The sequence below is a fragment of the Dasypus novemcinctus genome, chromosome 20 (genome assembly GCF_030445035.2).
Source record: "Dasypus novemcinctus isolate mDasNov1 chromosome 20, mDasNov1.1.hap2, whole genome shotgun sequence".
NCBI lineage: Eukaryota > Metazoa > Chordata > Mammalia > Cingulata > Dasypodidae > Dasypus > Dasypus novemcinctus.
Window position 1 is genome coordinate 24,461,254 of NC_080692.1, and position 70,716 is coordinate 24,531,969.

The 70,716-nt window shown below is 46.5% G+C and overlaps 3 protein-coding genes across 8 annotated transcripts; 2 read left to right on the top strand and 1 right to left on the bottom strand.

Annotated features, from left to right (window-relative positions):
• The first annotated feature begins 31,870 nt into the window (after positions 1–31,870).
• CD27 (CD27 molecule) lies at positions 31,871–36,573 on the top strand. 4 transcript variants are annotated; one of them, XM_058282637.2, is made up of 6 exons: positions 31,880–32,251; positions 32,398–32,529; positions 35,180–35,359; positions 35,495–35,641; positions 35,838–35,942; positions 36,149–36,411. In XM_058282637.2, the coding sequence occupies exons 1-6, from the start codon at positions 32,116–32,118 to the stop codon at positions 36,271–36,273; spliced, it is 825 nt and encodes a 274-aa protein (XP_058138620.1). In that variant the 5' UTR covers positions 31,880–32,115; the 3' UTR covers positions 36,274–36,411. The 4 variants fall into 4 exon arrangements, with proteins under 4 accessions (XP_058138619.1, XP_058138621.1, XP_058138620.1 ...); XM_058282636.2 differs by having other exon boundaries at positions 31,871–32,251; positions 35,838–36,573; XM_058282638.2 differs by lacking the exon at positions 35,838–35,942 and having other exon boundaries at positions 31,873–32,251.
• Positions 36,574–36,692: 119 nt separating this feature from the next.
• On the top strand, positions 36,693–44,636 carry TAPBPL (TAP binding protein like). Its single transcript, XM_058282635.2, has 7 exons — positions 36,693–37,165; positions 37,884–38,102; positions 38,234–38,506; positions 41,569–41,907; positions 42,522–42,824; positions 43,964–44,047; positions 44,236–44,636. Exons 1-7 carry the CDS (start codon positions 37,096–37,098, stop codon positions 44,325–44,327), a joined length of 1,380 nt encoding a protein of 459 aa, XP_058138618.1. The 5' UTR covers positions 36,693–37,095; the 3' UTR covers positions 44,328–44,636.
• Positions 44,637–45,288: 652 nt separating this feature from the next.
• Positions 45,289–52,507, bottom strand: VAMP1 (vesicle associated membrane protein 1). Of its 3 annotated transcripts, none has more exons than XM_004448561.5 (5): positions 52,301–52,507; positions 49,464–49,602; positions 49,065–49,223; positions 48,089–48,140; positions 45,289–47,678 (listed from the first exon to the last, which is right to left on the bottom strand). In XM_004448561.5, coding segments are annotated over exons 1-5 (369 nt in total). In that variant the 5' UTR covers positions 52,303–52,507; the 3' UTR covers positions 45,289–47,661. The 3 variants fall into 3 exon arrangements, with proteins under 3 accessions (XP_004448618.1, XP_004448619.1, XP_058138623.1); XM_004448562.2 differs by having other exon boundaries at positions 45,289–45,890; positions 52,301–52,450; XM_058282640.2 differs by having other exon boundaries at positions 45,289–48,140; positions 52,301–52,450.
• Positions 52,508–70,716: the final 18,209 nt, after the last annotated feature.

Genomic DNA, 70,716 nt, shown 5'->3' on the forward strand with positions numbered 1-70,716 from the left:
ATTCAAGAATATTACAGTACTGCTGTTAACCACAGTCCATAGGTCACACCAATTGTAGTTTTCCTCTGCTTCTCCACATTCCCACCACCCAGCAAGAGGGACCTTTATCCACTCTAGCTCACAGAAGGACGCTCCACATCGACTCTTAACCTAACATTACGTGATGAATGCTTTCCCATGTCATTAAGTATTGCTCAAAACGTGAAAAAAGCATATTTGTGCATGAAATTAGTGTCATGATGTCTGTTCCTCTGAAATGATTCAGAAAAACATACACACACACACAAAGAAAGAGAGAAAAAGAAATATAGTGAAAGGGTGAAAGAGACAGCGAGGCAAAGAGAAAGATAAATGCAGCAAAAAGTTAATAGTTGGTAAATCTATGTGACAGGTACAGGTATTCATGTAGAACTCCTGCAACTTTTCGGTAATTTGGAAATTTTTCGAAAGAAAAAGTTGGGAAAACTAAATTTTAATCCAAGAAAAATTAAAGATGATTGCCACAGAGACTGAAAAAGCCCATGTCCACATGTAGGTGAAGAAAAGTCCCCTAGAGGCGGGCAGGCTCGAGGCCTGGCATCTCTGACAACAGCCGGTGACAGCCGAGCTGGGGTGGCAATCACAGATCACTGTCCACCTCGTAAGCTCCCTGCGCTCCCCTGAGTGAACAGCTGTCCTAGCAACTCCAGGTGATTGAGAATTAGCGTGCTTGCTTTGTACTAAACAAGCTCAGCTAAGATGGAACCACTTTTCTCGGATCGCCTTCCCTGCGTGGGTCTAGGTTAAGACTGGCCGCTGGAGAAAGGCCCACGCTACTTGCAGGGCAGAAAGAAAGAGGAGCAGCAGCCCTGACGCTCTGCGGCCCCGTGCAGGCTGTGCGACGCGCTGCCCGTCACACACGCCACCTGGTCCACGCGGGTCAGCAGCCAGCCCAGCTCCTGCCAGTCTCCTTCAGCGCCCCCGCTCCTGGGCCAGGCGTGTTTGCCATGGCAAAGGCGGCCAGGTGTCCTGCGGACCACGCGCGTGGGAAGGTTGGAGGCGCTGAGGGGCACACACGGGTCCAGGGGGGCCTTGCTCTCCCCCACGTCACCCCAGCTCTCCTTCCTGGCTGGCCTGCAGCCCTCGCGGCCCACAGGTGCAGAGACAGCCTCCACAGAGGGCTGCCCCGCTCCCACGATGGCAGAAGGTCTAATCCCATCAGCAGTTCCTTCCTCCAGCTGACTCACGGTGGTTTTGCTCCTGATCAAACCGAAAGCAAGGAAGCCAAATCAAACTCGTGCTAAATTTCAAATAAGTTTTGACCTTCGGGAGAATTTGTGCGTGTCTGACATTTAAAGTTTTTGTAATGCTTAAAAGAATTTATCATAGTAGAGCAACTGTTAGGTTAGCCTCATTATCCTATTAAAAATGTAATTGATTTCCAATTACTGAATTCTAAATTGAAGGGTGTAAAACACGTTGACAGAACCTACTGTCCAGTTCATCAGATCCACCCAGGACCACTAACAAAAGGATAATGTTAGACAACACCCATCCCAAAAACCAGCACAACTGCAAGCAAGATAGTCCATCCATCTGCCCCGTGGGTTCAAAGGCCCCTCTCAGAATTGTCCTGCATGCCACTGCAATGACAGATACAGACATTTTGTCAAAACCTATAAAATTGTGCAGTGCAAAGTGTAAACCATAAAGTAAACTATAGACCATGCTTGATAGCAGTGCTTCAATATGTGCTCATCAATTGTAACAGATGTACCACTCTAATGAAAGATGTTAAGGGGGGAAAGTGTGGGAGGGGGAGAGGAAGAGTATATGGGAATCCCCTATATTTTTTATATAACATTTATGTAATCTAAAGCTTTTTTTTTAAGATTTATTTTATTTTTTCATTTATTTCTCCCCCTCCCCCCACCCTGTTGTTTGCACTCACTGTCTGCTCTCTTGTGTCTGTTCGTTTTATGTTCATCTTTTCTTTAGGAAGCACTGGGAACCGAACCCAGGACCTCCCATGTGGGAGAGAGATGCCCAATGGTTGAGCCACCTCTGCTCCTGCTTGTTGTGTCTCTCATTGTGTTCTTTGTTGTGCCTCTTCATTGTATCATCTTGTTCCATCAGCTCACCGCACCAAGTCATCACATCAGCTTGCTGTCTTGCTCATCTTCTTTAGGAGACACCAGGAACCAAACCCAGGACCTCCCATGTGTAGGCAGGTACCCAACTGCTTGAGCCACATCTGCTTCCCTCTAAACCTTCTTTAAATATAAAAAATTTAAAAATTTTAAATGGCTGTAAACAGAATTATAATATTTGAGGAATTTAAGATTTGTTATACCTAAACACTTATTATACTTTAAAAATGGTTTAAGTAAGAAAATCAATCAATAAAAAAAAATAATAAAATAAAACACAAACAAAAATGGTTTAAGTATTTAAGAAGGTTTTTCTTGTGAGTGTCATAAACCTGTCCAATCATGTATCTAAGTCCTTAAAAAGAAAATCAAGGGAAAGGATGTAGCTCAGTGGTTGAGCATCTCCTTCCCATGTACAAGGTTCTAGTACTTTGTAAAAAAAAAAAGAAAAAGAAATCAAATATACTTACTATGCAATTTAAAATATTTAAGGGAATTGAATGAATTATAGTCATAAATGGAATTGATTAACAGAATTTAGATTGTTCAACTTGAGTTAGTCAATTTTTATTTTTATTTTTTAAATTTAATTCTCTCCCCTTTCCCCCATCCCAGTTGTCTGCTCTCTGTGCCCATTCTCTGTGTGTTCTTCTGTGACCGCTTCTATCCTTATCAGCAGCACCAGGAATCTGTGTTTCTTTTTGTTGCGTCATCCTGTGTCAGCTCTGCCTGTGTACAGTGCCATTTTTGGGCAGGCTGTACTTTCTTTCATGCTGGGCGGTTCTCCTTACGGGGCGCACTCCTTGCACGTGGGGCTCCCCTACGCTGGGGACACCCCTGTGTGGCAGGGCACTCCTTGCACGCATCAGCACTGCGCATGGGCCAGCTCCACACAGGTCAAGGAGGCCCGGGGTTTGAACCGCAGACCTCCCATGTGGTAGGCAGATGCCCTAACCACTGGGCCAAGTCCTCTTCCCAGTCAATTTTTAATTTAAAAAAATGAAGATGCTATCTTTATTTCACTATGTTATAAACAGTAAAATAAAATCTGTAGGCTGAAATTAAAGGAAAACAAAAGGATGTTTTAAAATTGTTAGATTTGTAATAGAATAATAAAATTTATAATTTGAGCTTAAAAGACATAAGGAACCCTGGGTTTTTTAACTGATTGCTTTAATAGGCTAATAATTGTTTAAAATTCTAGTAACTGTCCACAAACCTTTTTTCTGTGCCCTCAAATTTCAAAATACACAGACTTGCAGCGCTCTGCTTCCTGCAGCTGTCCCTGGCCAGCCTGTCCACTGCCAGCCTCAGTCTTTCCAGCCCTGAGGCTCCCCACTCCCTCTCCAACCTTGTGCAGCTCCCAGTCTGAGTCAATGGTGCCAATGGCATGAAAATGTGCTGGGGCCTCCTCAGTGCCAGAAGCCTCCATGCTACCCAGCCCAAGGGTTCCATTGCTGACTTGGCGTTAGCGAGGTTTGTCCCCTGTGCCCCCTAAGCCCGCCGCCTGCTGGAGGTCTTCAGTCTCCCTCCATTCTGAGCTCTGCTGCACTCCGGGAATCCTGAGCTCTCACACTGTCCCAGCCCCTGGTCAAGAAGGAAAAGAGCTGATGGTCCCCTCAAACCCAGGGGCCCTTCCCTGGCACCTCTTCCGCATCAAGTCCTGTGCAAGGCACCCACCCGGGTTACTGGCACTTAAATACTCACGTGCACCCTACGAGGTCAGCATCAGCACCCCTGTGTTATAGAAGAAATGTGTGCACAGAGCTTGAGCAATGACCCAGGTAGCAAGTGATGCAGCAGAGAGATCGCCTTGACCCCAGCTGGACAGCAGTCGGCCAGTGGAAGTTACTTCGGATGGTCCTCTTCTCACTTACATGTTCGCCATCTGGTTGATCCTTGAACGCCGCCCCCAGACTCCTCTGACCCACCAGCCTCCAGGGCCCTGACTGCTGGTCACCTTCAACATCCCCCTATGGGCAAGAGTCCCATCAGAGAAGGGCGCGCTGGCTCTGGCCGGATGCCCAAGAGAGAGAGTCCTCACCCTTCAGGAAAGCCTGCCCCTCAGGAGGCACCCAAAAAAACCTACAGGAGAGAAAGGTCAGGAGAAGTAGCTGTGGGAGATGGGGAGGCCCCTACCACCAGCCCACTCTCTTCCTCTCCCACTCTCTCAGCCTAGGGTTCCGTCAGAAGCGAAGGGAGTGTGGGAAAGGTGAGTCAGACACGTATGCTTCCCTTTGCATCACCGAATCAAACTCTCCATCTGTAACTTCAGATAAGTCACTGGAGAGCCCCAGCAACGGCCCAAAGGTTGTCATGGCAACACACCCACACCCCAAAGCGTCACCTTCTGGCTCCGTGGAGTAAACAACTGCTCACTTCAAACGGCAGCATGGTCCACTAGCAATGAGCAATCCAAAAATGAAATTAAGAAAGCAAGCTCACTTCACTACAAAAAATATAGCTGAGAAAAATTAAAGAAGACAAATAAATGGAAAGACATCCTGTGTTCATGGATTGAAAGATTTAATGTTGTTAAAATGGCAATATTCTTAGAAGGGATAGATTCAAGGCCATCTGCATCCAAATTCCAACTTTCTTTTGTGCAGAAATGGACAAGCTGATCCTAAAATTCACATGGAGCTACAAGGAAGCCCCAGTAGCCAACACAATCTTGAAAAAGAACAACAAACTTGGAGGACTGATACTCCCTGATTTCAAAACTTCCTACAAAGCTACAGTAATCAAAATAGTATGGTAAGGGAAGCAGACTTGGCCCAGTGGTTAGGGCGTCCGTCTACCACATGTGAGGTCCGTGGTTCAAACCCCAGGCCTCCTTGACCCGTGTGGAGCTGGCCCATGCGCAGTGCTGATGCGTGCAAGGAGTGCCCTGCCACACAGGGGTGTCCCCCGTGTAGGGGAGCCCCACGCGCAAGGAGTGCACCCGTAAGGAGAGCCGCCCAACACGAAAGAAAGTGCAGCCTGCCCAAGAATGGCGCCGCACACACGGAGAGCTGACACAGCAAGATGACGCAACAAAAAGAAACACAGATTCCCCTGCCACTGACAACAACAGAAGCAGACAAAGAAGAACACACAGCAAATAGACACAGAGACAGACAACTGGCGGGGGTGGGCAGAGAGAAATAAATAAATCTTTTTTAAAAAATAGTATGGTAATAGCATAAGGATAGACATATAGGCAAATAGAATAGAATTGAGAGTTAAAAAATAAACTCTAGACTATTGCTAAAAGTATGAAAGATCCAGTAGTTAATTTTCTTAAAATCCCGTAGGTATTGGCTTTTCCCACTGGTTTCCACTCATCTTGGGTGTGGCAACAGGAGTGAATAAGATGAAGTCATGATGAGATTGTCCGAAATTTTAAGCCATGCATATCCACCAATTTATTCTAAAGGACCTAAAGTGAATAACTTGAAGAAATTAGGATCTAAGAATTCTAGTAAATAGGTGGGGAGTTTCTGAAGCTTACGTCAGTTTGTCCACACACAAGTGGAGATGAAAAGAAGCCCATCTGAAAGAGTTATGACAGGGCTGACTGGAAAGAGTTGTGGATTCTTTTCAAGAGGGCTATCTTGAAGATAAATCTTGTCTCAAGCTTCAGAGGACCTAAGTTGACTTAGATAATTAACCAGTGGAATGACCACATGTTGAATTCCATAAATAAAAATTTATTAACTTAATTTGTCACACATAATAAAAATACTTTTTACCCTGTAAAAAAATAAAAAATAAACCCATATTTTTATGGACAATTGATACTGACGAAGGTGTCGAGACAAATAAGGAAAGAATAGTCTTTTCAACAAACGGCACTGGGACCACTGGATATCCCCTGGCAAAAAAATGAAGTTGGACCCCTACTTCACACCATCTACAAAAATTAACTCAAAATGTATCAAAGACCTAAATGTAAGTGCTAAAACTACAAAACTCTGAAAAAGAAATATAGGTGCAAATGTGCATGATCTTGAATTAGGCAACAGCTTCTTAACATGCTATCCAAAAGACAGACAGCAAGAGAAAAACGAAAACTTTTGTGGATCAAAGGACAATATCTTTTGTGAAAATATCCTTTATGAGTGAAAAGACAACTAATAGAATGGGAGGAAATATTTGCAAATCAATAAGGGTCTATATCCAGAATATATAAAGAACTCTTCCCTACTCAGCTTTGTAAAAAAGACAAATATTCCAAATTAAAATTCGGCCAAAGATTTGAATAGACATTTTTTCCAAAGAACATACACAAAAGGCAAATAAGCACAGGAAAAGATGCTCCGCATCATTAGCCATTAGGAAAATGAAAATCAAAACCACAATGAGATACCACTTCATATCCACTAAGATGGATATAATAATTTTTAAAAAGAAATAAAATTACAAGCTTTGGCAAGGATGTAGAGAAATTGGAACCCTCATGCAATAAAGGTAGGATATAAGACAGTGTAATCATCGTGGAACAGTGTCAGGCAGTTCCTCAAAATGGTCAACATAGAGTTACCATATGGCCCAGCAATCCTACTCCTAGTTGTATACCCAAGAGAAATGGAAATATATGTTCATACAAAAACTTGTACATGAATGCTCATAACTGCAATATTCATAATAGCCAAACAGTGGACAATGCCCAAGGGCCCACCAACTGATGAGCGAATGGAATTGAGCACTATTCTGCCATTAAAAGCAATGATCAAGACGTGCTACCACATGGGAAACGGACTTTGGCCCAGTGGTTAGGGCGTCCGTCTACCATATGGGAGGTCCACGGTTCAAACCCCGGGCCTCCTTGACCCGTGTGGAGCTGGCCATGTGCAGCGCTGATGCGCGCAAGGAGTGCCGTGCCAAGCAAGGGTGTCCCCCACGTGGGGAAGCCCCACGCGCAAGGAGTGCGCCCGTGAGGAAAGCCGCCCAGCGTGAAAAGAAAGAGCAGCCTGCCCAGGAATGGCGCCGCCCACACTTCCCACATCGCTGACGACAACAGAAGCGGACAAAGAAACAAGACACAGCAAATAGACACCAAGAACAGACAACCAGGGGAGGGGGGGAAATTAAATAAATAAATAAATCTTTAAAAAAAAAAAGACGTGCTACCACATGGATGATGCTTGAAAGCATTACGCTAAGTGAAGGAAACCACACGTATGGTACCATTCATATGAAGAGCCCACAACAGGCAAATCAGTAGACACAAAAAGTTTAGTGGTTGCTGGGGGACAGGGGGAGAGGAGAATTGGGAAACACTGTAATAGGTATGGGTTTCTTTTGAGGAGTGATAGAAATGTTCTGGAATCAGTAGTGATGCTTGCGCATCATTGTGAAGGTACTAAATGCCACTGAATTATACACTTTAAAATGGTTAAAGTGGTGAATTGTACATTCAGTGAATTTTACCTTAATTTAAAAAAAAATAGTCTGCATGTACCCAGGAGCACCTCAGGCCAGGCCAGAGATTGTGCAGCGTTAGGGAGACCTCAGTGCCGGCGTAGAAGGGGCCCAGGGGTCCTAAGTCCTGATTGCCTTCTTAGAGGAGGTTCGGACGCACCGTCTGTGTGGGTCTGAAGTGCCTGAGGTCTGTAAGGGAGGGACAGAGAGAACCCTAGGCCAGGAGGAGGCTCTTCTCAGCCCCCACCGCAGCTGGTGAGCATCTGAAGGGATCCGCGCCACTCGCAAAGACCTGCAGGTTGGATCTGGAAAACAGAGGCTGGAAAGGTTCAGAGGGGACTTCAGAACGTACTGGTGTCACAAGGACAAACAGACTTTAGGCATGAAAGAGGAAAGACAAAGAGGCCAGCGGACATGGAAATGCTCAACCTCATTTCAGAGGAATTCAGGCTAAAACAACAAGGAGACAGCACTTTCCTCCCATTCAGTTATTAAAAGTGGTTTTGCTAATACGAAGGGTTGACAGGATGGGAAGAACTATGTGCTCTCCCTCCACTGCCCGCGGGAATGTGAACGGGTAGAGTCACTTCGAAGGGCAACATGCCAGTGCCTATCAGAATAAAAAATGTGCAAATCCCGTGACTCAGCAATTCCAGCGCTTAGTATTTATTCTAAAGAGATACTCCCACATGCACAGGGAAAGAGGTACAAGGTGTTTATACAACACTCTGTGTAACAGTGAGATGTTGGAAACCACCTAAGTATTCATGAAGAGAAGAATGAGTAAAAGGACTATGTCTATCCATTCTCTAACAAAATAAGCAATTTTATGTGACATAAATGTAGAATATAAACATGATATTCAAGACATATTATTGGGTTAGAAAAAGGAAAGAGCAAAATTTGAAAGGATACATACGGTATATCATTTATGAAAAAAAAAAAAAAGAAGTAATTCAATGTCCGTCAACAAATTAATGGACAAACGAAATGTGGTATGTCCATACAATGGGATATCATTTGACTGTAAAAATGACTGATGTGAGGACTTCCAAGAAAATGGAGGCTTAGAGAGACACCGGACTCACTTCTCTCCCAGAAAAATAGCTAAAGGACAGGCAGAAACAGCCTGGAAAAAAAAGTTTTAGGGTTAGGGCACCAGGGGAAGGCTGGGTACCACCAAAGGAGAGAGGGCAAAGGAAAAGACTCTCGATGGGAAAACTCTGTGAGGAGAAACTGCAGCTGCACCTGTGGGTGTGTGAGCCTCAGCCCGTCCAGCCTGCAGGCGGGCCAGGGACCACTCAGACCCCTTCCTCCTGTGTCCTCCATGCACGGACACCATGGCCACCCGGTCCATGATGTCGTCCCATGTGCCCCTTGTGCCTTTTACCTGTGTCCTCTCACGTGTCCATGGTTCTCTCCTGTGTAAATATCAGGTCCCCATCCCCTGGCACTTGGGCACTGACATGCGTGTGTTCCCGGTAAGCTCACACAGGACCGTGTCCTCACAGTTCCCGCCCCCTGCTCTGCACCCTGCCTCTCAGAAGGGCAGGTGGGTATGGGTTGGCTGCTCTGCCACCAAAACGTACTGTGCTCATGGATCATTAGCAGGCACTGTCACTCAAAGGCTGCACATTAGGGAACATTAAACACTGTTGTAGCTAAGAAAGAAAGAAAGAAGGAAGGAAGGAAGGGAGGGAGGGAGGGAGGGATGCTGCAGCTGCTGGTGCCCATCCCCCCACCCTCAGAGCAGAAAGCTTTGGAATCTCCACCTCTGGCTGCCAACTACAGACAGAGGGGGCCACAGGGATCCACCTCCCCAGGAAAGGGGACAGAGGGGGATGCAGCCTAAGGCTGATTCAGCTCTTGGCCAACTAATTTGGTCTGCTGCGTCCTGTGAGCCATTCCAGGCTGTGTGGGGCTGAGCTATTGTTTTCCCTGGCGCCAGCAGGGGACAAAGGAGATCCAACTCTCACAACCCTCCCTGCTGACTGGGACTGGTTGTTGAGGATGCAGAGGGAACTGGAATTATTTCCTACCAGGGAAAAGGGAGGGGGTTGCCAGCAAAGGTTGGAGAACAGCCTCTGAGAAAGTTTGATTCACAAGGTTCTGAATAGCCTCCAGGAAGGATCCTCTGCCACACTGTTGCTTTCGGTGTGGCAGCGAACAGGCACCCTGACTGGAGTTTGAACTGAGAGGGCTTCCGAAGAGCACCATCTGCTGGCAGAACAAGGAAGTGCACATGAGGAAATTAAAAATAAATAAATAAGAGGCTTTTTCGGCCTTTACAGCCTCCTCCCCAAGGACCTTGGAAGCAGAGCTGCAACCCATTACTGGGTCTATGGTCCAAATTTGAACAACTAAACAGATATTCCTAAAGAGCTAGAACGGGTTGGACCAAGAATCAAAGAACAGCAGTAGCACACAGCTTCCCAACACTAAATCCCTACCCAAGAGAGATAAGTTAAACATCACAGTAAACTCACCATCATTATCAGTTGCCTAGGATTAGCAAAAAATTACAAGCCATACAAAAAAATGGAAGATATGGTCCAAGCAAAGGAATATATCAAAGCCCCAGATGAAACACTGGATCTGAAACAACTAATCGGTGAGGTTCACACAAATCTCCTAAAGCAAATCAATGAATTGAAAGACAACATGGCTGAAGAGATAAAGGACAGGGGAGCAGATGGGGCTCAAGCAGTGAGTGACTGCTTCCCACAAGGAAGGTCCCAGGTTAGTTCCTGGTACCTCCTAAAAACAAACAAACAAAAAATAAACAACAAGCAAACAAATGAAAAAACCAACTCAGGGAAGCCGATGTGGCTCAGTGGTTGAGCAAAGGCTTCCCACTTACAAGGTCGCCAGGTTCAGTCCCAGGCCCCCGCACCTAAAAAAAAAAAGGAAAGAAAAGGAAGAGAGAGAGATAAAGGACATTTAAAGAACACTGGGTGAGCACAAAGAATTTGAAAACCTGAATAGAAAAGTAACAGAGGGAAGTGGCTGTGGCTCAATTGATTGGGCTCCGTCTACCATATGGGAGGCCCTGGGTTCGCATCCTGGGGCCTCCTTGTGAAGGCAAGGTGGCCCGCACCCATGGAGAGCTGATGGCCCACACCCACAGGGAGCTGACAGCCCGCACCCTCAAAGAGCTGGCACAGCAAGATGAAGCAACAAAAGGGAGACAAGCAGACACAGAAGAATGTGCAGTGAATGGACACAGAGAGCAGACAGAAAGCAAGCAGCAAGGGAGGGAAATAAATTTAAAAAAAAAAAGTAACAGAGCCCATGGGAATAAAAACCATGATAGGTGAGATCAAAAACACATTAGAGGGAATAGATGTTGCTCAAGGAGTTGGGTGCCCACCTCCCACATGGAAGGTCCCTGGTTCAGTTCCCAGTGCCTCCTAAAGAAGACAAGCAGACACAGCAAGCTGACGCAACCAACTGATGCAATGAGCAGAAGCAAAGAGCAGTGAGCAGATGTGGCTCAAGTGGTTGGGCACCCACCTCCCACATGGAAGATCCTGGGTTCAGTTCCTGGTGCCTCCTAAAGAAGATGAGTAGACAACAAGTGGGCACAAGCAGATGGACACAAGCAGACAATGAATGGACACAATGAGCAGACAAAGTGAACAGACATATGAGGAAGCCATTTCAGTGGAGGGGGAACACATTAGAGGCATACAATAGCAGACTCAAAATGAAATAAGAAAGAAGTGATGCAGAAGACAGAACAACCTGAAGAGAGAAAAGAATGGAAAAAATTGAAAAGGGGCTCAGGGAGTTGAATGATAACATGAAATGCAACAACACACATGTCATGGAAGTTCCAGAAGGAGAAGAAAAGAGAAAGGGGGTAGAAAGAGTGAAGAAATAATAGATCAAAATTTCCCACCTTTCATGAAAGAAATGAAATTACATATCCAAGCACAGAATACCCCAGTCAAAACACAAATAGACCTACTCCAAGACACATACTACTCAGAATGACAACCACCAAAGATAAAGAGAAAAGTCTAAAAAGATCAAGGGAGAAGCAAACAATCACATACAAGGGATGCCCAGTAAGACTTAGTGTGGATTTCTCATCAGAAACTGTGGAGGTAAGAAGACAGTGGTATAATATAATTAGGATACTGAAAGAGAAAAACTGTGAAATGACTATCAGAAAGGATAATCAAAAGAATAAAAAGACAGAAGAAAATAGGACATGGCACATGAAAGCCAAAAAATAAAATAGTGGAAGTAAATAATGCATTTACAGTAATATCATTGAATGTGAATGGATTAAAGACTCCAATCAAAAGATACAGACTGACAGAATGGATAAAACATATATATATGAGCCATCCATATGCTGTCTACAAGAGACTTGTCTTAATTCCAGGGATACAAATCAGCTGAAAGTAAAAGGTTGGAAAAAGATACTCCACGCTAACAATAACCAAGAAAGAGCAGGGGTAGCTATACTAATATCAGAAAAGAACAGACCTTAAATATGAAAAAAAAAAAAGTTATAAGAGATACAGAAGGCCATTATATATTAACAAAAGGAACAATCCACCAGGAAGAAATAACAGTCATATATCTATGCACCTAACCAGGGTTCCTCAAAATACATGAGGCAAACCCTAGCAAAACTGAAGGGAGGAACAGACATCTCTACAATAATAGCTGGAGACTTTAACACACCACTCACATTAGATAGAACTAGAAGATCAACAAGGAAACAGAGAACCTGAACAATATGATAAACAATTTAGACCTAACAGACATACACAGAATGTTGCATCCCAAATCAGTGGGTTATACATTCTTCTCAAGTCCCCATGGATCTTTCTTCAGGATAGACCACATATTAGGGCACAATGCAGTTCACAATAAACATAAAAAGAATGAAATTATACAAAGCACCTTCTCAGATCATAATGGAACAAAACTGGAAATCAATAATAGACAGGAAAAAAAGTAAATTCATCCCAGGGTCCACAGAATGGAGGAATAAAATATGGATTAGAGTGGAGCTACTGATATTCTACAATAAAACTATTGTGAACTAGTAATAGAAGAAATGGTAGCATTGAGGTGGAGAAAGTGACCACAGTAGTTGCTGAGGGCGGGGAGAGGGAAGAAGAGATGTGATGTGGGGCCATTTTTGGGACTTTGAGTTGTCCTAAATGATATTGTAGGGTCAGAAGCTGGACTTTATATACCTGCCATAACCTACTGAATGTACTGGGGGATAGTGTGAACTACAGGGTAAACTATCATTTGTGTGGTGCAGCCGTGCTCCAAAATGTGTTCATAGAGGGCGATAAGTGTACCACAATGATGGAAGAGGTTGTTGGTGTGGGAGGAGTGGGGTGGGGGGTGGGAGGTATACAGGAACCTCTTATATTTTTTAATGTAATTTTTTTTGTATGATGTATATATCTTCAAAACAAATACAGTTTACAAAAATGAGGGGGTGTGAGGGTAAGGAGTGGGATATATGGGAACTTCTTATGTTTTTTATGTTTTTTAATGTAATGTTCTTTGTGATCTATTAACTTTAATTTTTAAAAATGTATGGGAAACAGATATGGCTCAACTGATAGAGCATCCACCTAACATATAGGAGGTCCAAGGTTCAAACCGAGGGCCTCCTGGCCCATATGGTGAGCTGGCACACAGGAAGTGCTACAGTGCTCAAGGAGTGCCATGCCACTCAGGGGTGTCCCCCATGCACAAGGATTGCGCCCCAGAAGGAGAGCCACCCCACCCAAAAAAAGCACAGTCTGCCCAGGAGTGGCGCTGTACACATGGAGAGCTGACACAACATGATGACGCCACAAACAGAGACACAGATTCCCTTGCTGCCTGACAAGAATGCAAGCAGATACAGAAGAACACGCAGCAAATGGACACAGAGAACAGACAATGGGGGGGAGGGGGGGAAGGGAGGAGAAATAAAATTTAAAAATCTTTTTTTAAAAAGTGTAAAAAAAAAAGTAAATTCACAAATGTATGGAAGCTGAACAACACACTTGAAAACAATCAGTGGGTCAAAGAAGAAATTGCAAGTGAAATCAGTAAATAAGAACACAACATATCAAAACTTATGGGAGGGAAGCAGATGTGGCCCAAGTGATTGAGCTCCTGCCTACTACATGTGAGGTCCCGGGTTAGGTTCTCCATGCCTCCTGGAGAAGACAAGCAAGACGGCAAGCTGGTGTTATGGGCAGGTGCAGTGAGTTGATGCAGCAAGATGACGCAACAGGGAGACACAAAGAGGAAAGACAATGAGAGACACAGCAAATCAGGAAGCTGAGGGGGCTCAAGCAATTGAGTGCCTCTCTCTCACATGGGAGTTTCAGTTCCCAGTGCCTCCTAAAGAAAAGAAGAGCAGACACAGGGCACACCAGCAAATGGACATGGACACCGAGAGCAAACAGTGAGTGCAAACAACAAGGGAGGGAGGGGTAAATAAATAAAATAAATCTTAAAAAAAATAAAACTTGTGGGATACAGCAAAGTCAGTCTTGAGAGGGAAATTTAATTTTTAATTTATGTATTAAAAAATAAGAAAGAACTAAACTCAAATATTTAACTAAACAGCTAGAAAAACTAGAAAAAAAAAAGCAAACCAATCCCAAAGCAAGCAGAAGGAAAGAAATAATAAAAGATTATAACAGAAATGCATGAAATTGAGAACAAAAAAAACAATAGAGAAAATCAACAAAACCAAAAGCTGGTTCTTTGAGAAGATCAATAAAATTGACAAACCCCTAGCTAGACTAACAAAGAAAAAAGAGAGAAGATGCAAATAGATACAATCAGAAGTGAAAAGGAGGCTATAACAACTGACCCCACAGAAATAAAAAGACTCATAAGAGAAAATTATGAGAAACTATATGCCAACAAACTAGACAATGTAGATGAAATGGACAAACTCCTAGAAATGCACAACCAACCTACACTGATGCTACAAGAAATACAAGAAATTAACAAACCAATCACATTTAAGGAGGTTGAATCCTTCATCAAAAATCTCCCAGCAAAGAAAAGTCCAGGACCAGATGGCTTCACAGGTGAATTCTACCAAGCTTTTCAAAAGGAATTAACATCAATCCTGTTTAAACTCTTCCAAAAAATTGAAGAGGAGGGAAAATTACCCAAGACACTTTATGAAGCCAATATCACTCTAATACCAAAACCAGGTAAAGATATTATAAGAAAAGAAAGCTACAGACCGATCTCTCTAAAGAACATAGATGCAAGAATTCTCAACAAAATACTTGCAAATCGAATCCAACAGCATATCAAAAGACTTATACATCACAACAAAGTGGGATTTATTCCTGGTATGCAAGGCTGGTTCAGCATAAGAAAACCAATCAACATAATACACCACATTAACAAATTGAAGGAAAAAAAACACATGATAATCTCAGTTGACGCAGAAAAAGGCATTTGACAAAATCCAGCATACTTTTTTGGTAAAAACACTTGAAAATATAGGAATAGAAGGAAAATTCCTCAATTTGGTAAAAGGCATATATGAAAAACCCACAGCCAACATCATACTCAAAGATCGGGAATAACACAAGGATGCCCACTGTCAACACTGTTATTTGATATTGTACTAGAAGATCTAGCTAGGGCAATTAGACAAGAAAAAAAAATTAAAGGTATCCAAATAGGAAAAGAAGAAGTGAAACGCTCACTGTTTGCCTCACTATTTGCAGATGACATGATCCTGTACTTAGAAAATTCTGATGTATCCACAACAAAGCTACTTGAGTTAATAAATGAGTTCAGCAAAGTGGTAGGATACAAGATCAACACAAAAAAATCAGTAATGTTTTTGTACACCAGTACTGAACAATCTGAGAAGGAAATCAGGGGGAAATTCCATTTACAATAGCAACAAAAAGACTCAAAAACCTAGAAACTAATTTAACCAAAGAAGTACAGGACCTATATGCAGGAAACTACAAAACAATGCTAAAAGAAATTTTAAAAGACCTAAACAAATGGAAAGACATTCCGTGTTCATGGATTAAAAGAATAAATATCGTGAAGATATCAATCTTACCCAAACTGATTTATAGATTCAGTGCAATTCCAATCAAAATCCCAACAGCTAACTTTACAGAATTAGAAAAGGCAATTACCTAATTCATTTGGAAGACAAAATATACCCAAAATGTAGCCAAAAGGATTCTAAAAAGAAGAACGACATGAGAGGAATTTCACTGACTGACCTTGAAACATTATACAAAGCTACAGTGGTCAAAACAGGATCATCTTCGATGATTGCTCTCCATTGTCAGTTTTCAGTGGCCAGCCAATATGCTCCTCATTTTCAAGGCTCTCATCTCCTTTGCAAAATTCCTTGAACCACCACCACACTGTACGTATCTTAGCAGGTCCTGGGCCAAATGCAAAATTGATATTGCAAGTTGTCTCTACTACTTTACAACACATTTTGAATTCAAATAAGAAAATTGATTGAATTTGCTTTTTGTCTAACATCATTTCCATAGTCTAAAAAAAATACAGGGAAGCGGACTTGGCCCAGTGGTTAGGGCGTCCATCTACCACATGGGAGGTCCGCAGTTCAAACCCCGGGCCCTCTTGACCCATGTGGAGCTGGCCCATGTGCAGTGCTGATGCATGCAAAGAGTGCCGTGCCACGCGGGGGTGTCCCCAGCATAGGGGAGCCCCACGTGCAAGGAGTGCTCCCCATAAGGAGAGCCGCCCAGCGTGACAGAAAGTGCAGCCTGCCTAAGAGTGGTGCCACCCACACGGAGAGCTGACACAGCAAGATGACGCAACAAAAAAAGAAACACAGATTCCCATGCTGCTGACAACAACAGAAGCAGACAAAGAAGACAAAGCAGCAAATAGACACAGAGAACAGACAACCAGGGCAGGGGGGTGGGGGAGAAGGGGAGAGAATAAATAAATAAATAAATCTTTTTGCACCAACCTAATAGAAACTAAAGGAAAAGAATGATAGGGCCAACCCTATAGCTGATACTGCTTGGTGGGGGCAGGAACACCCAGGGCCTTCTAAGCTCTGGCAATGTTGTGATCTTATGGGTTTTCATATTGTTATTTTTATATATGCTATTTTGTATGACAGCATTCGTGATAAAATTTTTAAAAAATTTTTTAACTTTATTTTGTATATTTAGTAACTGTGAGTGTAAACAATTAAAAACTAAGAAGAAAACATTTGAATAAAAACATACATTTTTCAATTAAATGTACTGGATACCTATACTTTTTTAAAATCATACAATATGTTACACAATATATTTGGTTCATAGTAATGTAATCGTACAGTATATGTTCTTTTGTATCTGGCTTGCTTCGCTCACCATAATGTCCTCCAGGTTCATCCATGTTGTCATATGCTTTACAACTTCATTTCTTCTTACAGCTGCATAATATTCCACTGTGAGAATAAACCAGAGTTTGTTATCCATTCGTCTCTTGATAGACACCTGGACTGTTTCCAGCTTTTGGCAATCGTGAATAATGCTGCTATGAACATCGGTATGCAGATGTCTTTTCGTGTCACTGCTCTCAGTTCTTCCAGGTATATACCCAGTAACGGTATTGCAGGGTCATTTGGCAACTCTATATTCAACTTCTTTAGGAACTGCCAAACAGTCCTCCACAGTGACTGTACCATTCTGCATTCAACCAACAATGAATTAGTGTCCCTATCTCTCCACATCCTCTCCAACACTTGTAGTTCTCTGTCCTTTTAACAGTGACCTTTCTGATAGGTGTGAAATGATCTCATTGTAGTTTTGATTTGCATTTTTCTAATCATTAGTGATGCTGAGCATTTCTTCATGTGTTGTTGTTGTTGTTGTTTGCCATTTATATTACTTCTTTGGACAAATGTCTAAGTCTTTTGCCCATTTTTTAACTGGATAGTTTGTCTTTTTATTGTTGAGTTGCAACATTTCTTTATATATCCTGGATATTAAACCCTTATCAGATATGTGATTTCTAACTATTTCCTCCCATTGAGTCAGCTGCCTTTTCACCCTTTTGACAAAATCCTGTGAGGTGCAAAAGTGTTTAATTTTGAGGCGGTCCCATTTATCTATTTTTTCTTTTCTTGCACGTGCTTTGGGTGTAAGGTCCAAGAAACCACCACCTGTTACAAAGTTTTTAAGATGTTTCCCTACATTTTCTTCTAGCAGTTTTATGGTCCTGGTTTTTATATTATATCTTTGATCCATTTTGGTTTATTTTTGTATAGGGAGTGAGATAAGGATCCTCTTTCATTCTTTTGGTTATAGATATCCAGTTGTCCCAGCACCATTTGTCAAAGAGACTGTTTTGTCCCATTAACATTAACTTGGTAGGTTTGTCAAAAACCAGTTGACTGTACAGGTGAGGGTTTATTTCTGGGTTCGCAATTCTATTTCACCGATCGATGTGCCTATCTTTGTGCCAGTACCATGCTGTTCTTTTTTTTTTTAAGATTTTATTTATTTCTCCTTCCCCCACCCTCATTCCACCCATTGTCTGCTCTCTGTGTCCATTCACTGTGTGTTCTTCTGTGTCAGCTTGTCTTCTCATTAGGCGGCTCCAGGAACCAATCCTGGGAACTTCCAGAGCGGGAGAGAGGCAATTACTCTCTCGTGCCACCTCAACTCCCTGTTCTGCTACATCTTATTTTCTCTCCTCTGTGTCTCTTGTTGCACCATCTTGCTGCACCAGCTGTCCGCGTCTGCCAGCACTCCTGCACAAGGCGACTTTCCTGCACTGGGCTGGATTCCCACATGGGGCAGCACTCCTGCACGGGGCCTCATTCCCCCATGGGCCAGACTCTGTGTGGGCCAGCTCACCACGTGGGCCAGCACGCCCTCACCAGGAGGATCCTGGGCATTGAACCCTGAACTTCCTATATGGTAGACAGGAGCCCAGTTGGTTGAGCCACATCCATTTCCCAAAAATGATCCTCTTAAACTACACAAGAAGTTGCCGAAGAACTCAACATTGACCATTCTACAGTCATGCAGCATTTGAAGCAAATTGGAAAAGTGAAAAAGCTCAACAAGTGGGTGCCTCATGAGCTGAACAAAAATTTTTTAAAATCGTCATTTTGAAGTGTCGTCTTCTCTTATTCTATGCAACAACAATGAACCATTTCTTGATCGGATTGTGACATGTGACAAAAAGTGTATTTTATTCAACAACCAGCTATGACCAGCTCAGTGGCTGGACTGAGAAGAAGTTCCAAAGCATTCCCAAAGCCAAACTTGCATCAAGAAAAAGCCATGCTCACTGTTTGGTGGTCTGCTGCTGGTCTGATCCACTACAGCTTTCTGAATCCCAGCGAGACCATTCCATCTGAGAAGTATGCTCAGTAAATCTATGGGATGCACCAAAAACTTCAATTCCTGCAGCCAGCATTGGTCAACAGAATGGGCCCAGTTCTTCTCCACAACAACGCCTGACCACATGTCGCACATCTAATGCTTCGAAAGTTGAACGAATTGGGCTACAAAGTTTTGCCTCATCCACCATAATCACCTGACCTCTAGCCAACTGACTACCACTTCTTCAGGCATCTTGACAGCTTGTTGCAGGGAAAATGCCTCCACAACCAGCAGGATGCAGAAAATGCTTTCCAAGAGTTTGAAGAAGCCCAAAGCATGGGATTTTATATTACAGGAATAAATAAACTTATTTCTCATTGGCAAAAACGTGTTGATTGTAATGGTTTCTATTTTGATTAATAAAGATGGATTTGAGCCTAGTTATAATGATTTAAAATTCACAGTCCAAAACCACAATTCCTCGTGCACCAACCTAATAATTCTATGATCTCTCTGTGTATCCCTGAACAACAAATCATTTCCTTTGTCTATTTTTGAACTATATATATATATATAAGCACATATATATATATATGCACATTCTTAACTCATGTACTTCCTTGTGGCTTGCTTCTTTTGCCCACTGTTATGTTTTGAGATTCAGCCATTTTGGTCTATGTGGCTATAGGTCATTCATTTTCACTCCTCTATTCCAGGGGGTGAATCTACTACAGTTCATTGCCCAATCTACTATTGATGGAAATATGGGTCGTTTCTTTTCTTCCTTTCCTTTTCCTTCGGCCGGCACAAGCAGCTGTGCCATGACCTCCTCGTGCACGTCTGCTGGGGCACGCATGCAGTTCTTCCAGCTTAGACCTAGCGGTGGGCCTGGGGGATTCCAGTGGTTTGGTTTCCTTTAAGGAGAGTATCTGGATGTATTGCCTCTATAATTAGATTTCAGGTTACAAAGAGAAAGAAAAGAGAGAAGTTGGGAGGGCTTCTTAGAGCCAAAGGGCAGGGAGACAGTCTCGAGGCATGGCTGCAGGCCGAGCTCAGAAGGTCCCGTCAGGTGTAAAGTCAGTTCCATACGTGTTGAGTCTCACTGTAAGTGCTAGCCAGCAGTGGGTTGAGATCCAGGACACCTGGCTTCTCTCCCAACTCTGCCACAAAGAGCAAGTCATTTCGCCTCCCCAGCCCCCTCGCACATCTGTAAAAACCCACAGGCTCAGAAACATTCCTTCCAGCTCTGCTAGTCTGGGATCCTAACCTGACCAAGGCAATAAGCCAGATGCCTCGCCAGGGGTTCCATTTGGAAGACAGAGAGAGAGGGTCTGAGACCTACAGAGAATCCAAAAGGGGACTAAAGGCAATCGCTGGGCCTGCCCTGGGGAATCAACGAGCAACGGGGGGTCATAAATGTTTAGCCACCCACTCTCTGGTCAAGAAGCCTTGATTTGTAGCATTTGCTGAGTTCCTGCCACAGCCAATTTCAAGTTCTAACCTGTCATCGGCTCACAAAATTCCTGCAGACTGCACAATCCGGCTTTGGCTAGACCACCGGCCGGCTCCAGTGCTCCACTGGGAGGGGCGCTGGCCCTACCAGGTAGGCTCAGGAGGCAAGGCAGGAAGACGGCAAGTTACTCACAGACGCTCGTGGGACTCAGTGCCTGAGACGCATGTGAGAGCTGTGGGAAATCCGGGGCTTTGGGCAAGGGTCTGGGCACCCCCTCTCTTCACCGCAGGGAACATTCCCAAAGTGGGTGTTGTCACCGCCTGGGAAAAAGAGAAAGTGGGAAATGCCAGGGGCCCAGGAGCCACTGTGAGGGGGAAAACCTCTCATCCCCTTGCAAAACCCCCTTTGTGCATAGTAGAGAAATGTCTAGCTGAGAGTGACAGGTGGAGCAGGCACGTCGCACGGGGCAACCGGGTCAGGCTAGAGAGTTGCTGTTTCTTTCACGCTCCTTTGCTTTAGTTCCCAGGTTAATGGTCTGCTCCATTAACCCCATTTCTTGGGGTTCGCAGCCTCAGACGCCAAGGAAGGGACGGAAGGAATGAGCCTGTTTGGGGTGCCCAACCCAGGCAAGGCAATTCGTGTGCACCATTACACGTAGTTCTCCCAGCACATCGCTGGAGAGGTGGCCCCATCCCAAGTCCAGAAGTGTTTGGAACGCCAGTCAGTCTGATCTGAAAGTCCTGCTCCCTCCCCACAACCCGGGGCCCTCAGTGGGTCTAAGGCCCCAGGACCACCCTCGGTTCCTGGTCAAGACAGCACCCTTCCTCAACTGCCCCCCCTCGCTGCTTCTCCCCTTACCTGGGGAATTCCCCTTTACTGTCTGCGTAAACTGCCCATCAGAAACCTCAGGGGTCAGCACTCCAAACTCCACACATGTCAACTTATATAATATCAGATTTCAGAAGTTAGCTTCACCTTAAGCTAAATTAATTCTCCAAACCACCTCACTTGTAGGAAATACGTAGAAGAAGCAGACTTCATAGAAAAACAGACGGTGGTTTTTAGGTTACCAGGGTTTGGGGGGGTGCAGTGGGGTGCAATGGGGTGGGCTGGGAGGGAGGGTGTTATGGTTTAATGGTGAGCAGTTTCAGTTTGAGGTGATAAAAAATAGACGTAAAGGATATCCATGATGGTAACACAATATTGTGAAGATGATTAAGAAATATACACTTGCCTGTGGTTTAAACGGGAATTTTTGAGTTCTATATTTGTGACTACAATAAAAAGTTTAAAATAATTTTTTTTTTTTAAATCGCAGGAGTCTAAGAAAGAAAGAGTACTCAGGGAAGAGAGGGCCAGGACTTCACTGTGTGAATATGTGATTTCCAGCTCCTGCAACAAATACCTTAAAATGCTGCGTAACACATATATCACCTGAGGGGCGATGCTCAGCAGACAGGGAGAAGTGAAAACTCCTGCCAAGTGGCCAGTGAGGGGTTGCCTCTGGCTCACACAGGGGCCCACCAGCGTCCAGGAGATAAGACCTGGGGCCCCACCAGATAAGGAGGTGGAAAAGAGACCCTCCCTCATAAAGCTGGAAACTAATAAGGGAAGTCTAGAAAAATCCACTCACCAACACAGTGCTGCTCAAGGACACTCATCTAGGTCTTGCCTGCCTTCAGGGTGGGGAAAAAACTGTCTAGAAAATTTGTAACTGATTACTACTGAGCACCAGCTGATAATGTAACTAGAAAAAGACCTTGAATAAAAGGGTCAACTCAGACCAGCAGAATATCTCAGTCTACAGGTAATATCAGATGTTAAAAACTGCTTTATGACTTTGGATAAAAGGGAGAAACAGAAAGGACAACTGAGGGAGTGCTGAGTTCCTAGCCAGGGGAGTGCTATCACATTCCCCAATGGAACAGCAACAATTCCCCAAGTGCAACAGCAAAAACCAACAAAGAAGGATGGCCCAACAATGAGCCCTCGATATGATGACTATGCTTATGAGCCTGTGTGCCTGAAATATGAACTAGGCCTAGAGCTGCAGGGTGCCTAAGAGTTACCTCCTGAGAGCCTCCATGTTGCTTAAATGTGGCCACTCTCTAAGCCAAACTCAACATGTAAATGCATTACCTCCCACCCCCCCACCCCCTGGCATGGGACATGACTCCCGGGGATGAGCCTCCCTGGCACCGAGGGATTACTACCAAACACCAGCTGATGATGTAACTAGAAAAAGACCTTGAATAAAAGGGTCAACTCAGACCAGCAGAATACCTCAGCCTACATGTAATATCAGGCATTAAAAACTGCTTTATGACTTTGGATAAAAGGGGGAAATGGAAGGGGCAAATGAGTTTATACAGCTCTGAGTCTCCAAAAAAGAGTCGGGAGGTCATCAGAGGGGTAATGCTCATGCATACCTCAGCAGGGTCCCAGAGACAGCCAAAGTAGATAGAAGCCCAGGTACTAGTTCTCCTGAGGGCTACAGAGACCCACAGGTTCTACAGTCATGGCAGATGGCTCTGGAGTTCAGTGCCATGTCAGTTGGCCCTACTTTGGAGTTTGTGTTCCTGAGCATGATGGAGTTGGACTCAGATATGACCTTTCTACACATGCCTCTTCTGTTACTTTTACCAGACCTGTGGTTGGTGCTGGGGTAAGTGTATACTCAGGAGACCTGAATCTCTGGACTGTCCATGTGACAGCCAGGCCCTGAGCCTCAGCAGATTTGCAACTCCTACCCTTTGGTTTATTGGACAGCTAACGGGGACGTGAAGAAGGTCAACCACCACACCAGGGAGCCAAGAGTGCCTACAAATGCAAGCAGGAGAATTGCATCCAGCATCCATGTGGAATCTAAGCCCCCTCTTGATATAGAGGGGGAGTGGACATAACCATTCCAGGGTCCACAGGATGGAGGAATACAGTATGGATTAGAGTGGGCTTACTGATATTCTACTATGGAACTATTGTGATTAGTAATAGAAGAAATTGTAGCATTGATGTGGAAAAAGTGGTCATGGTAGCTGCTGAGGGTAGGAAGAAGGAAGAAGAGATATGACGTGGGGGCATTTTCAGGACTTAGAGTTGTCTTGGGTGGTACTGCAGGGACAGATGCTGGACATTGTATGTCCTACCATGGACCACTGGGTGGACTGGAGGAGAGTGTAAACTACAATGTAAACCACTATCCATGTGGTGCAGCAGTGCTCCAAAATATATTCACCAAATGCAATGAATGTCCCGTGATGATGAAAGAGGATGTTGATGTGGGAGGAGTGGGGTGAGGGGGTGGGGGGTATATGGAGACCTCATATGTTTTGAATGTAACATTTTTAAAAAGTAAAAGAAGGGGGGGGAAGAAAGAAAAAGAAAACATACTACAAATCTAAAACAAAAAAATTAGTAGCTAAAGGCCTGTGCTCACCCAGGTTTGGGGCTCATTTCATATTACCCACATGGTTCAGAAACTTCTGTCCCCCAAGAAAATAACTTAGAAATTAGTCCCAAACCAGGAATATCCCTGGAGAGTCTGACAAAAGCAGTTGCAAAACTACTTTGAAGGGACATGCATCTTTTTCATCTAAATCAGCAATTAAAACCACGGACCTCAGCAGCCGCCCTAGGATGACCAGAAGAGGCTGGGCTACTGGCTAGAGATGCTGATGGCCGCTGAGACCAGTGGCTTCAAGCACAACACCTGCGCCAAGTCGGCCAAGTCCATGCCCTGTGCAAGCTCTATGGCGTGATGGCCTGATGGCCTGGTCTTCAGCTAAGACCAGATGGGACGCCTCACTGGTCAGCACCTGAGAGAGGCACCTGCCCCACCTTTTAGGCCAGGCCAGGGCCTGCTGGGTACCTCCTCAGGCCAGTTTTGGGTGCACAACCTTGGGTTGGCCCTGGGCCCACATCAGCTGCTCAGTCTGATTCTACCTTCACCGGATGTGTTTGATCTCTACCTTCAAAAAATATTTTTTGTTTTTTTTTTAAAGAAAACCAAAAAAAAGAAAGCTAACTGTCTAAGGACAGGATAAGCTCAGGTTGGGCCCAAAAGGGCCAAGCAAGCTCTCTACCCCACACACACACTCCAGCCCCAAGGGGTCCAAGAGCTGGCAACCCACCTGGCCCAACGCCCTAATTTCATTTCAAGTCCCCTCATGTTCCTGGACTGATCTCTGCCTGCCACACAGATAAGGTCCGTGACAACAAACACAGCGTTCTCCCCTTTCACTGGCTTCCCAAACATACCCAACTTAGAAAGAGAAATGACTAACTCTCCTTTGGGGTCTGGGCAGGAAAAAAAGCAACACAAGTATTTGAATTCAGAACTATATAGAATATTGACGGGAGATATTTAAAAAAAAAAAAAACAAGGGAAACAGATGTGGCTCAAGCAGTTGGGCTTCCGTCTACCATACAGGAGGTCCAGGGTTCGATGCCCAGGGTCTCCTGGGGAAGCAAGCTGGCCCACATGGACTGCCGGCCCACGCGGGAGTGCTGGCTGATGCAGAGAGCTGGCACAGCAAGATGACGCAACAGGAGACACAGAGGAGAGGCAATAAGAAGATATAGCAGACCAAGGAGCTGAGGTGGCACAAGAGTGATCGCCTCTCTTCCACTCCAGAGGGTCCCAGGGTTGGTTCCCGGAGCCACCTAATGAGAATGCACGCAGACACAGAGGAATGATAAATGCAGAGAGCAGGCAACAGGGGTTGGCGGGGGGGGGGGGGGGGGGGGGTTGGGGGGAAGGGATAGAAATAAATCTTAAACAAATTAAACAAAAAATAAATAAAAATTTTAAAAACAAGAAAAATCACAATGCTGGGGAGCAGATGTGGCTCAAGCATCTGGGTGCCTGCCTCCCACATGGGAAGTCCCAGGTTCAGTTCCTGGTACCTCCTAAAGAAGCCTAGCAGATAAAATGAACTAATGTAACAAGCTGATGAATGAGCAGGCACAATAAGTAGATACAACAAGCAGGGAGCAGATGTGGCTTAAGTAGTTGGGCACCTGCCTCCCACATGGGAGGTCCCAGGTTTGGTTTCCACTATTAAAGTTTTTGTTTCAATATCTCAGTGAAAGTGAAAAGGTTTTTATGTTGTAAGTAAAAATAATACTATCTTTACTGTTTTTTCTAATCTTTATCTTATCCTTTTTGTATTTCTGTGTATGACTATGCTATTTTATCTCATCCTTTTTAATGTCAATATATATTTATATAGACTTTCTATTTTAATATATAGTCTGAATATAATTTATAAAAAATACTGCATTATGTTTGGGGATGCATACTCAAAATTATTTTATTGAAGGAGTACATGATAAAAACATTTGAAGACCATTGAATTAGAGAAGAGACTTTTTTCAAGCACATATGGAACATTTACAGCCATATACTAGGCCATCAAACAAATGCCAGAGGATCTATATGTATTAGTTTACTATGGCTGATGTAACAAATTACCACAAACATCGAGACTTAAAATAACACAAATTTAATATCTTACAGTTTCATTGGTCAGAAGTCCTAAATGGAACTCACTAGGCTAAAATCAAGGTGTCGGCAGGGCTATGTTCCTTTCTGGGGGCTTCTAGGGGAGAATTCATCTTCTCCTTTCCAGCTTCAAGAAGCCACCTGCATTCCTTGACTGGCTCTCTTTCTCCATCTTCAACGCAAGTAACACTGGGCCAAGTCCTTCTCATGGTGCCATCCTCTAGTTCTCTCTTTTGCCTCCCTCTTCCACATCTAAGGATCCTTGTGATTACATTGGGTCCACTCGTGTAATCCAGGATAATCTCCCCATCACAAGGTCAGCTGATCAGCAACCTTAATTCCACCTGCAGCCTTATTCCCCCATTACCATGTAACATAACATATTCACAGGCTCTTGGGATGTGGGCACAAATGTGGGCCACTGTTCTACCCACCATACTATATATACAGATTACATCCTCTGGCCACAGTAAGATAAAATTTAAACTTAAAAATAACAAGAAAAATGTAAAAACCCTTAGGTCTAGAAATTTTAAAATGTACTTAGTAGTATCTCAGTCAAAAATAAATAATACTGAGACAAAATAACAACCAAACAATAATGAAAACACCATAGAGCAGGGGTTTGTGAACTTGAACTGAAATTCAAAACAACATTCTTGTGGGGACATGTTGGTGCAGGTATGATATATTTATTAAATAATACAAAGTATAGTATGGACTTAGTAAGGGGTCTGTGGTTTTCACCTGACTGGCAAAGGGGTCGGTGGAACAAAGAAGGTTAAGAACCCTGCCGTAGAGCAAAACTTTGGAGATTCAGCTAAAGCAGTTCTTAGAGGGAAGTTTATAGCCTTACATGCAGACATTAGAAAACAAAAAAAGTTAATTAGAAAACAAGAAAAGTTAAACATCCAGTTCAAGATGTCAGAAAAAGAGTGGCAGAATAAACTCAAAGAAAGTAAAAGGAAGGAAATAATTTAAAAATTAGACCGAAGTGTGAAATGAAACAGAAAACAGAGACACAATAGGGAGACACATGAAATTAAAAGCTGGTTCTTTGAAACAACTAATAAATTAGATGTATTGCTGACAAGGTAGACTATGAAAAAAAAATGAGAACTCTCAGACAAACAATAGTGGGAATGAAAAAAGGGAAAATAACTACTGATCCAGTGGAGATTTTAAATACCTTTAGGTCCGTAAATTTGAAGCAGACTAAATGGACAATCTCACAGAAAAATATTACCTACCAAAACCGACTTAAGAAGAAATTGAAAACCTGAATTAATAAATCAGAAGTGAAAAACCTACACTCAAAATACATGTACATACACAAGCAAGTTCTACCATCGCCTTCAAGGGAAATAGCATCTCAATTTTATATTTTCTGTAGGTAAGGAAAGAAGAAACTCCACTGACAAAAGAAGAGAAAAGATCAAAGGAAGCAGGACAGGGTGATGCCACAGAACCAAGAAAATTTCTTAAGACAGTACAGAGCTCCCACACATCTCAGTTAAACTTGGCTTCCTAGTGGAAGCATTCCTAGTCCTCGGACCCCCCTACTGGGGGACAGGCACCTGTTGTACCCTGAAACCATCCCCCACCCTTCATGACTCTGTAATCACGGCTGTTACAACTACATCTGTCTTTTGAGATTATTTGATTAAGGTCGGACTCTCTTCCTGGTGTGTAAACACAACGAGGGCAGAAACCACGTTTTGTTTTGTTCATCTTTGAGTCTCCTTCCTTAGCTGGTGCCTGCCACGGAATGGATGTGTAACAAAAACTTGTCAATTGAATAAGTAAATGAACGGATAACACTTCTGATCTGGTGTCATTTGGGAAATTTTAATCCCCTCCCTCTTAAACCTTGCATTATTTCCTTCCCCCTTGAGCCCTCCCAACGTGAGACCATTACCAGCCAGAATGGGCTGCTGCTCAAGCCTGTCTAGTACCCACTTCCCTGACCTTGCTGTCCTTTTTGATGCAATGGCCTCTTGAAGTCCAGTTGACATTAAAACCACCTCTCCCCCAAGTCAGACTGCTTCTTCTCCTTCCACACTGATGAGTGAGAAAGGGATGTATGCTACAGTGATGACACAGAGTGGAGTGTGAGCCTGAGGCCGTCTTCCCAGTAAGTCCACCTTTGTCCCCAACCCGGAGCCCAGAGCTTCAAAGCCTCCCCCTCTTTAGAGGAAACCTGCTCTCTCTCACTAGTATGAGGGACAGATGTGCTTTAACTCTAAAGCTAAAGGCTGGAAATTCAAACTTCAATCAGTGGTCAAGGAGTGGAATTTAGGAGGTCAGCAGGTCTTGGACCCCCTGATATTTGCATTTTCTAATTATGGCTAGAGCTGCCAGGGAATGAAGCTGAGGCCAGAGCATCTAATATTTAATGAGTGTCTTCTGTACCAGGGGGTGCTAGGAGCTGGGATGCAGGTACTGACAAGTGGTCAGAGGCTGGAAGAAAAGCCCACAGGTGGTCAGGCCCCCACGTCACTCAGACTGGAGAGTCTCAGATTAAGAATTGGCACATGGGCACTCAGACCTACCTTAACCAGCCCAGCCTTGCTGGGAAGGGGCATTAAGCTGGTGCAGGCAGCTGTTAACAGTGGTCATCGTAAAGAGGGGGTGCAGGGGAAGGAGGAGTGGAGCGGGAAGGAGGCTAGACAAACGCAGGGGCTGGGATGGTGAGGCTCAGGGAGAAGGACTTCTGGCAGCTTTGTAATGTACCAGAACCATCTTCTAGGGCAAGTGTGAGTTCAGCTGAGTGCCTGTAGATATGAAAAGGCCGAGACTGATTTGGGAAGTGGGGGATGAAGGGAGCTGGCGGGCTGTGCTTGACAGAAGCTTCTGAAAGGCAATCTGTGACCGAGGAGAGAGGAGTCAGGAAGATGGCAAGTGGCCTACTGCTTTGTAGGGTGGCTTGGCCATTGATCAATCTCAGGGGTGGGAAGGCCCATTAAGTACAAAAATATCTAAAATGCAATTTTTTGGTGTGTGTGTGTGTGTGTGTTTTTAAGAATATGAATTCCTTCATTAGCCATTTTATTTATTTACTGTTTTATCAGAAGCATCAAAACTAACTTTGAAACAAAAAAAATAAACCCTTTGGGATGCCTGGGGGAAGAGCAACCAGGACTTTTAAAAACCAACAAGTTTGAATCACATAACTATTTACAAGTTTAAGTTTACCATTATCCTCTTATCTAAATCTCAGTATAATTTTTATTATCTTAAGAAGTACAAATGCGAACCATTTGTTTTTAAGTCTTTATCAAAAGAATAAAGGTTTTATAAGAAATTAGCTTACTGTCATTGTTTTCCAATGTTTTTCTTCTAACAAACTCCTAATGTAGAATTCAGTTCTTATAGAAAGAACCCTATGATAAGTTTTCTAATAAGCCCCCCAGATGGTACTGTTGCACCTGAATGCTCGAGAACCCCTGCTCTAGATTGGAGGCTCGTATATACTGAAACGGAACAGCATGACTAGGGGCTGGATATCCACTCTTCTGTTTTCATGATGAGACTGAACTCAAGCTATGTTACAGGCTATTTACTAGTAACTGTTCACTTTGAACGATTCTTTATTATTATTATATTTCTCTCCCCTTCCTCCCCCACCACCACATTGTCTGCTCTCTGTGTGCAATTGCTGTGTGTTCTTCCGCGTCCTCTTGCATCCTTGCCAGCGGTACCGGGAATCTGTGTTTCTTTTTGTTGTATTATCTTGCTGCGTCAGCTCTCCGTGTGTGCAGCACTGCTCCTGGGCAGGCTGTGCTTTCTTCACATGGGGTGGCTCTCCTTACGGGGCACACTCCTTGCGCGTGGGGCTCCCCTACACAGGGGACACCCCCCCGCGTGGCACAGCACTCCTTGCGCGCATCAGCACTGCGCATGGGCCAGATCCGCACGGGTCAAGGAGGCCCGGGGCTTGAACCCTGGACATCCATGCAGTAGGTGGACGCTCTATCAGTTGAGCCAAATCCCCTTCCCTATTATTATTATTATTCAGCTTAAAATGCAATTTTAAGTTATTTCCTTATGATATATAAACCTCAACAAAAGTTCCATCATACCCACCAGTCTGGTGTCTACCGCTGGTCTGAAGAAAGCCGTGTCCCAAATCTGAGGCCTGTGCCAGGGCAGAGGTGAGGGCAATGGCCAGGAGACCCGGAGGCCAAAGCAAGCCTTCAGCCAAAGGAGGAATCAGAACCAGAGCCGGGGCATGGGAACACACGACCCCCAGGGGTGTGTGTCCGTTGGCAGCCCCACCCCTTCCCAATCCGCCCAGGACCTGCCCTGCAGGGCGGGGCGGCGGGCTGCGGGCATCTTCTCTAGATCGTAAGGGGCTCTGGGCCACCGTCACCGCTCCAGGTTGAGGTTTGGGCCAGGCCCTCTGAAAAGAGACAGAAGTCCTTTTGGGCGGCTGAGAGGAAACTCCTTCCATAAGCACATGAGGGGACAAACACCCGAAATAGGCCAGGTTTCTTCATCAAGGTAGAAATAGAGGGTGATGATGGTGAGGGGAGCGGGTGTTGGATGGGCAACCAACAGCTCAGACAAGAAAACCATAAAATGAGCCCCAGTGTTCTAAAGAACTTTGATGCCAATGGATTTGAAAACATGGAAGAAATGTAGAACTGGTTTCTGTAAAAAAATATATAAAATATCGGTAACTAAAGTAATAGAAAGTCCTCCCCCCAAAAAAGCAATGGAAGACCTCAAAAGACCAGGGTTTTTGTGGGCTGTCCCTGGTGACATAAGAAAAGGAGGGCTCCTCCATTCCCCATGCACCCCCTCCCCAGGCTGCCTCTAAGCCTTAGGTTCCCCTGCAGCTGCGGCAGGACAGCTAGTGACAGAGCAGTCCTCAGCCCCCGGAGGACACTCTCCGAGAGGGCAGTCGAGGCGGCGCGCCTGGCGGCTGGTGAAAAGGAAGATTCTTCAGATGGCACCCTGTGTGGCTTCCCACTTGAGCAGACCCCGCTGAGGGGCTGTAGGGGGGGGGTTGGGGAAAGGTGGGAGGGTGGAAAAAATGAAGAGGAAGGAAACCGAAGAGTGAGAGAGAGAACGGAGCTAACAGATCTGACAAGTGAGGCCACAGGGATGGGACATTTATGAGCAGACCGCCGGGGAAATAAGCCACCCCCCACCTCAGCCTTCCGGGAAAGGTGGGGGGGCAGGGTGGGAAGATGGGGGGGAGGGCTGGCCCAGTGTCCCTCAGGCTCAAAGAGGGGCAAGTCCAGCTCTGTCCAGTATCCCCGAATAGTCTTTTCAGGAGAACCAGGGAAGAGATGACCCACTGAGGAATCAACCTTTAACCCTAAATACCCAAAGCTGGGGAGAGGAGAGGCCAGGGGCGCTCCAGGACGCCAGCGGGTGACACAGGGTGGGCAGGGCGGTGGGCAGGGGCAGATGGAAGGCAGCTGGCGGGCAGTGGGGGTACCTGGCTCACGGGGTGCGTGAAGAGTCCACGAGGTCAAATGTCACCTAGCAGTGTCCACCGGAGAAGGGAAGCAGGTCGCAGTTTGCCCAATTCCGTAGCAAACTCTCCGGGCCATAAAACCAGGCCTCAATTGACACAAACTAGTGAGAGACCTTATGCATCCCACTTTTTATAAATATGCGACTGTTTGGCTGCAGAAATATCAGTGTCTTAGGCTGAGGGCTGCCGCGATCCCGTGGGGGTATCCTGTACTAGGTGGTGCTGGTTTCTCACGAGATCCTGAAAAATTCTGAATTCCAAAACTTGCCTGACCCCGAGTGTCTCAGAGGAGACTCAATGCGGGTTCCCCTCCTTCTCTAAACTGGTTATCTCTGAGAAAGGAGGTATGTGGGGATGGGAGAGAGGGCACGCGTGACGTGCTGGCGAGCGGGGAGGCAGGTGGCCTGTCGTGTGTACCAGAGTGCGCGCAGCAGGCGGGCGAATGTACCCACCCGACATTTTGTAGAAGAGGCGGGCATCGATGGGTTAAATTCTTCAGGAGCACAAGAGAGAGGGACGGAAACCGAAGAGGGGGCATCTGTGAAGAGCAGAGAGAGGCTCTTGGCACTCGCGGTGGCCTCACCAGCCTGCGGAAAAGGGGGCGGAGGCTGCGCAGCGAGGGAAGCGGCAGCCACAACAGAGGCGCGAGCTGCCGTCAAAGGTGACTTGCCGCCCCAAGAGGGCCAGCTCGGGGAGAAGAGCGAGCGTGGCCGCCGCCCCGGAGGTGGCGAGGACGTGACTCCGGAGGGGCCCGTGGCAGCGAGGGGGGCGCGCACAGCTCCCCGGGGGCCGGCGCCATGGCCCGGCCACCTCCCTGCTGGCTGTGCGTTCTGGGGGTGCTGGCGGGGCTCTCGGCCACCCCAGCCCCCGGGACCTGTCCGGAGAAGCACTACAGGGCCCACGGAGGGCTGTGCTGCCAGCTGTGTGCACCAGGTAGGGGAGCGGGCCTTGGCGGGGCCGGGCAAGGCAGGGGAGGCGGGTTCGGGCGAGGCGAGGACGGCCTGCAGCCGCCCAGGGCTGCCTGGAAGAGGGCAGGAGGGGGCCGGCGCTGGCCTTGACCCCGGACCCCCTGCTCACAGGAACGTTCCTCGTCAAGGAGTGTGACGCGCACGGAAAGGCTGCCCAGTGTGATCCGTGCACCCCAGGGGTCTCCTTCTCGTCAGACCACCACAGCCGGCGCCACTGTGAGAGCTGCCGGCACTGCAACTTCGGTGAGATGCGCGAAGGTGCCAGCGGCTGGGGAGGGCTCTGGCCTGTGACACTGGCGGCGCCTCGGGCAGCAAGGGGCCGGTGAAGCTTGGGGGTCGCACAGAGAGGAGGGGGATCAAGGCTACAGCTTCACGGCTAGTGGAGCCAAGGCTGGGAAAAGGGGATCCCTGGGGAAGGGGGGCACATATTGCTGTTGGGGGAAATCTAGTATTTCAGGAAAGGGGAAAGCAGAATTTGAGGGACTAGTGGGAAGGGATCTGTGGACAGGATCAAGAAAATAAGAAGGGGGAAGTGGAACTAGGACCCCAGATTTCAGACAAGCAACCCCCAACTGGCGGTGCACATTTGTAGGTGGGCCGCTTCAACATCGGAAATAAGTCTTTCTACAGAAATAACTCTGTGAGCATGTGAGCACCCGTGTGGTAGCAGCCTTTTTTTTTTTTTTTAGCACAAAGACAATCTAGGAAAATGTAAATGTATGTGGCATGTGTTTTTATTTCTTCTGTAATTCTTTTTTAAAACTAAGAAATTAATATCTACAGCTACGCTTATGAATTCGTTATTTCTCCATGTTAGCTAGAATTTCAGAAACTACGCACGAGTACACACTTAAAGTAGCAGATTTTAAAGGGGCCCCTTTGAACAAGACACTTTTGAGGACTACCTAACTGTAACTACTTACCTAAACCACTCGCTTATAAAATGTGTTTGGTCTCATTAGGCCTTTAACACTGTCTTTTTAAAAAGGTTGGTGGGGGGGCAGTTTCCAGTGCCAATCAGCCACACAGCAGCATCTCGAATATAAAAGAAGTATCCCTCGTCCAGTAACGTAAAAGCCTGAATGTTGATGGCTGCTTTTCTGTCTTGCCAGCAGCCCGACTGGTTGGAATTTTTTAAACGGCCTCCCCACTCACTCTACCGGCACCACTAAAGACCCTTCTCCCACACCGGGGTGGTCCTCGCTGCAAGCCAGCCCCAGCCCTGATCCTCCCCCGGGGGCTCAGACAGCAGCCCCAGAGCCCCTGGCAGCCGCAGGGTGGATGCCATGTGTTTGGCCCTCTCTGGACCTAGGTGCCCCCACCCGTACAATGGGGAAGTGTCTAATGTGAGCTCCCGGGCACCCCCAGGTTTCTGGGGACTCACCGTGAAAAGCTCTGCACCTCGTCCATTTTTCTCTTCCCTTTTAGCAGACACCCCCCTGGCCACCCCCTCCCCGATCCTCTCCGCTGTGGCCTGTGTCCCCCGCTCTCCTCCCCCATGGCTGTCCGAGCTTCACGCTCCCCTTTCAGGTCCTTGCCCTGGCTGGCCCACGATCCTGGTGAGCCACGAGGAAACTAAACTCTGGGAGCAACTCATGTCAGAATTCAGGAAGGAGGGGCCATGGGGACATAGATGAGAAGGAAATTCCTGGCCAGGCAGGCCTTAGGGGAAATTGTTAAGGGTGAAAGGTCTTTGGCATCCTCCCACCTCCCTTTCTGCACCCTCTTCTACCTTACAGGGCTCCGCTCCCTGGACCCGCATGGGAGCACTGTCCTAACGACCTACAGACCTACAGCCTGGCCCGTAGCCCCAGGGTCGCCCTCCTCTCCCCAGCCCCACCCATTTGCCAGCCCCCACCCCAGCACAACAGGCTGACAGCCACCCAGCACCTAACCCCGATACTTGAGTAAAGTTCACACTTTAAAGGCAAAGGATGTCAGCAGTCAAATCAAGTACCTCTCTAGTAAACTTAAAAACATGGCAAGGATCATAGCAGCAGTATTCCTAATTGCTAAAAAGTGGAAACTACCCAAATGCCCATTAATAGTAGAATGGATAGATAAACTGTGATACAGTCAAACAAGGGGATGGAATACTATACAGCAACGAGAATGAAGCCCTGCGATTACACTCAACAATACGGAGGAATTTCACAAAGAACTGAAACTAGACGTAAATGAGTGCTTATGGCAAGATTCCATTTACGAAGTATTAGAAGTCAGGAGAGTGGCTATAGTTGGAGGTTAGTGACTAGAAGAGGGCATGAGGGAGGGGAACAGATGTGACTCAAGAAGCTGAGTGCTCGCCTCCCACATTTGAGGTCCCAGTTTCGGTTCCCAGTGCTTCCTAGAGAGACACAAAAACAAGAACCAAAAAAAAAAAAAAAACTCAAAGGAGCAATTCAGCTGCTGGCATATGAGGTCCTAGGTTCAATCCCCAGTCCCGATACCTAAAAAAAAAAATAGGGCCTGAGGGCTCTTCTAGGGTGCTAGTCATTTGGTTTCTTGATCTGGTTACACCTGTGTGTCCAATTGGTTAAGAGTCATTGAACTTGACACTTAGGATATATGTACCTCTCTGAAAGTATATTATCCTTCCATAAAGAATATGAAAGCATCAGTGAGTAACAGAGAAAATTATGTAAGTCATTCCTACTTTTCCTAATTTCTATTTCTAAACTCACAAATTTTCGAAAAAATCCGAGTTTTTTCTTTAATAGCCATGATGATTCCCAAAGCAAAGGTGCTGGGTGATAGTGAGGGGGATGGGAATGGAAAGAGAAGCAGGTGCATGGGATGGGCCTGGGATGGGGTGGCGGGAGAGGAGGAAGCCAGGGGACCTGGATCTCTAATGGCAGATGCCTTCTGCTCCTCGGGCCTCCTCTTTCTCCAGGTCTTGTTATCCGCAACTGCACCGTCACCACGAATGCTGAGTGCGCCTGCCCACGAGGCTGGCAGTGCCGGGACAGCGAGTGCACCGAGTGCGATCCTCCTCCAGGTCCCTCGTCGGCCACCCGTCCATCTCAAGCCCCAGGCCCCCGCCTGCAGCCCACCAGCTTACCTTATGCAGAAAGTATGTTCCAGCCAACCCACCTGCCAGTCTTCTAGGGCAGGGGTGACATCCCAGCCTGCACCCCACAACCACACCTGCCCCTGCCACACACAGCTACACCTGGCCAGCCTGGCCCCACCTCCCCATCTCCCGCAGGACCTGGCAGACCCGGGAGTTCCCCTGCTGCTACTCATTCCCTCTCCATCTTCCCAGAGATGCTGAAGGCCAGAACGGCCAGGCACGAGCAGACTCGGGCTGACCCCAGGGGCCTGCCGACCCCAGCCCTCTCCATGCACTGGCCAAGTGAGTTTCCCCCTAAGAATGCTCCGGGCCAAGAAGAGGGAAAAGCAGCGTCGGGCTGTTAGGAGAGGACTTGGCCCAATGGTGGGGGGAGGGCTGGGGGGACAGGAGAGGGAGGCAGGGGTGACACGATGGCTGGGCTGAGGGGAGGCACGGGCTAGGCCCTCCCCAAGCCCCCGTGTGGCCCTGCCTGTCCCAGCCCAAAGGTCCCTGTGCAGCTCTGACTGCGTCCGCATCTTTGTGGTCCTCTCTGGCATGCTCCTTGTGCTCGCCCTGGGCGGAGCCCTGTTCCTCCACGGATCAAGTAAGAGCCCAAACACAGGTGTCCCGTCGCGGCCCTGCGCCCTGTGCTGTCTCCCCAGCTCCAACTTCACCACCCTGGCTCCTTTCTACTCTTCTCTCTTGAGCTGGCACCCTCCTGGCAGCCCTCCCCCCACTCCCATTTTTGCTGCTTTCTCCCTTCCTCGCTCCCCACTGCTATCCAAGACCCACCTGGCTCTCCTTCCGCAGTCAAAAGGAAAGGTCCCGCGGAGCCCGCGCCGCCTCGGCCTTACTGCTGCCCCCGAGAGGAGGAGGGGGGCGCCATCCCCATCCAGGAGGATTACCGCAAGCCGGAGCCAGCCTCCTGCCCCTGAGCCGGCGCGGGGGGCTGCGGGGAGAGGCAGCTCTGCGCGAAAGCCCTGGCCTCCAGCCCGCCCTACCCGGCCATCCGGAGGCCCCGGGTTCAGGACCAGCCTCTGCCCAGGACGCTTTCCTGCGTGCGGACTTGAGAAAGGGCCTCTGCAGCGCCGGGGACCAGCGGGGACGAGCCGCAGGGCGGGGAGCGGGGCTGGGGGTGGGGGTGGGTCCTGGCCCGGCCGCTGCTTTTCGTGAGCTCTGGTTGTAAAACACCACGTGCTGCGACACGAGCGAAATAAAGCGACAGGCTCCCTCTTGCTGCGGCTCTCCAGCTTTCCCTCGGAAACGCCAGCCCCACGGGCCAGGCCCCTCCTGGCTGCCCGCGTCTCCCTGATGGCGGCTCTGAAGGAGGAGCTTTCTCCTGTGCGGACTGCGGGGGGGGGGGGGGGGGGTGTGAGGCGCAACAGAAAATGAGGAAGGTCCCCACCCAGCACCACCGGCCATCCTGCCCCTCTCCCCCATACGTCTCTCTCTACTTGGGCTGGTGGGAGCAAAAGGTGCGTTCAAGTCAGGTCTCGAAATCACGGGGGAAAGTGTGTGTCAAGGAGGAACGGTGAGCAAGACTGGCAGCTGCCACAGATGGCTTCACCCCAAGGCTAAGGCAGCGACAGGGACACTTGCTCTAAGTGAAAGCGAAAGTGAAGTGCGGAGGAAGGGGGCAATCGGCAGGCTGCTGGCCAGCGAGCGGGTTGGGGAGCCGGCCCTTCTGGGCCCAGGACCGGGGCACCCAGGGCCGTGGAGAGGGGCGGGGCAGGGGGCAGCGGCGGGGGCGCGTTCCCATGGGCACCACGGAGCTCTGGTGCCTCCTGCTCAGCTCGGCCCTCTCCCTGCTCGGAGCTGCAGAGACCGGTGAGTGCCGAGGGCCCGGGGAGCGGGCCAAGGGCAGGGCCAATGTAAGCGCCGAGGTTCCAGAAAGGCGAGGGGGCCAGGGACGCTGCCAGCCTCCTTCTAAGGCCAGCAGGTGAAAGGCTCCAGGGCTGGGGAAGCCAGCAACCCAACCGCAGGGGGCAGGGAGGCTGCCCTCCTCTGAAGGGGACAGGGGGAGTCAGGGTCCTGCGGGAGAGGAAGAGGATGGGGCTCCCCGAGCGAGGAACACCCCTGGGAGGTGACGCCGGAGGAGGACCGGAGCAGAAGGCTGCCTGAAAGGGAGCGAGCAGAGCAGACCGCCAGCCGGGCACACCTGAGAAGATGGCTGCCACCGCCCCGGCAGAGCAAACGGTCTCCCCTCCCCGTGACAAACACTTGCTCGTTTGCTTGCTTTCGCTGAGAATCCTTTTGACCAAGGAGATAGTCTTTCATTAAATAATTGGAAAATTGTCATGGAAAGCATCAATCCCTCTGAGCCAGGCAAATCCAGGACTTAACATAATTTAAACCAAAAACTATTTATCCAGAAGGGGCAGGTGCTTCCCAGCAAGCAGGCGGGGGGTGGGAGGGGTGCAGGCCAGAGTGATATGCGGGACCCTGGCAAACAACGTGTACCCCTTGATGACTCCAGGTGGGCGGGAGTGGGCACAGGAGCAACGTTCCCGGGCAAGAGGGAGCTCAGCCGGCCCCCTCCCCGCAGGGCCAAGTACAGCCGACAGGCAGTGGCGAGCCGTGGACGTGGTCTTGGACTGCCTCTTTGTGAAGCAAGGAGCTCTTGCCAGGAGCGTGGACACGGCCCAGGCGCTGCTCGTGCTGAGGCGGGTGCCAGTGCTGGACGATGGCTCCCTGGAAGGCTTCACTGATTTCCAGGGCGACACCCTGGCCGGAGACGACCCACCTGTTACCTTCGAGGCCTCAGGTAAGAGCCCCCCACCCGGAGTCCTGCTGGGCCTCCTTGGTCAGTTTCCAAGTCCACCCACCCACAACCGCTTCCCACTGGCCCTAAGTTCTCGGTCCAACTCGACCTCTGGTCCACCCTCCCCCCAACAGTGGGCCAGGTGCAGATGCCCCAGGCCGAGGCCTTGCTCCATGCCGACTGCAGTGGCAAGGGGGTGACCTGTGAGATCTCCCGCTATATGCTCCGGGCCAGCCAAGAGGCCACCGTGGAGAAAGCAGCCTGGTTCATCGCCAACGTGCAGGTGTCTGGAGGGGGACCCAGCGTCTCCATGGTGATGAAGACTCTCAGGGATGCTGAGAACGGGGCTGTCTGGCACCCCACGCTGAACCTGCCCCTGAGTCCTCAGGGAACTGTGCAGACTTCAGGTGAGAACATAAAAAGCAGGTAGAAGGAAAGAGGTGGTGTTTTAAGTGGGCAGAGATGGGGGGTAGAAGAAGGAAGGGATCAAGTCCACCTCTGTCTACCACATCAGTCATCTCAGCGTGCCACCTTCACCTTGGTCCTTTTTTCCTGAAGACCCCTGAGTGTAGAAGAGAGTGCTGGGAGGCTACTACCCGAGGGCAATCTGTGCTTCACTCCTAAAATTGGGAATAAGTTTCACCTCGCCAGGTTGCCGTGAGGAAATAAGGCGTATGATGTTCTATTCATATATGCTGCCTGCAGTTGACTTATATATATTTATTTTTAAAGATTTATTTATTTCTCTCTCCTTCTCCCCCTGGAGTCTGCTCTCTGTGTCCCTTCACTGTGTTCTTCTGTGTCCACTTGCATTTTTGCTTTTTTTGTTGCGTCATCTTGCTGCGTCAGCTCTTCATGTGTGCGGTGCCACCCCTGGGCAGGCTGTGCTTTTTTCACGCCGGGCGGCTCTCCTTGCGGGGCACACTCCTTGCATGTGGGGCACCCCTACGTGGGGGACAACCCTGCATAGCACAGCACTCCTTGCTCACGGCAGGACTATGCATGGCCCAGCTCACCACATGGGTCAGGGGGCCCTGGGTTTGAACCCTGGACCTCCCATGTGGTAGGCAGACGCTCTATCAGCTGAGCCACAACCGCTTCCCTGAAGGTGACTTATTGATTCTAGCACCAGTTTTCTCCCAGGGGAACATTAGCCTCTGCTTCAAGATAAGCAGAGCAGAGCACGGGACACAGAATTAGCTCAGGGTCTCTTCCTCACAAAACCCAAGACCTTGCCCTCCCCAGCTCAGCACATCTGAGAAGGCCCAAGAAATTGAGAGTGTGAAGAAAGGATTCGCCAGAGTCCATCTAATCCAGCATTTTGCCTCCAAGAAGTAGCACCCAAGTCCAGACAAGATTAAGGGACTACCTCCCTATCCTTGGAAATCCCCAGAACATTCTAACCTTTTGGTTGTCCAACCTAAATTTATCCAGCTACCTCAGAAGAGAAAGGTCCACCTATCTGCCTAGCATCTGCTGTTAGGTAACCTTCCCCACACACTTTTTTTCAGTTTGGGCTACTTCAAACCTACAGGAAATAATAACATAATGAACACCCACCCTCACCTAAATTCAGCAATTGTTAACATCCTTTCCCTTACCCTCAAACATTCACATCTATGTATGCAGACATACTTTTTTCTCAAGTGTTTGAAAGTAAGTTAAAGATATCATGAAACTTCACCCCAAATGCTTCCATGTATAGCATGGAAGGACAAGCACAGGCTCCTTCATAACCAAAAAACCATCACCTCAGTAGCAGACTAAGGTGGGGAAATGGGCTGTAGGAGATGAGAGAATGCAGTCTGTAGAGAATTTAAGAACAATAATAAAACTGACTAAAAGTCATGACTTTATATTCTGTCACCCTATACTGGCAATTCTGACCAATACTGGTGATGAAGTTTTCCTCCCTGCTAGCTTAGAGTGCTCCCATCTCCCCCAACCACGGATCTATACTTTAAAATTGATATAACATTCTCTAATATAAAGTCCAAAATCATATTTCTCTAGTTGTCCCAAAAATATTCTTTATAGCTTTCTCTTCTTTTCTTCCTTTCCAGGATTCAAACAAGGATCACACATATCATTTAGTTGTCTTGTCCCTTTAGCCTCTTTTAATCTAGAACCATCTATTTTCAGAGCATAGATATTTTTTAATAGTCCAGGCCAGTTGTCTAATAGAATATCCCACCTTTTCGATTTGTCTGAATATGTTCCTCATGATTTCATTTAAGTTAAACATGTTTGGCATACATACTACTGCTATGTGCTTTTTAAATTTTTAAATAATTTTTAATTTTTTTTTAAGATTTTTTATTTTCTCTCCCCCTCTCTGCCCTCCCAATTGTCTGCTCTCTGTGTCCATTCGCTATGTGTTCTTCTGCGACCGCTTCTATCCTTATCAGCGGCACTGGGAATCTGTGTTTCTTTTTTTGTTGTTGCATCATCTTGCTGTGTCAGCTCTCCGTGTGTGCGGCACCATTCTCGGGCAGGCTGCACTTTCCTTCGCACTGGGCGGCTCTCCTTACGGGGTGCACTCCTTACGCGTGGGGCTCCCCTACACAGGGTACACCCCTGCACTGCACAGCACCCCTTGGCGCATCAGCACTGCGCGTGGGCCAGCTCCACACGGGTCAAGGAGGCCCGGGGTTTGAACCATGGACCTCCCATGTGGTAGACGGACGCCCTAACCACTGGGCCAAGTCCACTTCCCATTTTTAATTTATTTTTAACCCCCACCCCCACCCCTCCTCGGCTCCCTCTTGGCTTGCTCCTCTTCTTTAGGAGGCACCAGGAACCAAACCAGAGACCTCCCATGTGGGAGGCAAGTGCCCAGCCACTTCCGCTGCCTGCTTGTTGTGGGTCAGCCCATTACAGTGTCTGCTCATCTTCTTTACAAGACACTGTGACCAAATCTGGGACCACTCATGTGGGAGGCAGGTGCCCAATTGTTAAGCCACATCCACTCCCTGCTATATGCTTTTTAAATTATTCCTATTTGTTCTTCACAGCAACCTTACCTTAAACTGATGAGCTTGGCAACAGAGTGACTTGTCCAAGGTCACAGAGTTAGGAAGTGGAAGTAGCCAGAGTTCCAAAGCTAGTGCTTCTCTGCTGCTCTGGTAGTTCTTAACTGAGGGACAAAAGAGCTCCTGAAACTGTAAATCCCTAATTTTGCATGTGTGCTTTTCTGGTGAGATGTCCATGGCTTTCATGCGGTTTCTAAGGAGTAAGTGACCCAGAAATGTCCAAGACTACCATGTGTGTCACGCCGCCTTTCCAGAACCCCATTTCTTTGTGAGTCCATCTGATGGGAAATAAGCTCAGCTGGCCTCATTGCCAGGCAGGAATTGGGACAGGTGTGAGCCGACAACCTGCCCTGCTCCCCTCAAGCATGCCCGCAGCTCAGCCGTCAGGGGACCTCGAGGAGGAAGTGGCCCACAAGCACCCCTTTTTCTCACTACAGTGGAGTTCCAGGTGTCCACACGGAGCCCGTCCCTGACTTCCCAGCTGGGGAGCTCACCCTCCCTGCACTGCGGCTTCTCCATGGCACCAGGCTTGGACCTCATCAGCGTGGAGTGGCGGCTGCAACATAAGGGCAGTGGCCAGGTGGTGTACAGCTGGACCACTGGGCAGGGGCAGGCCAAGCGGGAGGGCGCTGCCCTGGAATCTGAGCAGCTACTCACGGCTGAGGATGCCTCCCTCACCCTACCCAAACTCACTCCAAAGGACGAGGGGGCCTACATTTGCCTGATCACCACCTCTCTGTACCAAGCTCAACAGATCATCCAGCTCGATGTCCAAGGTGAGGCCAGGGCTCAGTTGTCCTGGGGAGCAGGGAAGGGAAATGCCTACTGGGAGTGTTTTCCAGATTGGGGTCCAAACACAAGGGCATTTGCCAGAGTGGCATGCTGCTTTCCCACAGCCAAAATGCTGTCTCCGTCCTAGAAGCCGAGATGGCACAAGACAAGGTGTCCCGTTAGACTTGAGGATAATTCCATGGAGGAATTTCTCAGCCCAGGATCCCACTGCCCTGCCTAGGCGCAATGGTACCATCACCCCGGTTCTTTTAGAGGACCCCCTAAGGAGCAGTGGCAAAGCAAGCCGGGCGGCTGGAGCCGTCAGAAGTATCTTTCTTATCGTTGATAGCCTTTAAAATTCCTGGTTCACAGTGGAAATAAAAAGCCAGCCAAATTTTGGGTGGTTTTACTATTGTTTTAAATTATCTGTGGAAAAGGTACCCCCTTCTTGCCAGCATCCAGGGTGGTTCCCTCACACCCCCACCCCTTGGTACACTGCAGAGGGGGAAACTTTGCTCCCCAACCTACTCTCACTCTCAGTAGTGAGAAAGGACCTCAGGTTCCTCTGTTGTCCCTAGCTGGACCCCTCTGGAATCTTATTCCTCATTCTTTCTTCCAGCTTCTCCAAAAATACTCCTGCACTTGATAAACGAAGCTCTGCCGCCCACCCTCACCTGCAGCATTACTGGCTACTACCCGCTGGACGTGGCTGTGACGTGGACCCGAGAGGAGCCAGGCAGAGCCCCCGTGGAAGTGCCCGGTGCCTCCTTCTCCAGCCTCAGGCAAAGTGCTGCTGGCACCTATAGCATCTCCTCCTCCCTGACAGCAGAACCTGGCTCTGCAGGTGCCACGTACACCTGCCAAGTCACCCACATCTCCCTGGAGAAGCCCCTTGGGGCCAGCACCTGGGTGGCCACACCAGGTACTGGGGTACCCTCCTTCCCCCTGACCACACAGCTCTCCCATCCCCCCCACCTCTCTGGCTTTGTTCCCAGTCCCCGCTTGTTCATGTCCTGCCTCTGCAGTGGGCTTTTTTTTTTCCCAAGGGGGACTTCATCACACCCAAGCTGCACTGTGCCAGGCAACGTGCGTCGGGCTGGAGATCCAAGTTGAATAATTCCTGATCCTGCTGTCAAGGAGCTTAGTCCAGTTGGGGGCATAGAATAGGCAGTCGAGGAAGAGGACCTCTGAGGAGATATCTGAGCTGAGCCAGCCAACCTACAGGGTTGGGGACCCTCAAGGCAAAAAGAACGGCAGGTGTAAAGGCCAAACTGTAGAGCAACCTAAGGAGAATTTGGGGAACTGCAAGTAGCTCAGCACAGCTACAGCCAAAGGTATAGAGAAAAAAAGGAAAACAGAAGGCCCTGAAGCTTGAGGGGTAATAATATTTATTGAGCTTTACATGAATAAAGCAGAGTAGTAAGCATTTATAGGTATTATCCATCTATTATCATGGTACCCATTTTATGGATGAGTAAACTGGCACTCAAAAACACTGTCATTTGCCCGAGGCCATCTACATAGTAAATGATAAAACAGAACACGTGAAAAACACAGACTGACTCCCCTATAGTTTAAACCCTCGACTGCTATTAGCAGGCAGATCACGATGGGCCTTCGAGCGTGAACTCCACCCTGAAAGCCACAGAATGTTGAAAGGTTTTAGACAGGAAAGCAACTGCACGTAGAAACACAACATCCACTTTATTTCATCACTCGCTAGACTGCGAGCTTCTCACCTCATGCCCCAGCTATTTACAAAATCTAGTTTTTTTGTTTAACAGCTAGTCTAACCTAAATGTCTTTTGCAATTCAATAAAAAAGAACAAATATCCTGAGGTGGGAAGAAGTAGAGAATTCCATGTCACACGAACTACCTCCAACACCACTCCAAGTACAAGTGCTGCCGTGTGCCCGGCTCGGGGGCGAGAGCACCATGGCATCCGGCAGGGACTCCTGGCGGGGGGCTCCCGACGCACGCTCCTTCGTTCCTCCTCCCTGGGGCGGGATCTGGGGGTGAGGGGGCTCAACTGCTTCCACCTGCCTTGCTCTCACCTACAGGGAGGGGAATGGGCTTTGGGGCCCTCCTTGCCAGCAGCCTCTTCCTTCTCGCACTCTTGTTCCTGGGACTTCAGAGATGGCCAGGTAAGAGCCTCGTCGCCCTCAGCACTGGCCCAGCCCGGCCCACCCCGCCTGCCGCCCGCCCACTCCAACCAGGTCCCCGCCCGGCGGGGGGGACGCCCAGGCACCCCACTCCCAGCCAGCCCATCCACCACGGCACCTTGCTTTTGGGGTTACCCCAACTGAAACCAGTTTCCTCTGCTTCCTCCTAGCTACCTCACCAAAACCTGGCAAAATTCTGGGAGCTACTCACTTGCCTCAGAGTGAAAGGAAGAACAGCCACATTCTCCCTGAGGGACCCTGAAGAGACCTTAAGCCGAGTCCCAGAGGTGAAAAAGCCTCCAAAAAAGGCAGGAAAAGATGCCGGGCCACAGGGACACTGGCTGTTATTCTGCCCTCCTTCACCGTGAGCCCTGGCAGAAAACAGGCAGAGGTGAGAGGGCACCTGGAAGGCAGGAAGCCTGGGCTGGAGAGCCAAATAAGAGAGCCAGATTTGGCCTGAGGCAGTCAAGAAAACAGGGCAAGTGAAGGGCCCTGGGGCCAGAGGGAAGGGGTTGGGCTGCCATTCACAAACACTGATTTTGGTCAAAATAAAAGCCTTTGTGCCCCCTGAGGCAAAGCTTTCCATGCCTGTTTGTCTCTGCTGGACCCAACTGAGCCCTGTCGCCATGCCTCACTGCTCCGATGTGCAGAGCTGGAGGTGTGAAACAAAGACCTTGGGGCGCCTCAGGTGCTCTGTGGAAGCTTAAGCTGCAGGTAAGGTTCTGCTCCTTCGGACAGCAACAGTGAGAGTTGCCCACAGGCTCCTCACCCCCTCACTTTACTCATTCTAAAATGTACATGGTCGAGACAGTGGAACTCAGCATTAAAAAACTGTACTTGAGCATGATGGGAAAAGTGTGGACTTGAGGCCTCATGTGGGCACAGGCCCTGGGATAGACCGGGCAGGCTGGGGACCTAGGGAAGAGGTAGCTGGGAGAGGCCTGAGAAAATGTGAGAAAATCTGTGCCAGTGTGGGATGCCTGCTCAGCTTCCTGCCATCACTTCCTCTTACTAGCACCTGCACGAGTCAGGCTGCTTCAGGTGTGAGCACTGAGAGCAGAGACCACTTCCTCTGTCAACACAAACCTTCAACCTTGCGAAGACCACACAGCACACACAGACCAGCCCTTGCAGCCCAAAGCAACACCAGACTCCTAGAAAGAAAACGATATGCCCCTCCTCCCCGTCCCCACTTACCCAAATCAAACAACAAACCAAGTCAGTTTAGCGGTAAGAGTTTGTATTTTTGGCCTTTGTTCAGAATACAAGAAATTGGTAAATATGCTACATGCCTTTGGTGGAAGTACAACTGTCATCACTCTGTACAGGTAAGAGACTGGGGTTAGGGAAAAAGACAAAGAGGTGATGACAGACACAACACACAATGGAAACTCCACATCAGCTCCTGGCAAACCCAAGAAGGAGATGTGGGAAGCTCAGCTTCATTTGACTACAAAGTCCCAGGTTTGAGGTGCATATCTGCTCATGCACGTAGGGGGTGGGAGAGGGGAGAGCAAAGGCACAAAAGAGAATACGAGATGGGGCGAGAAAGAAAGTAGAGGCTAACAGCCCCAAAAGAACAGAGCCAATTACTTCTGGTGAGCCTCAGAGAGACAGAAAGCCAGGAAATAACTGCTGTGTGAGGAAGGGTGGGCCAAGAGTGCGGGTCTGCTCCAGGCTTGGGGCGCCTCGAGGACAGTGGTGGTTCTTCTCCAGCGGTGACCCCCTGCATTAGGCAAGGGGAAGCCCAGAGGAGAGCAGAGACCTCCGAGGGGGCCGATGGGAGGGTACACTGACTGCTGTCTTCCAGCTCTTCAGTCCTGCCCTGGGGCCGGACGAAGGGAATGTGGGAAACGGGCAAAGGGAGAGGAAGGATGGTTTTGCACAAATGAAATGCAATATGAATGTGGAAAATGAGCATCCAGACCCAGCCCAGTGTGGCCATGGCCTCTTCCTGCTTGTGGCCGGGAAGAAAGAGGGAACAAAGGCCATGGGTGCTCCCCCTTCTGTCCCCAGCCTGCCCTCCACCGCTCACACCTGGGTCTAGCCCACTCAACATCCTCTCCTGAAGCCAAGCAATAGCTCCAAGGTAGGCTCAGCAGCTGCCATCCTCGGGCTCCACAACCATACAAAGGAGAAAAAGAAAGGAAGGCAAAGTAGAACTCAGAGGGGAAAAGAAGGTGCCTCAAAAAGGGGGCAGGAAGAGCAGAGGGGTGGGGCTGAGGGAGAGGGCCCCATGACAGCACAGCGACACACAAGCACACCTGTCCACAGACTCACGCCTCCCACCCCGAGAGGGAGGTGGGAGGACACTGGACTTCTCTAAACACTCAGCCTCACATGGAGGAAAGGATCCCCAAGAGTCCAAGGATCCACCGTTCTAACACCCTCACGTCCCTTTATCAACAGGAAGGAAGAAACAGGACCCTGAGAAGGCAAGAGGTGGCTTCCTCCAACTTCCTATTGTCAAATCAAGCCCCTGACTCACAGTTTCTCTATCACTAATAAGCAGTCTCGCTTTTACCTATCTATGCCCACAATTAAAATTAACTGAGGGGAGCGAGGCAGCTCAAGAGGCTGAGCACCTGCTTCCCACATACAAGGTCCCAGGTTCGATCCAGTACCTCCTAAAAACAAACAAAAAAATGACAAACAAAAAAACCAATGCAGGGGAGCTGATGTAGCTCAGTGGTTGGGTGCCGGCTTCTCACACAAGAGTCCCAGGTCCAATGCCCCGCCCCAGTACCTCAAAACAATAATAAAAAAAAAAACTGCCTGAGAGCCCTAAACTTTGGCTAAATGAAATTATTTGGTGCCCTCACGAATAACACAGAATGTGCAGAGAAAGTGTGTAAGATTCCTTCCAGTTAGGAGCTTAAGGGACTACTTTTAGGAAGGGAATGAGAGTCCTGTATTTTTTTTTCAATTAAGAAGTATTTTTTCCCCAGACTACAGAAAACAAAGTAAAAGGTGGTAAGAGCCCTGAAGACATAGAAAATCTTGGACTGTCAGATAAGAAATAAAGCCGAAACAGGTTTAATTTCTTTTCAGAGGACTGCACCAGGACCAGATCAGATTCTGGACCCACCCAGGACCTTCATCCAGGGCTGACAGAGAAGGAAAGCTCCAGATGCAGTAACCAGGGCGGCACGGAGGGAGCCACCATGTTCTAACTGCTCGCAGACTCCCCCTGCCAGTTGCCTGGCCTTTCCCAGAGATGCCATGGGCACAGATTCCTTTCTCCTCTCCCGAGCTTGGCAGCTTTCTGGGCACTTCACCTCAGCTACAACCCTTCCCTTCTCCTTGGCCTCCAACTCTCTTTGACTTTGGGGGAACTTGAGAGCACACCAGAAAGGGGGTAGGGCAGAGATGGCAGTTGTTGCTCTTCGGGTCATTACTTTAGGACTGTGGCATGAGCAGCATTTCCAGTGTGGAGGGACATGGTGCAAATGAAAGCAACCAAAAAGGAGGAACGGGTGATGGAGAAGCCTGGGCTGTGCAAGAGGAAGGCAGACGGGGAAGTTTGCTGAGAGAATAACAGGGGGAGGGACACGAGTTTGGATGGCAATGGAGAACAGGAAGGGGGTGGCACATTCTCAAGTAAAAAAGTAAACTGGACACGGGAATCAGGAAGTTCCCAATGGAAATGGGAAAGAGACAGGAGAAAACAAGAGGGCAAATTACATCAGGTTACTAGACATTCAGGTCTTCCAGCTGTAGGTGTCCCATTCCCAGGATCTCCCCGACCTACGCCAGTGACAGACAGCACGGCCCCACTTCCTGAGAGCAGGAGCCACCTGCCCAGAACATCTTGCAGCAGGAAGGCTTGCCCGTCAAGGAAGCCCCTTGTCTTTGCCAGCATACCTGCCCTTTCCCCCTCCCGATCCAGGTGACAGGCCCCCAGCAGTGTTCTCCGTACCTCAGTCAGAGCAGCCCCACTCCCCAGGAAAGCAGGCAGGGCTGGGGGAAGACTCGGGGACCTTCCCACCTCTTCACCCCACCAGCAACCTCAGCGATACTTACTTACAATAACTACCACGACAACGGCACAGATGGCTCCCAGCATGATCATCATCTGAGGAAACATTAACCAAAAATGAGCCCTTGGATTTGGGAAAGGAGGTAGCAGGACTAGGGATGTGGGAACAGAACCTCCTCCGTTCTTGGGACAGGGGAAGAAAGCACCCATCAAGCAGGATATCTGCAAGGCCTCAGGGAGGGAGGGCCCAGCCCTTCTGCTCCCATCAGAGAATGAGCCCTGGGCACAGCTGTAGTTTCTCAAACACCAGAGCACTGCGGCTGGCTCCCTCCTGCTTAGTTCCTGTTGCCTTAAGGCTTTAAAACCGGGGTTCTTAACAAGGGGTCTGTGAGCTTGAAGTGAAAATCAAAAAACATTACTTTTGGGGGGATGTATTGGTGTGGGTGTGATATACTTATTAAATAATACACAGTATAGTGTGGACTTAGTAAGGGGTCCGTGGTTTTCACCTGATGGGGCAAAGGGGTCCATGGAACAAAAAATGTTAAGAATCCCTGCTTTGAAAGGAACTCCACTGGAAGTGCAGGCTTTGGATCTTTAGTCAATTCATTTGTTTTCCATTGTGATGTGTTCAACAACTCATTCCCAAAAGTTGCAGGTATTTAAAAAAAGGAAGAAAAAGAAGAAGATTTTGTTGGATGAGTCTAAGGAAGGGCCAGATGAAGAATTTTACAGGAGAGTTAAGTGGGGGAAGCTGCTTGCTGACTATTTCCACACTCACATCTGCCCAGTTATTGGTTCTGAGTACTCTAGCCCACCCTGGTGGCCAATTCCGGGTAATGCATCTCAGGTAAGAGACCAAAGATTTCCTCTCCCCTCCCCCCCCCAAAAAAAAGATTTCTTCCCAAGAGTTCTGCAAAGCAAGCGATATTGTGCCATTAGAGGAAAGAAACATGAGAGGTTTTCTTTCCCTCTGTGAATTGAGACCCAGGAAAGAGGGAAGAAGGCAAGTAAATTTACCTTGCAGTTTTTCCACCAAAACTTCCTCTTTAGCTTGGCAGCGTTGTTCTCAAATATTGACGCTCCCGCCTGCAAGGCATCGGCTCGGTTATCCAGCTCTGACAGCCTCTGGTCCCTGTCCAGGACTTTGTCCACATTCACACGAATGATGTTCACCACCTGAAGAGGGCACAGAGACAAGGTACTGAGCTCCCTCTAGAGCCCAGAAAAAACAACGGCCAGGGAATCACAAGCCTGGCCCTGCAGCTCCAAGGGATGCTTTGCCTCTCAGAGCCCTGAGTCATACCTCTGTGATAAAGAGAGAGAGAGCGTGCACGCACACGAGAGGAGACCAGATGTCCTCTTTGTTTTCTAAACGTCTACGATGTGGAAACTCTCAGAGAAACAGCTATCACCTACCTCTGCCACTTCCGCCTGGCTATGCTCTAGTCGTTTGTTACTGCTTGTGTTAGCAGGAACAGGGGCACCACCACCGGGGGCGCCATCACCGGGGACAGGCCCTTCTGCCCCTGGGGAGGGTGGCTGAGCTGGAGCAGACCTGCGGAGAGAAGCAAAGTACAAAAGGTAACCCAAGAGAACGGGTGTAGCTCGGTGGTTGAGCGCCTGCTTCCCAGGTACAGGTCCCAGGTTCAATCCCCGGTACCTCCTAAAAATAAAAAGATAACCCAGACAAGAAAGGTATCACATGCATTTTTCACCCCATAAGAAGGGATTCTAGCTCCTGGGGAATCCCAGGCAGGGAAATGCAGCACAGAAGCAAGAAACAAGAGATGAAAGATCCTATAACAATATTTATACAGGGCTCAGGGACATCCAGGGTGGCAAGAAGAGATCTTATTTGGGCCTATGTTCTGATGTTAGACCCCAACTCAATTCTGTCTTCTGGCTCAGTGACTACAGGGGAAAATGTGCTGGCCTTGGCTTAAATGGCATTTTCCTAGCTGTCAGATGCTTTTCCCTTGAAGTCAAACTAGAAAACCCAGGTTAAGAAAAACTTGTAGAAAAAAAGACTAAACCCTAAGGACAAGCCTGGCTATAAAATGAAAAGGCAAGCTGATAGACTCTGCTGAGGGGATCCAGTTATTGGCTGTTTCACACAATGAGTAGTATATTGGGGCTACTGGATAAAGACAACCTGGAGAATCACCAAAGGCTATGTCTGCAGAGGGAGTCAGGACTGCTTGCTTACGTTGTTTCTGGCAGAGAAGATGGGGCTTTCAGTTAGAACCCGGGGCCCAAGGCAATTGCATTCGTTATGGAAACTGTTCCAAGAGCATAAGCAGGAAGCAAAAATGTTGGAAACAGCCCTCAATAATTGCAGCATAGGCAGTCTGTCCCGTCCTTTTCCAGATTTGGCACGGCATCTCAGAAGACTCCTCTAGTTCCTTCTGCCCCAACGGGGAGTCTTGGTCTACACTCCTCCATACACGGCAACTGTTCTGTCTTTTAGCACCCTCAAAGAATACAGGAGCCCATGCCAGTTGGAAATAACCTGTGTGGGGTCTTCAAGATACGCTCCTCTCCATGTCCCAACATGTGGAGGCTAAATTCACCTCCTCAAGAATTCCCAGGAGTCTAACTTCAAGGATGAGCTTTTCCCTACAAAGGAAGAATGCACAGGCAGGAGAGACATCTCTCAGAGTTGCTGGAGAATAGGAAGGGCGAGAACTCCTCAGACAAAGCAGAGCCTCAGCAAGAGCAGCCTGAGAGTACCTGCACTGGAGATGAAACCATCAGGAAGTCACCAAAAGGAAATTTCTTAATCAATCACAACTGAACTAATACCTAGAAGCTCCACCTCCCTAAGTGAATTTCTTTCTTTCAGTCAAAAACTAGGGAGAATACCTCTCAGAGGGGCTATTCTAACAGGTTATACCTGACCCGTTCTTATTTAAAGAATTACTTTTGCATTCCCCTCTAAAGCACAAGGGAGGCAGAGGAAAGAGAAATACGACGCAGTCCGTGTTTGGTCTTGGAAGCAGTCCAGGATGGTGGCATTGATGACAAAATTAACGTCAGAGTAGTCCTCGTGACTCCCTGATGGCCACCACGCCTTCTCCATCTTCTTCTGTTCATTCCACATGGATGTTTTTGGGAACCAGTCAGCTGAGAAGGATCCCCCTCCCCAAAAGGAAAACTGGAATCCTCAGGCTTGGCCAAAATGCTTAGGATGTCATATATAGCTAAAACCACTGTAATCAAATGAGAAATAAAGAGAAAAAGTGAAATGGCTATTAAAGCATTCCATTTCACTAACTACTTGTTGGAAGTTGGAAACACTTGTAAAATACTCAGGGACAGTCCTAACCCTTCCGCAGCACAGATACAACTCCCCCGCCTTTTGTGGGGGTGCGGGGAGAGGGGGGACGGGAGTCACTAAGTGAAGGAGCACAATATATCTAGGACCAGGCCAGGGCTTCAGGCACAGGCAGTAATAAGAAAGATCTCTATTAAATATATTGTGATACTGCCAGGGAAGCCATCCTTCAGGATCCTGACATAGAGATGAATATCGAAGATGGTCAGAGACTAAACGGAGTGTGTTTGGGGGAAGAGGAAATGCTCAGCTCTCCCAATTTCTCTTCCAAATACATGGCTAGAACTCCAAGGCAGGAAACCTCCTTCTGGGCGGGGGACGAGGGGGGGAGGGGCTCGTGATGATGAATGGCTGCGTGGAATCACATGCCGCTGCAGCCCCTTGAGTCTTTCCCACCTGCCCACCTGGTGCCAGAGAATTGACAAGTTTCCGGGGCTTCACTCACTGCCATCAGAGGGGCGCACATCACACTTTGGGGTTGAAAGACATACCCAATCCAGAGATGGCACGGCAACCCAAGTTACCAACTGGCAAGTGCACCAAGCACTGTCTTTCTGAGGCCCTAAGTATAGATTCAGACAGACAAAAAGAACAGGATTCGAGTCCCACACCGATGTCCCCCATAGCCCTCTCGGGGGCTCCACTCTGCCCAGACGTGGAATGAGGCGCCCCACAGGCGAGAGGAGAGAATGCAAACAATAAAGGACCCCCGCCCCTACCACGCCCATGGGGTGCTGGCTGCGGCTGGTGCAGGAATGGGGAGCTGCCCCCTCCCCGGGGGTGGCCCCGCTTGGGGGAAGCCCGAGCCGGTGGTTCCCCGCTTTGCAGCTACTGCAATGCGCCATTTCCCGTCCGACAGCCGGCGCTGGAGGGGGACCTAGCGAGGAGGTGCTGAGCCCCAACATCAGTGTCAACTCACATTTCTCTGACAGAGAGGATGGGGGTCCTTCTCTCCGGAGGCTGCGGCGAGATTCCTGGCGCAGGGGGACGTTGCGTAGACGAAACTCCCGAGCTCCGCTCAGCACGCAAACTGTGGTCTAGGCGCCGCGGAACTCAAACGCAGCTGCAGCCGCCCATCCCAGGCTTTATAAGGGACGGCCACGCCTCCTGATGACGTAAACACCACGGCCCAATCCACGCTCAGGACAGGCGCAGGGTCCAGGCGCGAGACTCGGCAGATGCCTCGCCCGCCCCGCCCCGGCAAGCTGGCCAATCAGAGCTCTCCTCTCCTCCCGACTCGGGCCCGCGGGTGGAGCCCTGCCCAGTGGTCCCACCTGCCGCGTCAGGCGACGCGGCCGGGCAAGTGCGGGCCCGCGCCGCGCCAGGGCGGCTGCAGCGGGCGGTCAGGCCTTAGGGCGCAAGCAGTCGCTGAGCATTTCTGCCGCCGCCCCTGGCGCGGGAGCGTCAGCCCCTCGACGCCTCCGCCCGCAGCCGTGGGAAGGCTCCCCACTCGTCGCCGCCTGGACTGTGGGGTCCCGGGAGAGGCGGCGGCTCGTTAGTCGCCACCGTCCGAGCGCCCAGGCCTGACCGACGCTGCTCCCCGTTTCCCCGCGTCTTCCAAACAACTCTCACAAAGTAGAACCCATCTAGGTGGAGCTGCAGGCGCCCGGTCCAACCAAAGCTAACTGGAAGGCAGCCAGCCCCTCACACAGTATATCTTAAATGGAAGCTCCCGCCCTCCAAATTCTGCTCCTCCTGTCCTTCTCAGGGTAGGTTACCACATTGAATCAGTTGCCCAGACCAGAAATCTGAAAGTCATCCTAGATTTCTTCCTCGTTCCCCTTTATCCCCACCTCCCGTAGTTTACCGAGTGGATTTTCCCTTCTTGGGATTTCAAGAATTCCTTCCCTTTTCTCACTGTCCCTCTTCAGACCATTATCTCTGGCCGTCAATTATAAAACTCACCTTTTTTTTGTTTGTTTGTTTGTTTTTGTTTGTTTTTTGAGGTACCAGGGCTGGGGACTGAACCCAGGACCTCATATGTAGGAAGCCCGAGCTCAACCACTGAACCACATTCGCTCCCCTCAGTTGTTTTTAGTTTGTTTGTCTTGCTTGTTGTTCACTCTTGCTTTTTTCAGGAGGCCCCTGAAACCGAACCCAGGACCTCCCTTGTGGGAAGCAGAAGCTCAACCACTTGAGCCATATCCACTCCCCACATTAGTTCATTTTTTGAAGCATAGTACGTTACTACTTTTGACCAAAAAGAGGAGGGAAAAAAAAAACTGAGGAAGTTCACCATTAGACCAGCCCCACAAGAGATACTAGAGTCCTACAGGAAAGGACATCAGACAATAGATTGAAGCTACATAAAGACTCTGGTAAGGGTAATGATTGGGGTAAATATAAATGCTAGTAGTATTGATTTTTGGTTTGTAACTCCATTTTTTACTTCCTGCAGGATTTAAAAGGTAAATGTATAAAATGTAATGATAAATCGGTGGTTTGAGACTCATAATGTATAAACATGTAATTTGTGACAAGAACTACATAAAAGGTAGGGGCATGGGAGTGTGGAAGCATAATGTGTCACCTATTATCAAAGCAAATGAGATTGTTACAGATTTAGGATGTTAAATTTAAGTCCCACGGTATCTACAAAAAAAATATCAGAGAATATGCAAGCTCCTAGAGACGGAAATTAGAGTACAGGTTGCCTAGGGCAAGAGGTAGGGGCAATGGAGATTCAATGTAGTAGGGATATAGGGTTTCTGTTTGGGGAGATGGGAAAGCTTTAGTAATGAAAAGTGGTGAGGGGGTACCACAACATAATGAACGTGATTAATCCTACTGAATTGCTTGGGGGTGACTGAGATGGGAAAGTTTATGTTGTATATATGTTCCCACAATTTAAAAATAAATAAACTAGAGATACTAATTAAATGCAATACATGATACTAGGTAGGCTCTAAAAATGGAGGAGAGAAGGCTTAAAAGTACATTATTGTGACATAAGGAAAAATTGGAATATGGAATGTAAGCTTTGTATCAATGTCAAATTTCTTGAACTTGATAATTGCACTTAAGGTGGATACATAAGTGTATTAGTCAGCCAAAGGGGTACTGATGCAAAATACCAGAAATTGGTTGTTTTTTATAAAGGATATTTATTTGGGGTAGGAGCTTATAGATACCAGGCCATAAAGCATTAGTTAACTTCCCTCATCAAAGTCTATTTTCACGTGTTAGAGCAAGATGGCTGCCAATGTCTGCAAGGGTTCAGGCTTCCTGGGTTCCTCTGGGCTCTGTGCCTATTTTCTCCACAAGGTCAGCTTTAGACTATGAGACTCTCTAGGCTTTGCCTCTCTCCACAAGGTCACCTGTAGACTATCAGGTGAACAGCTCTGTCTCTTTCCCTGGGGTTTCTGCCTTGTATAAGGAGCCATCTCTATTCCTCTGTGTTCTTCTTCTGGCTCAGGTCCTCTCTTCCTGGGGCTTGCTTCTCTTTCCTCCGTGTGCTTATTTCCCAGGGCTCCAAATCAAAACTCCAACATCAAAATCTTCCAGCATCTGGAAAGCAGATGTGGCTCAACTGATAGAGCATCCACCTACCATATAGGAGGTCCAGGGTTCAAACCCTAAGCCTCCTGGCCCATGTGGTGAGCTGGCCCATGTGCAGTGCTGCCACACACAAGGAGTGCCATGCCACACAGGGGCATCCCCCATGTAGGGGAGCCCCATGCACAAGGAGTGCACCCTGCCAGGAGAGCCACCCTGTGCAAAAAAAGTACAGCCTGCCCAGGAGTGGCGCCGCACACATAGAGAGCTGATGCAGCAAGATGATGCAACAAAAAAGAGACACAGTTTCCCAGTGCTCCAAGAACACAAGCGAACACAGAAGAACACACAACGAATGGACACAAGTGAGCAGACAATGGGGGGGGGGGAGGGAGAGAAATAAATTAAAAATAAATCTTTAAAAAAAAAAGTCTTCAGCATCAAAAAGCTCCACCTCTGTTCTTTGCCATCCCTACCCACCAAGGGGGTGGGGCCTCAACACCCTAAGGATGTGTCCCAATCAAAGCCCTAATCATAACTCAATCATGCCCAGGTACAGACCAGATTACAAACATAATCCAATATCTATTTTTGGAATTCATAACTATATCAAACTGCTACAATAAGTGAATATCCATGTTTTTAGGAAATGTACATGGAAGTATTAAGTGTTCAAAGAACATAATGTATACAACCTGCCCTCAGGTATTCAGAAAATGGACTGATAAATAGAGAGAAAGACAGATAGATTGGATAGATAGATTTTGGATAGATAGAATGATATGGCAAATGTGGCAAAATGTTAAATTGGTGGGTTTGGGTGTCTGGAGGGATAGGGGTAAGTTAGAGTTCTCTGTATGGGGCTCATATTATTTTTCTTTCCTGTAAGTTTGAAAATATTTCAAAATAAAAATATTTTTTTCCAATGGGAGGAATTGTTTTTGTCAGTATAGATGCTAAATACCCAACCAATCTTCCCTCTGAGAAAAATTAAAATCATTGGATTAAAAAAAAAAATAAGGCATTTTAAAAGTTTTTATACTCCAATAATTATAGACTCACAGGAGAAGGGAAAAAAAAAGTACAGGGCGTTCTCACCCAGTTGCTGGCAACGTAACCTTTTAAGACTGATTTCTATCACTCAGCTTAATGCCCTTGAAATCCATCCAAGTTGTTGCATGTATCAATAGTTCATTTGCTTTCATTGCAGGGGAAAATTTCATGGTTTGGCTATAACTCAATTTGTTTAACCATTTACCTACTACAGGACATTTGAGCTGATTCCAGTTTGGGGCTATTATGAATAAAACTGCTATGAACATCCATGTACAGGTTTTGTGTGAACATAAATTTCCATTTCTCTGGATAAATGCCCAGTATTCCTGTGTGAGACTGATTATAAAAGAAATAGAAGAAGGGCCAATTTTACAATTAATTAAGTAGAAAGTACAGGCTACGGTCAAACCAGACAGTGACACAAGATGTTCCAGGGTGCAGTTCCCTCACAGAATTTTTGGACAACTAGCAAAAACTGTCAGCACTGCCTTCCTCAGAACTCCAGAAAAGAGTTAAAGGGTTGCAGTAATTGGGTGAGTGCTGAATCAAGAAAAAGCTGCTTTAAAAACAATAGGCAAAGCTCATGGAACCCTTGCCTGTCCCTCACTCATACTCCTCCCTGGCACAGTGCAGAGCCAGCCTGCATACCCGTGTGGGTTCCTGACACTGTTCCAAAGGGAGCAGAGTAGTTCCCATGTGCATACTGGAGTACCTGTATGCTCGTACCAATCTATTGGGTGGCAACCTCAAAGGGAGCAGAGTAATTCCTATATATACTGGGGTACCTGTATACTGGTACTGTTGGGTGGCAGCCTAAGGACTGAACCTGGAAAGTTTTCTCTGGTTCACCCCCCAGCACTTATTCTGTAAGCAGAAGCAGCTTGCTGACAGCCAGGGCAGTGTAAAAAAACAATTAAGGCAAAGTGGTCTAGGGCAGAGGATCACTTGCTTTAAGTCACAGGATAAAGTAGCAAGGAAGAGGAGAGTAGAGGGAGAATTTATAGGAAGTGGGGGGGGGGGGATTCAAATTCCTGTATTCCTAAATTCCTGTAAATAGGGGATTCCTAAGGCCACAAGAAGGCTCAAGCCCAGGAGAAGACTCAGGCTCAGATGAGACAGAGCAGACTTGCACAGAACCCTGTACTTCACATTCACCTCCACCTAATCTTGATAGGAGGGTGGACTTCTAAAGGAGACCCCAGGGAAGCGGACTTGGCCCAGTGGATAGGGCGTCCATCTACCACATGGGAGGTCCGCGGTTCAAACCCCGGGCCTCCTTGACCCGTGTGGAACTGGCCCATGCACAGTGCTGGTGCATGCAAGGAGTGCCCTGCCATGTAGGGGTGTCCCCCGTGTAGGGGAGCTGCTCACACAAGGAGTGCGCCCCGTAAGGAGAGCAGCCCAGCGCAAAAGAAAGTACAGCCTGCCCAAGAATGGCTCCGCACACACGGAGAGCTGACGCAGCAAGATGACACAACAAAAAGAAACACAGATTCCCATGCCACTAAAAGAGACCCCAAACCAGAGCAGAACCAGTTTGCAAAGACTGGAAAGTATTTTTCTGCATTCATTTCTTTGTTAACTCAAGGAAATCTGTCATATCACTAGTTTATTACAGACAATGAACAGATAGCTCAGGGGCGAAATCCCAGAGTTAACACTTTAAAATATTAAAATGTACAATATGCAATAAAAGTTTACAAAACAGAAACAGGAAATGATGGCCCATCCAAAGGAACATGATATAAAGCCAGAAACAATCAACAAAGGGGACCAGACTTTGGACATACTGGACAAAGACTAAAAAAATTATCCCCAATATGCCTAAAGAGATAAAGGAAAACATAGAGAAAGAACAAAAGAATACCAGATTGAAAACCACAGTTTTCAGTTGAAAACCACAATAACTGAAATAAATTCCTTGAGCCAACCTTTCAGAGGGAGCTCTTGGCACAATAATAGAGATTAAAAATACACTAGGGGCATACAATAACAAATCTGAACAGCCAGAAGAAAGAATCAGCAAACTAGAAGACAGGACAATTGAAATGATACAGTCAGAAAAATAAATAGAGAAAAGAATAGAAGAAATGGAGCAGTGACTCAGGAATTTGAAAATAGCACAAAATGCACAACATGTGTCATGGGTGTTCCAGAAAGAGAAGAGAAGGGGAAAGGGGCAAAAAGAATATTTGAGGGAAACAGATGTGGCTCAAGGGATTGCTTCCTATCTACAATATGAGAGGTCCAGGATTCAATTTCCAGGGCCTCCTGGTGAAGGCAAGCTGGCCTGCATGGCGTGCTGGCCTGCACAGGACTGCTGGCTACACAGGAGTGCTGGCAAAGCAAGATGATGCAACAAAAAGAGACACAGAGGAGAAACAATAAGATGATGAGACCAGCTCAGCAATCGGTGTGCACAAAGGGAAGGTGACGCAGAACTGAAGAAATAAAAGGGCAGAAAGAAAGAAGCAAGAGAGGAAACAAAGATGGGACCACGAGACTTCACAGCTTTTGAAACTGAGAGCCTCAGCCCTAGTTTCCCCATTGTATTTATTTGAAAGCTTAACAGCAGCTGTGGGCTACAGGAAGCAACTTGCAACATCTACAATAAGGTAATTTACAATAACAGGAAGCAACTTAGAACATTTTGTACAATAACAGGAAGCAACAAATAGGTAAGTCAATTTCCCTCAACAGTAAGAGATACAGCAGATCAGGGAGCTGAAGTGGCGCAAGAGATTGAGCACCTCTCTCCCAGGAGCTATTCTGTGACTGGAATTGGAAGCTCCATTTCCCCAAAATGGAAGGAGGAGATAGTTGGCTGCCAATTTTGGCTACTGACTGGTAGAGTTGGCTGGCTAAGATATAACCCTGGGAACAGCTGCAGTGTGAATCAGCCCATGTTGGAAAGAGGCCGGTGGCTGCCATTTTGACTCCGTCCCCAGCCTGAGGAGACGCCATGACCAAAAATCGCACTGATGGTAGGAACCGATTTCTTTCACCCAGATCAGCCTGCAGCCTGAGCCTAGGCTTCAGCCCCACCTCTGGCAGGGAGGAGGCTTGCAAGCCCCACACCACCCTATCCTGGTAACTGCCAGTAACTTTGACTGGCACAGACTGAAAATCAGAAGTCTACTGGGCAACTACAGTCATCTTGGACCCACACTGCATAGATTGCTGCCCACACCTGCAGCTCTATCCCTGTGCCAGGCAGGGGAGAAAGGGGCGTGAAGCTTCATTAGTCTCTCTGGGCAACTACAGTCTAGGCCTGCATGACTTGGATTATTCCACACAACTGTGACTCTGTCCCTACCCCTGGCAAAGGAGAAAGGTGGGAAAGCTTCATTGGTCCATGGTTCAATGAGGTCAGCGTGAGCCTCCATAGCTTACATCACCACCTACATGTTTGGCTCCTACTGCACAACCAGCAAGAGAGAAAGGGCAGGAAGCCCTAAACTAAAGAGAAAAACTGCATCCAGAATAAATACTCTAGTAATCCAGATGCCAAGACACCAACAATAAATTACAATTCATACCAAGAAACAGGAAGCTATGGCCCACTTAAAGGAACAAAATAAGCCTCCAGATGACATAAAGGAGTTGAGACAGCTAATCATAGATGTTCAAATAAATCTCCTTAATAAATTCAATGAGATGGCTAAAGAGATTAAGGATATTGAGAGGACACTGGATGAGCACAAAGAAGAGTTTGAAAACATGCACAGAAAAATAGATCTTATGGGAATGAAAGGTGCAATAAATGAAAATTTAAAAACATTGGAGTCATGTAATAGCAGATTTGAGGAGGCAGAAGAAAGGTTTGGTGAGCTTGAAGAAATGGCCTCTGAAAGTGAACATACAAAAGAACAGATGAAGAAAAGAATGGAAAATTTTGAACAAGGTCCCAGGGAACTAAATGACAGCAAAAGGCATGCAAACATATGGGTCATGGGTGTCCCAGAAGGAGAAGAGAAGGGAAAAGGGGCAGAAGGAATATTTGAAGAAATAATGGTAGAAAATTTCCCAACCCTATTGAAGAGCATAGATATCCATGTCCAAGAAGCACAATGTTCTCCCATCAAAAAAAAAATCTGAATAGACCAACTCTGAGACACATACTCATCAGAAAGTCAAATGCCAAAAACAAAGAGAGAATTCTGAGAACAGCAATAGAAATGCAATGTATAACATATAAGGGATACCCAATAAGATTAAGTGCTGATTTCTCACCAGAAACCATGGAGGCAAGAAGACAGTGGTCTGATATATTTAAGATACTACAAGAGAAAAACTTCCAGCCAAGAATCTTATATCCAACAAGACTGTCTTTCAGAAATAAGAGCAAGATTAGATATATTCACAGATAAACAGAAACTGAGAGAATTTCTAAGCAAGAGACCAGATTTTTAGAAAATACTAAAGGGTGTGCTAGAGCCTGAAAAGAAAAGATAGGAGAGAGAGGCCTGCAAAAGAGTCTAGAAATGAAGATTTTATCAATAAAAGTAACTGAAAGTGTCAAAAGAATGGTAAAAAATAAAATATGACAGATAAAACTCAAATAGGAATAAACTTAACCAATGATTTAAAGCACTTGTATTCAGAAAACTGCAACTCAATGTTAAAAGAAATCAAAAAAGGCCTAAATAACTGGAAGAACATTCCATGCTATGGACTGGAAGACTAAATATCATTAAGATGTCAATTCTGGGCGGCGGACTTGGCCCAGTCGTTAGGGCATCCGTCTACCACATGGGAGGTCCGCGGTTCAAACCCTGGGCCTCCTTGACCCGTGTGGAGCTGGCCCATGCGCAGTGCTAATGCATGCAGGGAGTGCCAGGCCATGCAGGAGTGTCCCCCGCGTAGGGGAGCCCCACGCATAAGGAGTGCACCCCATAAGAAGAGCTGCCCAGCGCGAAAGAAAGTGCAGCCTGCCCAAGAATGGTGCTGCCCACACGGAGAGCTGACACAACAAGATGACGCAACCAAAAGAGACACAGATTCCCATGCCGCTGACAGCAGAAGCGGACAAAGAAGATGCAGCAAATAGACACAGAGAGCACACAACCTGGGGTGGGGGGGTAGGGGGGAGATAAATAAATCTAAAAAAAAAAGTCTATTCTACTAAAATTGATATACAGATTCAATGCAATCCCGATAAAAATTCCACTATCGTTAAAAATATATATATATTGAAAACATGGTCATCAAATTTATTTAGAAGGGTAAGGGGTTCTGAATAGCCAGAAACATCATAAAAAGGAAAAGCACTCCCTCATCTTCAGATGTGAAATCATATTACCTAGCTATAGTGGTAAAAACAGCATGGTACTGGCATAAAGACAGACACATAGACCAATGGAACCAAATTTATTGTTCAGAAACAGACCCTCACATGTATGGGCAAGTGATTTTCGACTAACCTGTCAAATCCACACAGCTCGGGCAGAACAGTCCATTCAACAAATGGTACTGAAAGAATTGGATATCCATAGCCAAAAGAAGGAAAGAGGAACCATATCTCACACCTTATCCAAAAATTAACTCAAAATGGATCAAAAACTTAAAAATAAAAGCAAGAACCATAAAACTTCTAGAAGAAATTGTAGGAAAATATCTTCAAGACCTGGTGGTAGGTGGTGGATTCTTAGAGGAGATAAGAGGAGGACTGAAATGGACTACTGATGTTTAATGTATGTAGAAGTTTTAATTAGCTTTACTGTAAAAGTGTGGAAATGTATAGAGTGCATGGTAACATATAGTGAGTAACAGCTAGTTTATAAATGGGGATGTGGCTGAAAATGTTAGTCTAGGTATGGAAATGCCGGTTGACAGAATGCTAGATAATAATTTAGGAACTGAATAGCCCAGTAAACCAAAAGGTGGATGAGAATTGTGGTTGATGGTACAGATGCAAGAGTGTCCTTTGTGAGCTAGAGCAAATGTACATCACTACTGCAGGATGTTGGAAATGTGGAGAAGCATGGGAAAAATACAGCTGGAGTGATCTATGGACTGTGGTTAGCAGTAATAATATAATATTCTAGCATTTGTGCTCAAAGACAGAACATCTGAACTGGAAAGATGGGAGAACAGAAAGAGAAGAGAATGGAAAAATGGAAGAGAGTCTTAGGGAATTGAATGACAATACGAAACACACAAACATTTGCATTATTGGTGTCCCAGAAGGAGAAGAGAATGGGAAAGGGACAGAAAGAATATTTGAGGAAATAATGACTAAAAACTTCCCAACCCTTATGAAGGACATAAATATCAATATCCAAGAAGGACAATGCACCCAAAAAAGAAGAAATCCGAATAGATCTACTCCAAGACACCTACTATTCAGAATGACAAATATCAGAGATAAAGAGAGGATTTGACAGCAGCAATAGAAAAACAAAGCATTACATACAAGGGAAACTCAATAAGATTAAGTACCAACTTCTCATCACAAACCATGGAGGAGAGAATAAAGTGGTATGATGTATTTAAGGTACTGAAAGAGAAAAACTGCCACCCAAGAATTCTGTACTTGGCAAAGCTGTCCTTCAAAAATGAGGGTGACTTCAAAGTCTTCACAGACAAAAACAGAATATGTTACCAAAAGACCAGATTTGCAAGAGATATTAAAGAGTGTTGTATTAGTCAGTCAAAGGGATGCTGATGCAAAGTACCAGAAATCTGCTTGCAATTATAAAGGGTGTTTATGTGGAGCAGAAACTTAAAACCACAAGGCCATAAAGTGTAAGTTACTTTCTTTACCAAAGTCTATTGCCACAGTTAGAGCAAGATGGCTGCTGATCTCTGCGAGAGTTCAGCCTTCCTCTGACTCCTAAGGTTCTGTGGTCCCAGCTCCTTCCTTTCCCAGCTGTTGGTTAATGTAAGCCTTGTCTCTCTCCCTGGGGCTTGTTTCTCTCCAGGCTCAGCTTCTCTGCTCTCTCCACAAGGCCAGCTGTAAACTATCAGTGAATAACTCGTTTCTCTTTCCAGAGTTTCCACCATGTCTAATGGAGCCTTCTGTCTTTCCTCATGTATCTGCTTTTCTGTGTGTTTACTTCCCCCTGGAAGCATCAAAACTCTCTCTCTCCTCTGCCTTGTGATTTTCTCTGAGTCCCCACCCATCCACCCACTGACATGACCCAATCAAAGCCTTAATTATAATTCAATCAAATAAAATTGAAACTTCCAAATCCAGTACAATCTAATATGCCCAGAGGAACAGACCAGTTTACAAATCCAATATCTATTTTTGAAAGTCATTAACAATGTCAAATTGGTACAGGGATGTTGCAGCCTGAAAGAATAAAACAAGCATGAGAGATTTGGAGGAAAGTTTAGAAATGAAGATTATTAGGAAGGGTAAACTAAAGGATAAGAAGACAGACAATAGAACAATATCACAACAAAGAATTAACAGACAAAATGGATGAAGTAAATCAAAGTTTTCAAGTAGTTCTTCACATTTATCCAGTGAACCTGGAAATATGGAAAGAAGACCTTTATTGGGCAAGAACACTCCAAGAGCAGCAGAAAGTAGCTGGATTAAAAAGAGTGAATCATCAGCAGAAGTAACAGATTTCTCACCAAAGTCAATTCCTGACTATGACTTTGACAGTGATGAGATTGTTACTGTTTGTGCAGCTATTGCTGAAAAACAGAAGAGAGCTTCAATAAATAAAACAATGGCTATTGTGTCTGCTTCTGGGACTGTAGAGACTGTAACTGAGAAGGAAGATAGTGCTCCAACAGCAGATGGCTCTGTTCTTATCAAAGCCCAATGAAGGAAAATGCATAGCATTGTCTGTTTTGATTATCTTTAAAGTTTTAGACATAGAGACATTTATTCTGGAGAAACAGGGCAAAACCCCTGTTTGTAAGATAAGTTTTTCAGATGAAACATATAAATCTAAATGGTAGCATTATTGTATAGTGTTTGATAAGTTATGGCTTATACTTTAGAATTCTGAGCAAAATGTTTTTGATATATAAATTTAATTTAATCCAAATATATGGATGAATCCATTTTAAAGACACAATCTGAAGGAAACAGATGTGGCTCAACTGATAGAGCATCCACATACCACATGGGAGGTCCAGGGTTCAAACCCAGGGCCTCCTGACCCATGTGGTGAGCTGGCCTATGCTCAGTGCCGATGCGTGCAAGGAGTGCTGTGCCACACAGGGGTGTCCCCCACGTAGGGGAGCCCCATATGTGAGGAGTGTGTCCTGTAAGGAGAACCGCCCCACGCAAAAAAAGTGCAGCTGGTCCAGGAGTGGCGCCATACACACAGAGAGCTGACACAGCAAGATGATGCAACAAAAAGAGACACAGATTCCCAGTGCCACTGACAAGAATACAAGTGAACACAGAAGAACACACAGCAAATGGACACAGAGAGCAGACAACTGGGCAGGGGGCGGGCGGGGAGAGAAATAAAAATTTTTTCAAGGGAAACGGACTTTGGCCCAGTGGTTAGGGCGTCCGTCTACCATATGGGAGGTCCGCGGTTCACACCCCGGGCCTCCTTGACCCGTGTGGAGCTGGCCATGCGCAGTGCTGATGCGCGCAAGGAGTGCCGTGCCACACAAGGGTGTCCCCCGCGTGGGGGAGCCCCACGCACAAGGAGTGCGCCCGTGAGGAAAGCCGCCCAGCGTGAAAAGAAAGTGCAGCCTGCCCAGGAATGGCGCCGCCCACACTTCCCGTGCCGCTGACCACAACAGAAGCGGACAAAGAAACAAGACGCAGCAGGTGGACACCAAGAACAGACAACCAGGGGAGGGGGAGGAATTAAATAAATAAATAAATCTTTTAAAAAAAAAAAATTTTTTTTTTCAAAAAACAGCATGGTATTGGTACAAGGATAGATATATTGGCCAAAGGAATAGAATCGAAAGTTTGGGAATAGACCCTCACATCTATGGCCAATTGATTTTTAATAAGGCTGCAAAGTCCACTCAATTGGGAAAGAACAGTCTTTTCAACAAGTGGTGCTGGGAAAATTGGATATCCATATGCAAAAGAATGAAAGAAGACCCCTATCTCACTCCTTATACAAGAATCAACTCAAAATGGAGCAAAGGCCCAAATATTTTAATAAAAGCCAGGCTGTCTCTCACCCAGGAGTACACCCGCATTCAGAATCTCGAGTGTGTACTCTCATTTCTCAATAAACCCTTTTACTTGACTAATTAAAAAAAAAAAAAAAGCCAGGACCGTAAAACTACTTGAAGAAAACATAGGGAAACATCTTCAAGATCTTGTGGTAGGTGGTGGTTTCTTGGCTCTTACACCCAAAGCACAAGAGAACTGGATAAATGGGACCTCCTCAAAATTAAACACTTTTGCACCTCAAAGGACTTTGTCAAAAGGATGAAAAGGAGGGAGCTGAGGTAGCACAAAAGAATGATTGCCTCTCTTCCACTCCGGAAGGTCCCAGGATCAGTTCCTGGAGCCGACTAATGAGAATACAAGCAGACACAGAAGAATACACAGCGAATGGACACAGTAAATGGAGGGAAGGGTATAGATAGATAGATAGATAGATAGGTAGATAGATAGAATCTTTTTTTAAAAAAAGGGAAATGGATGTGGTGCAAGCAGTTGGACTCCTTACTACCATATAGGAGGTCCAGGGTTTGATACCCATGGCCTCCTGGTGAAGGCAAGCTGGCCCATGTGGCAAGCTGGCCCACACGGAGTGCTGCCCCACGCAGGAGTGCTGGCCCACATGGAGACTTGGTGCAGCAGGATGATGCAACAAAAAGAGACACAGAGGAAAGACAATAAGAGACGCAACAGACCAGGGAGCTGAGCTGGTGCAAGAGAATGATTGCCTCTTTCCCACTCTGGAAGGTCCCAGGATCAGATCCCAGAGCCGCCTAATGAGAGAATACAAGCAAACACAAAAGAACACACAGTGGATGGACACAGAGAGCAGACAATGGAGGGAGAGGAGAAAAATAAATAAATAAATCTTTTTAAAAAGAAAAGAGTGAAAAGGCCAAATACTCAATGGGAGAAAATATCTGGAAATCACATATCCAATAAGGGCTTAATATCCATGGTATATAAAGAGATGCTACAACTCAACAATAAAAAGACAAACACCCTGATCAAAAAATGAGCAACAAACTTCAATAAACATTTGTCCAAAAAGAAATACAAATAGCAAAAAAAGATATGGAATAATGTTCAGCATCACTAGTGATTAGGAAAATGCAAAGCAAAACTCCAATGAGATATCATTTCACACCTTTTTCAGAACGGCTACTATTAAAACTACAAGTGTGTGGAGAGAATGTGGAGAGATAGGAATGCTTATTCCATTTGCGAGAATGTAGAATGGTACAGCCACTGTGGAGGACTGTTTGGCAGTTCCTAAGGAAGTTGACCCTGCAATACCACTATTGGGTATATACCCAGAAGAACTGAGAGCAGTGACGATTGTCACAATTGTCAAAAGATGGAAATAACCAGGTGACAATCAACCAATGAATGGATAAACCAATTGTGATGTATATTCACAATGGAATATTATGCAGCTGTAAAAGAAATGAAGTCATGAAGCATATGGATGAACCTGGAAGACGTTATGTTGAGTGAAGCAAGCCGGATACAAAAGGCAAATACTGTATGATTGTGCTGTTATGAACTAAATATATTGTATAAACTCATGGATTTAATAACTAGAATATGGGTCACCAGAAAATAGAATGAGGTTAGAAAATGGAAATGAGGGTTAATCTGTACAGAATTGGTAAAAAAAAAAAAAAAAGATTGCAAGTCTTTGGAAATGAATAGAAAAGGTAAAGGCACATTATAGTGTTTGTAATTAGCAGTGCTAATATATAAGTATGAGAGTGGCTGAAAGGGAAAGTCTAAGGTCATATATATTACTAGAATGAAAACTAAAAAATGTAACACAGAACTGTATAGCATAGTGAAATTTAATGTGAAATATGAATATGAGTAATATTGCATATATAAAACTTTTTTCTTTGAAATTGAACAAATGTATGTTAACATTGCAAGCTGTTAATATCAGGCAAAAATACAATGGAAGCAAACTATGGATAGTAGTATATAGTAATATATTAATAATCTTCCATTAAGGGTAACAAAAAAGGAATTATACTAAGTGAAAGAAACTAGACGCAAGGTACTACATATTACTTGACTCCATCTATACAAATATAAATACAAATAAACTAGAGTAATGGAAACAAAAGAGCAGGTGAAGTATAGAGATTGAGAGGTGTTTTTTTAATTATTATTATTGGAATAATGAAAATGCTCTAATAATGACTGATATGAATGCACAACTATGTGATTATACCAAATACCATTGATTGTACACTTTGGATGGATTGTATGCTTTATTAATATGTATCAATAAAATTGATTTGTTAAAAAAAAAAACCAAGGGAAATGGATATGGCTCAACCAGTTGGGCTCCCATCTACCATATAGGAAGTCCAGGTTTTGATGCCCAGGGCCTCCTGGTAAGGGCTAGCTGGCTCACACAGCAAGCTGGCCCACGCAGAATGCTGGCCCATGCTGGAATGGCACCCCAAACAGGAGTGCTGGCTGATACCGAGAGCTGGCACAGCAAGATGATGCAACAAGAGACACAGAGGAGAGAAAATAAGAAGACGTAGCAGAACAGGGAGTTGAGGTGGCACAAGAGAGTAATCACCTCTCTCCCACTCCAGAAGTTCCCAGGATTGGTTCCTGGAGCCGCCTAATGAGAATACAAGCAGACCCAGAAGAACACACAGAGAATGGATACAGAGAGCAGATAACGGGGGGAATGGGGTGAGCTGGGGTGGGAATGGGGTGGGGAGAAATAAATAAAAATAAATCTTAAAGAAAAAGAAATATCATTTCACATCCACTGAAAATGACTATTAAAAAAACAGAAAAACACTCATTCATTGCTGGTGGGAATGTAAAAATGGTGCAGCCACTGTTGAAGGCAGTTTGGCAATTCCTCAGAAAGCCAAATACAGAATTACCATATGACCCAGCAATCCTGCTACTAGCTATATACCCAGACGAATCGAAACCAGGGACTCAGATAAATTTGCACACCAATGTTCATAGTGGCATTATTCACAATTTCCAAAAGATGTAAGCAACCCAAGAGTCCATCAACCAATGAATGGATAAATAAAATGTAGTATATACATAAAATAGAACACTATTCAACCTTAAAAAGGAATGAAGTTCTGATACACATGACAACATGCATAAACCTTGAAGATATCATATTGCATGAAATAAGCCAGACACAAAAGGACAAATATTGTAAGGTCTCACTGATATGAAATAACTAGAATAAGCAAATTCATAAAACCAGAAACAAGAATACAAGTTATCAGGGGCTGCAGTAGGCATAGGGATTGGGGAGTTAATGTTCAAATTGTACAGAGTTTTGTTTGGGTTGATGGAAAAGTTTTGGTAATGGATGGTATGATGGTAGCACAACATAGTGAAAATAATTAAAAACACTGAATAATATATTTGAACATGGTTGGGGGGTAATTTTAGGTTTTATTTAAGTAGAATTTTTTTAAATTATAGGACTACAATACAGTGAATCTTAAGTGAACAGTCTATAGTTAATAGTATAGTTATAAAAATGTTCTTTCATGAATTGTAACAAATGTACAAAACCAATGCAAGGTGTTAATAATAATGTGGTATATGGGAATTCTATAATTTATGCACGATTTTTCTGTAAACCTACATCTTCTCTAAAATTAAAAAATTAATAAGTAAATCACAATGAGAGACCACTTCATAGCCATAGGATGGCTATTATTAAAAGAAATAAAAAGGGTTGGTGAAGTAGAAATAGGAACCCTTGTGCATTGTTGGTACAATTGTAAAGTGGTGCAGCTGCTGTGAAAAACTGCTTGGTGGTTGCACAAAAAGTTAAATATGGAATTACCATATGACTTGACAATTCTACCACCTACATACCAAAAGAATTGAAAACAGTGACTCGAACAGGTATTTGTATGTCCATTATTCACAACAGCCAAAAGGTGGATAAATGGATAAAGAAACATGGTGGGAAGCAAATGTAGCTCAAGCGATTGGGCTCCCATCTACCATATGGGAGGTCCTAGGTTCGATTCCCAGGGCCTCCTGGTTAAGGCAAATTGGCCCACGCAGCGAGCTGACACAACAAAAAAGAGATACAGAGGAAAGATAATGAGAGACACAGCAAAACAGGGAGCTGAAATGGCTCAAGCGATTGAATGCGTGCCTTTCTCCCACATTGGAAGGTCCTGGGATCAGTTCCCGGTGCCTCCTAAAGAGAAGACGAGAAGACAAACAGACACAGAAGAACATGTAGCAAATGGAAACAGAGAGCAGACAGCGAGCACAAGTGGCCGGAGGGGGCAGATAAATAAAGAAAAGAAACCTTTTTTTTAAAAAAAGGTTTCTACAAACTCTGGAATAATAATATTCAACCATCAAAAGGATGAAGTTTTGATACAAGACAACATGGATGAACTTTGAAGACAACAAAGTGAAATAAGGCAAATATTCTGATTCCACTTAATTGAAATATCCAGTATAGGCAAATTTAAAGACAGGAATATTAGAGGTTACCAGGTGTTGGGGGAAAGTGGAATGGGGTTATTGCTTAATGAGTAGAGAGTTTTTGTTGTGGTGATGAAAAACTTTGGTAATGGATGGCGGTGATGGTAGCACAACATCGTGAATATAATTAACAGCACTGAATTATACATTTGAATGTGGTTAAAACATATGTGCTGTACGTTACGGGACAATAAGTTTTTTTAAAAATCCATTGGGACCAGATGTGGCTCAAGTGGTTGTATGTCTGCTTCCCACATGGGATGTCCTGGGTTCATTCCCCCATACCTCCTAAAAACAAACAACAAGCAAATAAAAAAACCAACTCAGGGGAGCTGATGTGGCTCAGAGGTTGAGTGCTGGCTTCCCACATATGAAATCCAGGGTTCAATCCCCACCCTGGTATCTGAAAATAAAATTTAAAAATCCTTAGAATTATACAACACAGTGAACCCTAAGTTAAACCATGAACTGTAGTTAATAGTACAATTAAAAAATGTACTCTCATCAATTGTAACAAATGTACTACACCAATGAAAGGTGTTAATAATAGGGTACTATAAGGGAACCCTCTATTTTATGATTTTCCTGAAAACTTACAACTTCTCTAATTAAAACAAGGGTTAAATTGGTAAATTATATGGTATATATAAATGTTATGGCAAATTTTAAAAGTAGTTTATTTCCTCACTTCATGAATCTGGGCTGGCCTGTCATTTCCTTTGTCCCACAATATGTAGCAGAAGTGACACTATGTAACTTCTTGGCCTAGGTCTTAATACATCTTACAACTTCTATTTTTGTCCTTTGGGACCCAGCCTCCCTGTAAAGAAGCTTGGGCTAGAGTACTAACTAATGCGAGGATATGCAGACAGAATCCCAGCCATCCCAAGTGAGGTACCAGGCACGTGACTGAGGACATCTTGGACATTCTAGCCCTGGCCAAGCTCCCAGGTGAATGCAACCACACAGCTGACCCCAGCCCACACCAAATGCAAAAGAACCACCCTGCTGAGCCCAAAGAGTCTAGAGAACAATATTGTTGAGGAATAAAAAGTATAACCTTGCAAAATATCTAACAAGTCACTCCTGCCCTTGCTTCTATGGATTGGCCTATGAGGAGGGCATGGCCTTGCAGAATATCAAATTACTCTTACCCCCCTTTCTGT

Bases quoted from the DNA above. Each gene is read 5' to 3' on its own strand.
- TAPBPL (XM_058282635.2), top strand. From the start codon at position 37,096: ATGGGCACCACGGAGCTCTGGTGCCTCCTGCTCAGCTCGGCCCTCTCC. The intron at 38,103-38,233 runs GTAAGAGCCCCC...TCCCCCCAACAG, and splicing joins TGTTACCTTCGAGGCCTCAG to TGGGCCAGGTGCAGATGCCC. The intron at 44,048-44,235 runs GTAAGAGCCTCG...GCTTCCTCCTAG, and splicing joins GGGACTTCAGAGATGGCCAG to CTACCTCACCAAAACCTGGC.
- CD27 (XM_058282636.2), top strand. From the start codon at position 32,116: ATGGCCCGGCCACCTCCCTGCTGGCTGTGCGTTCTGGGGGTGCTGGCG. The intron at 32,252-32,397 runs GTAGGGGAGCGG...CCCTGCTCACAG, and splicing joins CTGCCAGCTGTGTGCACCAG to GAACGTTCCTCGTCAAGGAG. The intron at 35,642-35,837 runs GTGAGTTTCCCC...TGCCTGTCCCAG, and splicing joins CCTCTCCATGCACTGGCCAA to CCCAAAGGTCCCTGTGCAGC.
- VAMP1 (XM_004448561.5), bottom strand. The intron at 49,224-49,463 runs GTAGGTGATAGC...TGCCCTCTTCAG, and splicing joins GCCAGGCGGAAGTGGCAGAG to GTGGTGAACATCATTCGTGT. The intron at 48,141-49,064 runs GTAAATTTACTT...ATGTTTCCTCAG, and splicing joins TTTGGTGGAAAAACTGCAAG to ATGATGATCATGCTGGGAGC.